The 69,602-nt window shown below is 41.8% G+C and overlaps 1 protein-coding gene across 2 annotated transcripts; it reads right to left on the reverse strand.

Moving 5' to 3' along the window:
* Positions 1-32,343: 32,343 nt before the first annotated feature.
* On the reverse strand, positions 32,344-60,057 carry IRF6 (interferon regulatory factor 6). Of its 2 annotated transcripts, none has more exons than XM_089668301.1 (8): positions 59,758-60,057; positions 45,491-45,667; positions 42,904-43,108; positions 42,144-42,260; positions 38,886-39,032; positions 36,963-37,355; positions 35,010-35,128; positions 32,344-33,883 (listed from the first exon to the last, which is right to left on the reverse strand). In XM_089668301.1, exons 2-8 carry the CDS (start codon positions 45,662-45,664, stop codon positions 33,623-33,625), a joined length of 1,416 nt encoding a protein of 471 aa, XP_089524427.1. In that variant the 5' UTR covers positions 45,665-45,667; positions 59,758-60,057; the 3' UTR covers positions 32,344-33,622. The 2 variants fall into 2 exon arrangements, with proteins under 2 accessions (XP_089524427.1, XP_089524429.1); XM_089668303.1 differs by having other exon boundaries at positions 42,150-42,260; positions 59,758-60,055.
* Between the last annotated feature and the right edge of the window lie 9,545 nt (positions 60,058-69,602).

The following is a 69,602-nucleotide window of genomic DNA, read 5'->3' on the forward strand; positions in this document are numbered from 1 at the left end:
GCTTCAGGAATGGTGTCAGGTATGGAGGAAGGGTGGAATCCATAATTGGCCCAAAATGGCATCTGGTTTGTAGCAGAATGGACTGAGATGTTGTAGGCAAATTCTGCCAATGGGAGTAGAGATGCTCAATCATCCTGAGAAAAGGCAGAGAAGCACCGTAAATATTGCTCCAAAGTCTGGTTCGTTCGCTCCGTTTGCCCATTACTCTGGGGATGGTAGGCAGACGATAAGCAGAGTTCCACCTTCAGGGCTTTGCAGAGGGCTCTCCAGAACCTGGACGTAAAATGCACCCCTCGGTCTGAGACGATATTACTGGGCAGACCATGTAACCTGACAATCTCTTTGATGAAGGTTAGTGCAGTCTCTGGTGCAGATGGAGTACCCACCATTGGTAAAAAATGGGCCATCTTGGAGAGCCGATCCACAACCACCAGAATGGTAGTAAACCCCTCCGAGGGCGGCAAGTCCACAATAAATCCATTACGACCATCTCCCAGGGACGATCAGGAATGGGAAGGGGCCTCAGCAACCCCCAGGCCTTGGCTTTGTCTCCCTTGTTCCAAAGACACACTGCACGACTTCACATAAGCTCTACAGTCATGATTCAAGTTGGGCCACCAGAAGGATCGCTGGATTAGTTCCATTGTCTTACAGGCTCCAAAGTGTCCGGCCGGTTGATGGTCATGGAAAGCCCTGAAAACTTGAGACCTCACTTCTTGGGCTACAAAGATTTTATCCTTGTGCCACAGAAGACTATCCTGCCTTCTAAGCGAATTTTGTTCAGGTTCAGGACATAGTGCAGAGGCTTGCTTGATCAAAGACTTTAGGCTGGGTTCTATCAGCAAAAAATTTTGGGCCGACAAACTGGTGTTGGGGGGAGAAGGCTCCTCTGGGTCTGGGAACATGCAGGAAAGGGCATCTGTCTTCCCGTTCTTGGATCCAGGGCGGTAGGTTATGTGGAAGTTAAACCTGGATAAATATAAAGTCCATCTAGCTTGTCGAGGTCTTAGGCACTTGGCGGACCTTAGATACTCCATATTTTTATGATCTGTGAAAATCATAATTGGGTGGCTGGCTCCTTCAAAGTGATATCTCCATTCTTCGAATGCTATCTTAATCACTGAAAGTTCCCTATCTCCCACATCGTAGTTCCTCTTGGCTTGTTTTCTAGAACAAAAGGCTACTGGGTGAAGCAGAGCCTTTGGGCCCTGGCGCTGGGAGAGTACGGCTCCTGTAGCAACTTCAGATGCGTCTACCTCCAGGATAAAGGGGAGTGTTGGCTCAGGATGCTGTAACACAGGAGCGGAGGTGAATTGATCTTTTAATTGCTCAAACGCTTTTTGAGCTTCCTGGTTCCAGCAAAATTGTGTATGCTGGGGGTGAGTTGAGTAATAGGGGCAATGATTGTGGAAAAGCCCTTAATAAATTTCCAATAAAGGTTGCCGAAACCCACAAATCTTTGGACCCTTTCCTGTCTCAAGGTGCAGGCCAATCCTGGATGGCAGATACTTTCTGAGGATCCATGGAGATCCCCTCAGTGGAAATTATGAGCCCCAGGAACTGGATGGACTGCATCTCAAACTCACACTTCTCCGCCTTGGCATACAAGCCATGCATTCTTAGAGTGTTTAGCACTTTCCTAACGTGATCACGATGGAGTTCCAGTGAGGGAAAGAAAATTAGGATATCGTCCAGGTTAGACGATCACAAAAAGGTCAAGCTATTCGCTAAAGATGTCATTCACAAAATGTTGAAACGTAGCAGGGGCATTATATGGCCCAAACGGCATCACTAAGTATTCAAAATGTCCGAAGCGTGTTCTGAAGGCAGTCTTCCACTCATTGCCCTCTCTTATATGGACTAAATTGTAGGCCCTCCGTAAGTCCAATTTAGTGAACACTCGGGCTGTTCGAAATCTCTGAAACAACTCGGGCACCAGAGGAAGAGGATACCAGTTTTTAATGGTAATTTTATTAAGTTCCCTGTAGTCAATGCAAGGTCTAAGAGACCAATCCTTTTTTCTACAAAGAAAATACCAGCCCCGGCAGGAGAGGGAGAGGGGAGGATGAATCTTTTAGCGAGATTCTCGTCTAGATAGTGCTGGAGGGCTTCCAGTTCGAGTTTGGATAATGGGAAAATTTGCCCGAATGGTATTTCTGCTCCTGGGAGTAACTCAATTGGGCAATCGTAAGACTGATGAGAAGGCAATGTGTTGGCCTTCTTTTTATCAAACACATCGAGGAAGTCATGGTAGGTAGAGGGAACTGATTGACTGGCCTCTGGTGAAGGTTGGACTGAGAGACATATGGAAGAATTGGTGGGTGTAGGGGCACCACAGTGTTGTAGACAATATTCTGAAGAAAAGATCATTTCCTTCTTGGGCCAATTGATCTGTGGTTTGTGGGCTTGCAACTAGGGTATTCCTAGGATGGCTGGAAACATGGGGGATCTGATCACGTCAAAACAAGCTCCTGATGGCCGGAGTTGGTGGTTGCAAGAATAGGAATGGTTTCCTGGGTAATAGGTCTGGAACTCGGAGTAGTGCCATCTGCAAGTAAGACGTCAAGTCTCTGTTTCTTAGGCAGAAGAGGGATGTGTAAGTCCTTGGCCAATTGGATGTCTAAAAAACCGCTACAAGCTCCTGAGTCAACAACTGCCCACAACTTGACATCTCTTCCAGCCACCTGCAATGACATTGGGAGAATGACAAGGATGGTTAAAGTTCCGGATAGCTGAAGGTACGAAGGATGGGGCTGGCTGGACTTACTTGGGCGTACTGGGCAGTTACATAGGAAGTGGCCTGCGGCCCCACAGTAAAGACAGAGGTTGCCTTGCTGTCTGCGTAGCCTTTCTTCCGGAGTTAGGGCAGGTCGGAGAAGGCCGATTTGCATAGGTTCTACCTCCGAATTGTTGACGGGTTGCGGAGCAAGGGCAGGAGCCGTTGGCCCTGGAACTTTTGGCAGAACCCAAGTGGGACGAAAGGTCTGAGTACCCTCAGCGCGTCTTTCCCGTAGATGCCGATCCAACCGAGTAGGAGCAGGATAAGGTTCTCCAAGAAGGAGGGAGCTTCCACTTTAGCTAACTCGTCCTTGAGGGACTCGGACAGGTCTAGGCAGAACTGGTACTTGAATGCTGCATTGTTCCAACCGGTGTCTGCAGACCATTTACAGAACTCCATTATGTAGTCCACCACAGGCCGCCGATCTTGTAGTAGAGCATGGAAGGTGGATTCAGCAGTGGAGGTCCTCTGGGGATCGTCATAGAGGGCAGCCATGGCTTCAAAGAATTCACTCACTGAATTGAGCGCTGGGCTCTTTTGTTCCAGATGACTATGTGCCCAAGACTGAGGTTCTTCAGACAAGAGGGAGATGATGAACCCGACCTTGACTGCTTCCAGAGAAAAGGTCCTGGGTTGCAGAGCAAAATATAATTCACAGGCATTCTTGAAAGCTCTGAACTTACGTCGATCCCCGAGAAAATGTTCCGGAGTAGGAACTCTGGGTTCCAGAGGTGGTAACACGATAGCAGGAGTGGTGGCAGGAGACTGACAGGCAGGTGCAGCTACTGGATTGGAACTGGCGGAGGGATCCTGGTCCGCGGAAGTAGAGAGGGAGTGAAGACACCCTTCTAGCTGGAAGTATCCTTGCTGTAGATCCTTCACAGCTTGGGTAAGTGCCGTCATCTGTTGGCACAGGGCCTCTAGTGCGGAAGTGCCTCTCTCGACTTTGGACATACTGGCTGGATGATACTATCACGTAACTGGTGATGGAGGCCAATGGAGAGTGGGCTTCCCTTGCGGCTAAGTTCCGGACTCCCCTGAGAGTGGGACAGCGGGAGTCAGGCCCAAAGTTGCACAGAATGAGGAAAGAACAGAAAATCAGGTGAACAGTGTAGGAATTACAACAGTTTGCATATGTGCCTCCCACTTGTTAAGGGACCAAAAGTAATGGGACAATTGGCTTCTCAGCTGTTCCATGGCCAGGTGTGTGTTATTCCCTCATTATCCCAATTACAATGAGCAGATAAAAGCTCCAGAGTTCATTTCAAGTGTACTATTTGCATTTGGAATCTGTTGCTGTTAACTCTCAAGATGAGATCCAAAGAGCTGTCACTATCAGTGAAGCAAGCCATCATTAGGCTGAAAAAAACAAACAAACCCATCAGAGAGATAGCAAAAACATTAGGCGTGGCCAAAACAACTGTTTGGAACATTCTTAAAAAGAAGGAATGCACCGGTGAGCTCAGCAACACCAAAAGACCCGGAAGACCACGGAAAACAACTGTCAGGGCTCCCGGGTATGACCAGAGGTGTGTGACTGACGCAGGGAAACGCAGACTTCAGATATATTATAAACAATGTAATTTATTAACACTAACAATACAAACATAAACGCAGTGCAATACTAAAACATAACACAGTGCAAACAAACCAACCAACCACCCACAGATAACAGTACATACAATGCAAGCGTCGTCAGGCAGGCCGGGTCAATATCATTTGGGCAGGTAGGTACAGGGGGAGCAAGCGGAGAAAGGTCGGGGTCACAGGCCAGGTTCAGCAGGTAGCGGGCAGCGTGGTACAGAGGGTCAGGCAGAGGAGAATGGTCAGACAAGCCAGGGATCAGGAGCAGGAGAATGGTCAGACAAGCCAGGGATCAGAGCAGGGTCAGCAGAGAATCAGACAGGAACAGGGAACAGGGAGCAGGAACAGGATACAGGGCCCAGGAGAAACACAACACCAAGGCAGAGTCTGCAGGTCTGAATGTCCCTTAAATACACCAGTATAATTAGTTCCAGGTGTTTGACTGGCTGCAAGGTTGAGTCTCTGATTGCTGGGAGCACCCGCTGGCCAGCCCTGGTACTGCAGCTCATAAGGCAGCTGAGTCCCACTATTGCTGGCCAGTCCATTCCTGACAACAACTGTGGTGGATGACCGAAGAATTCTTTCCCTGGTGAAGAAAACACCCTTCACAACAGTTGGCCAGATCAAGAACACTCTCCAGGAGGTAGGTGTATGTGTGTCAAAGTCAACAATCAAGAGAAGACTTCACCAGAGTGAATACAGAGGATTCACCACAAGATGTAAACCATTGGTGAGCCTCAAAAACAGGAAGGCCAGATTAGAGTTTGCCAAATGACATCTAAAAAAGCCTTCATAGTTCTGGAACAACATCCTAAGGACAGATGAGACCAAGATCAACTTGTACCAGAGTGATGGGAAGAGAAGAGTATGGAGAAGGAAAGGAATTGCTCATGATCCTAAGCATACCACCTCATCAGTGAAGCATGGGGAACATGCTGTATCCCTGTTCTAAGTGCGGGAAATGTTTTCTCAGACAAAACTAGACTTTACATATATCAGAGATCTAACACAGGTGAAAAGCCATATGTCTGTCCTGAGTGTGGGAAATACTTTTCAGTAAAGCTTAGTCTTCACACACATCAGAGATCTTACACGGGGGAGAAGTTGCATACCTGTCCGGAGTGCTGGAAATGTTTTTCATGTAAGTCCCACCCATTGACCCTCCCCATACATCAGGGTCCCCCAGAGACCCAGATCCCCCTCCTTAAATAAAGGTCCTCATAGGTCCCCTCTTCCATTACATCAGGGTCCCAAAAGTGCTCCCAATACATCAGGGTCTCCCTATACATCATGGTCTTCAGAGTCCCCCACCTTTCATCAGGGTTCCTAGAGCCCATTCTCTTTAATTTGGTCCCCAAAAATGGACCCTTACCTCATGGTCCATTCCAGTCATTCCTACAGGCAGCTACACGAGCTGGAAGAAGTCCTGTCCTTGCCGCCCTCCTCCTCCTCTGAATGTCATGGCCTGGGGGCGGTGCAAGCACCTGATTGGTTGCTAGGACTGCTGATGTCCTGGCAACCAATCACGTGCTTTCCCCACCCCCACTAGAGTTGACAGTGACAACACAGGGCAGTGGCATGGCAAGCCGCCCCACTGCCTGAACACAGCCGAACCATGCCCGATCCAGCACACATGAGAATACTGCCCCGTTCAAGCTCAAACAAGTCTGCCTCCTCCTTCTGAACACAGTTGTATTCGCCCAAGCACAGGCGACCCATCCCCCCCCCTGAGCACAGCCGAGCCGTCCACTGCCGAGCCGCCCGAGCAAACACAAGCCCGCCCCCCCTTCCCAAACACAGCCAAGCCCACATCCCCCTCCCGAACACAGCCAAGCCTGCACACCCTTCCGAAACACAGCCGAGCTCACCCCTCTGCCCGAGCACACACGAGCCCGCCCCCCTTCTTGACCAAAGCAGAGCCGTCCCCTTGCCCGATCATACATGAGATGGCACTGGTCCCTTCTGCCTGGGGGCGATGCCGCCCCCCTGAGAAATGCCACCCAAGGCAGCTGCCTTGTTTGCCTCGTGGCAGATATGCCCCTGTTCAGAGTGCGGGAAATGTTTTTCACAGAAGTCCTGCCTGCATATATATCAGAGACCTCACATGAGGAACATGCTATATCCCTGTTCTAAGTGGGGGAAATGTTTTCTCAGACAAAACTAGACTTTACATACTGTATATCAGAGATCTTACATGAGGGAGAAGTTGCATACCTGTCCGGAGTGCTGGAAATGTTTTTCATGTAAGTCCTATTTTTATATATACCATATAATAAGCTATATAATATTATCCCCCACAGCTCCATAAGTAAAGATGAAGTAGGAAAAAAAGAAAAAAGACAGACATACTTAAAATTAGGATTATTTAGGATTACTAAAATTAAATGAGGAGCAATTAAAATCCCTAGAATCCACAATAACACAGGAGGAAATACACTTAGCATTAAAGAGCACTATAGCTGGGAAAAGTCCAGGACCTGATGGATACACAGTGAGATATTATAAAAAATATAAAGAATTATTAGTTCCTAAACTGAGGATATATATGAATGCATTGGGAGGAGAGATGGAAATGAGGAGGGAATCCCTACAAGCCCATGTAGTTCTCATACATAGGGAAGGTAAAGATGATACTCACTGTTCAAGTTACAGACCGATTTTCTTATTAAACACAGATACCAAACTATTTGCAAACGTTATGGCAAACAGGTTGAAAGACCTAATGTCAGAATGGATACACATAGACCAAGTAGGCTTTGTCCCAGGGAGAGAGGGTAGAGATAACGAAGTGAGATCTTTATTTCTCATACAAAAAAGTAGGAAAGAGAAAATCCCTGTGGTGGTACTCTTTATCAATGCTGCAAAATGCATTTGATAGAGTAGATTGGGGATATATGTTGGATACATTGGGATGGGACCTAGAATGAGAGAGTGGATAAGGAAATGATATAGTCAACCCTCTGCAGCAATCATGGTTAATGGGGAATTGTCAGAGTATTTTAGGATGCAGAACGGAACTAGACAGGGATGCCCTTTGTCTCCATTGCTATATGTTTTATCATTGGAATCTCTTTTGGCTACAATAAGGAATAATATAGATATAAACGGAATTAGGATAGGAGATACGGAGCATAAGGTGGCAGCTTATGCAGATGACATACTGTTCTATGTGGGAAACCCAAGGATAACATTGCCAAATTTAATGAAATCACTGAAAGAATATGGGGAGATGTCAAATTTAAAAACCCAAATTTTAAACATAAATCTTCCAAATCGAGAGAAAAATAGGTTACAGGAGGAATTTCCCTTTGGAGAGAAAAGAAATTGAAATACCTAGGAATAAAATTAACTGAATCCTCCAAGAACTTGTATAAATTAAATTATATCCCATTGTTAAATGAGATCAGGGATCAACTAAGGAAATTAGGAGGGGGAACCCCGTCATGGATAGGTCGTAAAAATTTGATAAAAATGGTGATTGTTCCAAAAATATTATATAAATTTCAAATGATACCAATTAAACTATCAGACGTATACTTTAGATCAATTAAAAAAATGTTAACAAGATTTATTTGGAGAAATAAAAAACTGAGAATAAGCCAGGAAATTTTAGGTAGAAATAAAGAGAAAGGAGGATTGGGAGTCCCAGATTTAAAAAGATATTATAACTCAGGAATAATGGCTAGAATTTTTGACTGGACATATAATGCAGAGGTGAAAAGCTGGGTTAAAATAGAAAATATACTAAGTAATACTAAATTAAGTAGAATTATATGGTTACCTCCACAATACAGAGGATTAGCAGTCAGTACAAGTTTGTTCACATTTAATGTTTTAAGAGTTTGCGATGTTTTACACAAACAGATGGGATGGGAATTTAATTCATTGTTAATGCCCTTAAAGTCCACAGAGTTTCCCCCCCCGATAAAGAAGGTATCACAGGGAACTGGATTAAGAAGGAAGATGCACAATTAAGGGATATAATGGTGGGGGAGGAAATAGGATCACTTAAGGAATTGGAAAAAAAATGAAGTTTTTACGATAATGGATGCGTGGCGTTATTTTCAATTGAAACACTTTATAGGAAAGCTTCCAAAGCCTTTAAGAATAAGATAGAATTGAAATTCTTTTGAGCACTTATTAGGTACAGGGGGAGATGCGAAACACGGAACCTCTAAAATATATAAGATTCTCACTGAAATAAATGCAGATATAAGTCCTCCATATATAGAAAAATGGGAAAGATAAATAGGAGTAACAATAGGTGCGGAAATCAGAGGAAAATGTATAGAATAATCCACGGAAATATAAATATGCAGGAGGTAGAAATGAATTAAAAGTGTTTGGCAAGATGGTATATCACACCGAGTGTGGCATACAGATTGAGTGGAGATAATTCACCTTTATGTTGGCATGGATGTGGAGGTAGAGGCACAATGTATCACATATGGTGGGAGTGTTCTAAAATACAAGAGTATTGGGGGAAAATAGTAAGCTTGATTCCGAAAATTACAGAGGTTGATATTCTAGTAGACCCAGAGATTTGCCTTTTTCATAGTACTAAGCTTTCAGTTAAAAAATAAAAAGAATCTGGTTTATTGTACTATTTGAATGCAGCAAAGGGACTGATACCCAAGTATTGGAGGAAACAGGAGGTGCCGAAAATAAAAGACTGGGTGGATAGGGTGGATCAAATATGTAAATTGGAGGAACTTTATCATTTGAATGAAGATAAGATGGAGAGTCACCATACAAGATGGAACAAATGGGAGGAATTAAAAAAGTCAAGGCTAGCCTTAGAGGTTATGGGGGATTAACATAGAATAATATGGAAACATATTTTGTTCTTTTATAGGGATTACGATCTCCAAAAATGAACAGGAAAATGCAGAGCAGAAGGGGTTAGGGATTGGATGGGGTGGGGGGATGGGTGGTATATAGGTAGGGGGAGGAGAGGACGGGTGGAGAAAGGGATGAAACGATAAATGTTTTGATAATATGTTAAGGTTTTAATGAGTATGTTTGTATAACTTTTTTATCTGAAAAATTAATAAATATTTAAATAAAAAAAAAAAAAGAATCATCTGGTTACCTCCTCAATTTTGAGGATTAAAAGATAGCACAAGTTTGTTTACACTTAATGTTTTGAGAGTTTGGGATACTTTACACAAACAAAGGGGGTGGGAATTTAATTCATTGTTAATGCCCTTAGGATCCACAGAGTTTTTTCTTCCAGGTAAAGAGAGTATTACAGAGAAGTGGATAAAGAAGAAAGATGTTTAATTAAAAGATATAATGGCGGGAGAAGAAATATGTCCACTTAGCGAACTGGAAAGTAAGAGGGATATATTTACGAGAATGGATGAATGGCGTTATTGTCAACTAAAACATTTTGTACAGAGTCTCCCAATGCCATTAAGAAAAAAAGAAGATTGGAACCCCTTTGAGCACTTATTAGATACACGAGGAGATGGGAAGCACGAGACTACTAAAATATATAAAATTCTCACAGGATTAACCACGGCTATAAGGCCATTATTTATAGAGAAATGGGAAAGGGATTTAGAAGTAATAATTAATGAGAGAAAACAAAAGAAAATATTTAGTTTAATTCATAGGAATGTAAATATGAAGGAAGTGGAAATGAATCACAAGTGTTTAGTAAGAAGGTATATTACACCGAATGTAGCACACAGAATAAGTGGAATCAACTCACCTTTATGTTGGCGGGGATGTGGAAAGAGAGGTACAATGTTACACTTATGGTGGGAGTGTCACAAAATTCAAAAATACTGGGAGGTCATAGTGAGCACAATTCAGGAAATAACAGAGGTAAATATTCCTAAGGACCCCGAGACTTGCCTTCTTTTTGGTACTGAGTTCTCGGATAAAAAATATAAAAAAACTGGATTATTGTATTATCTGAATGCAGTGAAGGGACTGATACCCAAGTTTTGGAGGAAACAACAGGCACCAAAAATAAAGGATTGGGTAGAAAGAGTGGAAAAGATATATAGAATGGAGGAACTTTGCCATATGGAGGAAGATAAAATGGAGGTCTTCCGTACAAGATGGGAAAAGTGGGTAAAATTTAAAAAGTCAGATGTATACCTAGAATATGTGAAATAGGGAAAATAAGTGATAGGGGATAAATATAGTATAGTATAACATCAGTATTATTCAAGGAACAGGATATTTAGAACAAAGTTAAAGTGTATAATCAAAGGGTGGTGGGGGCGAAAATAGGAAAGGGGAAGGGTAAAAAATCACCAAGGTTAAGGTTATTTGTGGGGAATTGTCAGGACGCGGGTGTTCTGCGGCATCGCGTCGGGCAGCGCATGCGCAGAACACCAGCACTTACCACCAGGTGAGCGATATGACCTGGGCACGCACGGCGGCGGCGATGTTCGCGCATGCGCATTCGCGATCGCAGACACTCGAAGGGCACCAATGACAGCGCGAGGCGGACTATTTAAATGTGGAATCAGGTATGTCAGATTGCCGTTTGGTCTTATTACCTTGTTCCTGATCCTGTGTTCCTGTGTATCCGTTGCCGACCTCTGCTTGTTCCTGATCCTGCTATCCTCCTGATTAACCCCTGGCTTGCCTGACTACTCTTTTGCTTGACCCCTGGTACTGCGCTGCCCGCATCCTGTCGAACCTGGCTTGTGACCTGACCATCCTCTGCTCGCTCCTTCTGTACCTCGCTGCTCGCACGATACCGACCCGGCCTGTCTGACCATGCATACCTCACCTGACCATCCATCCCACTCGGATCATACCAGTAGGTCTGTCTGCCTCTTTCAATCAGATTCCATCCCTGCACTCCCCTGCCAGTACTCTCTACCACCGCCGGACGCACTCGGGGGTTGTGACCTGGTTTCAGTCTGCACCAAGTCCATCTCCACCATCAGGGGCCCTAGTGAACAGCAGGCTGGGACTTAGACCCCGCGCCCTGAGGAAATCCGTGCAGTGGGCTGCTAGAGACTCTGCCAGGCGGCACCTAACAGGAATGTTACAACAGATATGTGTAATGTATTCTGTCTGTTTTATTAGCTTTTGTATATTTAAAATGGTGATTTGAAAAACAATAATAAAATATTTAAATAATTAAAAAAGTGTAAGACTTTCCAATGAGCAACAGATTTAGGCTGTCACAGGTCTCCCTGGTCCCTAGCAGCTTCCATCTTCACCTGGTCTTCCTTCTGGGTTTCGTATTTTTGGCCGCTGGAATGACCGGGCCCAGGTGACATCACATCACTGCAGCATGTACAGCAGGCCATAACGTGGTCTGAGCTTCGGATTTAAACTGAGTTAAACTGAAATTTCAATCCATGTGTAGCTGTTACACAGTTGTTATATTGACTTCTAATTTTTTAGTCCGCAGAGGTGCAAAAAAATTAAAAACCTGTAAGTGAACAAAAAACATGCAAGTGCAAAACCCAAACACAAAAAAGTGCACTTAGGGGTGTGCTTTAGTCCAACCCCCGAAGGGGTAGGACCTCTACTCTGATCCCCTGGGGCGCTAGGCTCCTTACAGGGACTGAGGTTTCCACATGGTCCACCTGGCCAAAAGGCCTGGCGGACCCCTTTCCTTGTGTCTAGCCAAAGCCGACCACCAAGTACTAGGTCAGGGGCTCTCCTGAAGAGAGACTCCCCCAGGAACAGGGGAGTAAGGAACCAAAAGGCCACACATCCTACCCCTAGACTTCAGGGCAGGCCCGAGGACCCACACTAACATCCGTGAGAAAAAAAACATACATTATATTGTTATATGTTATATTGACTTCTGCCAAATGGAAATATTAGAAAACCTTTGTTGATCTGCAGTTGCAGCTGCTGATCACTGTATTATGATGGAAGAGTGTCTGGTCAACTAAAAGTGGAACTAAAGCCTTTGATTTAATTGCTTCTCAAAACTGTTACTTTGAAGGCATGCTGTAAACAAGTGTCACATTTGCTTGTACTTGCAACCAAAACTGTCTGGTGTCATAACTGAACACATGGGCAGCAACATGGCATCTGTAAATCAAATAGAGGCTAAAATAATAGCTTCCTTGGCTGTAAAGGATAGGAAGGTCTAGTTCAGCTTTAGACCTCATTCATACCATATGTGCAGAAAAACCGATGAAAACTGACGCGCAGATTGCAGAGACACCAGTTTTAATGCGCATCTTAATGAGTTTTATACAGGTTGCAGATTCCTAAGCAGAATAAAATCTGCATGTGATACCAGTTTTGTGGTGTGAACAGTTTACATAGAGAACAATTGATCTTGTTGTGCCTCCCTTGCAAAATGCATGCAGAAAAACTGATGTCTCTGCACCATGGTGTGCACAATCCCTAAATCCCCAATTATTTATTTATTTATTTATTTCAGGTACTTATATAGCGCTGTCAATTTACGCAGCGCTTTACATATATATATTATACATTCACATCAGTTCCTAACCCTCAAGGGGTGTACAATCTAAGGTCCCTAACTTACATTCATACATACACATACTAGTGCTAATTTAGACGGGATCCAATTAACCTACCAGCATGTCTTTGGAGTGTGGGAGGAAACCAGAGTACCCAGAGGAAACCCACGCAGGCACAGGGAGAACATGCAAACTCCAGGCAGGTGGTGCCATGGCTGGGAATCGAACCAATGACCCTAGTGCTGCCAGGCGGAAGTGCTATCCATTTAGCCCAATTCACCAAGCTTTTCAGAATAAGGATCTTTATTTTAGTCATGTGGCTGTTATTTTCATATCTTACTAGCAGAAAATAACTGCCATTTATGTTTTTAAATAAAAACTTTTTACCCCGGTGTTCTAGCTACTCTATGTGAATTGAGTCTATAGCAGTCAAAAACATTGGAAGTGTCACTGTGGAGAAATACTGTGCACTCAAATAGAATGCAGTCTCGGTTTCCAAAGGCAAGGATTATAGAGAGAGACTATATAAAACTATAACTATCTTGAATACTTTGCAATAAAAAACCCTGAAGCATTAAGTATACTATGATTGGATAATACATGTTGTAAAGAATATTGCAGGTAATTATATCAAAAATTATGAAGTAGGAAGAAAAGTCTCCTACTAGCAACATCTAAGGAAAAGAAAGTTCACAGAATTAGTTAGAAAAGTTCCCAGTTATATCAATCCAGCCGACAGCAAGGTCCACTCACATAAGCATAATAGCACAATTTATCTTGATATACCTGTTGTATCAAGGCTGTTTGATGCCTCAGGGTTCCATTCATATAGGTAAGGGTTTCACAGCCATGCAAAATTGTAATCACTTAAAGATATTAAATGCAAAATAGGAGGTTGGGTGCTAGGACTTCAGTGCTGTGTCTTTTGGCATAAGAAAAGTTGACCTTCATTTTAATGGACCCCAGTACAGAAGAGGCGAAAGATTGCTCAAAACGAAGTAAGAAAGATTGCTCAAATTAGGAATTATTTGCTTAAAATAGAATTTGTGTTGGGGTTACAGGGTAGATTAGTATGAGGATTAACGTTAGGATTACAGGAAGTGTTGGTGTGAGGTAAGGAAACTTTCAATCAAAGTTTTCCCCCAGAAAACATAGCCCATTCTTGTGCAACATGCTTACTGAGATTCTGCCACCACAGCCCCTGGTAGTGTTTACATCCTTTTTGCCATCTTCCTCATACTGATGTTCATGCATTTATAGTGTTGTCACAGAGAATTCTATGGAGTCAGGAGACAGGGATGAAGGGCTAGTTCTGCTCATTGGGGTGGGGGCACAAGAGTAAGGAAACTTTGAAAGTTTCCTTTAATTATATACATGGCACTTAATTAGACATAACATTATGACCATGTAGTAAGGTTAAGCCTTTGAGCTCTCCCCATGTTCCCCTCCTCGTTGGGCGCCAAGCGTGGATCACATAGGAGGCCTACCTCAGAGTGGGTTCTTCAGGGCTACGCTAGGCACCTCAAACAGGGTCACTCACTTTACACATGGGATAACTTTACTTGCGCTGTGCACCATGTACGCTTGATCAATAAACTGTCTTCCAGTTAACTGTCTCAAACCCCATGTCAATGTACACCGTACTGTCTCTGTTGCATTTAGGAGGGACATGTTGAGCCTACATCCTCTACACCTGTCCAGTGCATCTCCACTACCTCACTCCCAGTAACGGAATGGGGTCCTGCAGTGCATCTAGTGTGGACTCCATGCGTGCACTCATTTAACTCCTCTGCTTCCATGCCTATGCACAGGCTGAGGACCTCTGTGGTGCTGATCTTTTCTCGTTGCTATGGGAGATGGACCGCTCATGGAGAGAGTGCTGACAACATCTCCCTCGGTGCAAGAGGTTGTCCCGCCTATCACACGGTTAACGATAGGCTGCTTAGCTGACTGTTTGCTTTTGTCACCCCCATGCTAATGTACCTACTGACCCACAGCTGTAGACTATGTGCGCCAGTTACTTGCATTACGCTCCTTTAGTAACTTCAGGCACAGGACAAAGTTTCATAAAGCTTTACTGAAAATCTCGAACATCAAAGTCCAAGGTGCAACACAGTTCTTCCCGAACATTCCTAGTCCCTATCTCAGGCGTGTGAGCTGCCCCGGTATACCTGCACAGGTAGAGTCCATATATCAGGGGTGTGGAAATTTAAAAAAAAAAAAACTTGTCCAAGGGACCAAATCGGGGTCCCAATTTAATGAAAACCATATTTAAATAATGTATTTATTGATAGCAAGAAGGGTTGATGTTTTTTATTAGGCAGAGGTGCTTTTAGAAATGTCTCGTGATTTTAAAAATGAAAGCTTTTTGGTGACTTTTCACGTTTTAAAAATTGCGCTGTTTACCTTCTCCTTACTAGCAGGGAGAGGAGAGACCTTGCAGTGTGACGAGCACCGATTGAGTGCTCTTCAGGAAATGAGAGTGGCAGACTCTCTTTACACTCAGCAGAAGTGTGTCTGCTGAGGGAGTAAATGAGGTGCCGGCCCCAATGAGAAATTAAAAAAAAAACAAAAAGAAAAAACTTTCAGGTTGTCCTCACACACGGAAGTACTTGGGTGCTCAGTACAAGCGAATGCGGAGCAGCCAAATCAAGCTCCGGAGTCCACTCCTTTAACCACCATAGTTTTTATGTCTCACGGTAATGGCCTTTTTACAGGTTACCAGTTTAGAGTTACACAGGAGGTCTTGCACTAGAATTATTGTTTTTTTTCTCTGACGTTTGCGACAATACCTCACAAGTATGGTGTGATCACTGTTTACATTTGTGTGTGGGAATTACATATGCGCAAGTGTACAATCCAAACGCCCATGTTCCTGCGTTAAAAATGGCTGTGTGTATAAGTGGGTGCTGCAGTGACCATCAGCTGGAACCGAACAGAATCCGCGAAGGAAAATTTCACCAGCACACCGAGGATCACCAATATGGGTCCAAAAGTTTTAATGAACAATCACATAGTTACAGCAAGGCAACATTTTGGAGTCTCGCAGGATCCCTTCAACAGGCATCTGACAAATTGTGACAGAAACTGGAGAAGTATTTAAGAAAACCATCCACCAATCACAGTGAAGTGAAATGAGCTTGGCCCCGCCCCATGATGTCATGTTTCCTCCAAAAATGCATTCAAATCAATGTAAACAGAAACATTACAAACTGAGAAAATAAATAAAACAATAATCAGATGTGCATAAACTGCATTCTCGGGGATATAAACATTGTGGTCACATGTGTATCATGGTACTCCCCGGATTGTAATAAAGTGTCAGCTGAAAGCAGCGCTGGATTCTGGAAACAACGACCAGCAGCATATATGTCCCTGACACAAGATAAAGACTGTTGCCTAGAGATGTGGAAGGGGGGGGGTGTCTCCAATTGCCAAGTGAGCTGCAATGGGGACACACCTACAGTGGTCCTATTAGTGCAGCGGCCGACAGTTTCATGGCGACGCTTGTCACCTGCATGCACCATGAGAGTTTACTACTCACGCATGCGCGCAAAGACATTCCTGCACCGGCCGCCATTATCATGGAAACCCATGAGGTTGGCGCCGGGAAGGACAAGGCGGAGGCAGGTCGCCGGTATCATAGAAACACATGCCGCCGATGCCACACAAGCCAATAGGCGGGCGGGGTTGCAGAGATGAGCTGTGAAGAAAAAAGAACAGAAAGTAAGCATATTGAGGGCCAGTTCACACCACATGCGTTTCAGTTACTCCAAAGATAAAGTAGTATACATGGTTGTCAATGTCATAGGTCACATCAGTGCTCGTAGTTCCAGTGCGTTCCAGCTGCAGATAAAAAGCAGAACACGCCACATCTCCTCCGTACAGAACTGCACTGGAATGCGGCAAAATGCATCAAAATGCACCAGAGCGCACCAAAAATGCACCGTAACATACATGTCCCCATTTAAATTGAAAAAAGAGAGGGAAAAAACGGATTAGAATGCATAAAAAACTCTTTGGAATGCATAAAAAATGCATCAAAAACGCACCAGATGTGTCAAAAACCATGCCAAAATGCACAGGCAAAAATGCATCCAGAACGCATCTCGACTACATCTCCATAGTGCAAACCGGCCCTGAGAATGATGATAATCAGTCCATGAATGGAGCTGGGGAGAAGTGGAAGAAAATGGAGTGATAAAAACGGAAAAGAAGCTTGAAACGGGGAAAAAAAAAGGAATGTGTAGGGGTGGCACAGCTCACCTGCTTGCAGAGAGAAAGAGAGAGACCAATGTGAATAGTGCAAATGTGAAAAATCGAAACCAAAAGTTATCTACAAAACTATATACACTTCAATCATGAGGAATCATCCTAACCAAAGTTCATCTGCGATCCAAAAAGCACAAATATGATGTGTTAATATTAAGTCCCCTCGGTTGTGTTGTGTCGAGGTTATGGATCCAATAAGCTTGACGACGGAGGAGGAAGTTGTCACGATCTCCTCCTTTCACCAATTGACTGACGTGTTCGATGGTTATGCCCCTCAATTCATGTACCTGGTGTCGTGCCGAAATAAAATGGAGTGCTACGGGTTTGCTCAAATCAATGGGTTCACCTTTGATACTCCTGACTAGAGCTATCCTAATGTCACTCCTGTGTTTCTGAAATCTCTGGTTAAAGGGACCTTTTGTTTTGCCCAAATAAACTAGTGAGTATGGGCATTTCAGAATATAAACGCAGTAATCAGTGTTACAGTTCAGGTAACCCTGTATCTGGTAACGTTTCCCACTGTTGGGATGTGTGAAATGTTCCCCACAGATCAATGAGTTGCATACATTACAATTGTAACACTTGTAGCAACCCTGTCTTTCTGAGAACTTGAATACTGCCTTACCGTATTTGCTCCTAGGGTCCGCTTGAACTAATAAGTCACGTAGGGATCTACCTCGCTTATGTGCCATTAATGATGGATTCTTTAAGTCAGGTGATAGAGTGTCATCAGTTCTAAGGATGTTCATGTTACGCATGACCACTTGTTTAATATGTTCAGATGCCTGATTGAAGCTGTGTATAAAGAGCGGCCTGTTGGCCGCCTTCAAAATCTGCCGTAGCTCTGACTAATGCCTGGTCAAGGACTCAAGTAGGATAACCTCTTTCCACAAATTTTCTATACATGGCCTCAAGTTGTTCTATCCTGTCACTCATACAGTAACAAATGCGTAACACCCTCTTTAACTGTGAAATAGGCAGGCTATCACGGAGATGCTTGGGATGCGCGCTTTGGTAATGTAGTAGGGTGTTCCTGTCTGTTGGTTTTGAGAACACAGATGTCTGGAGTATACCCTGGTTGTTAGTGATCCTCACATCAAGATATATATTGCTGTTGGGGGATATCTCGGGTTTCAAAATGACACCAGGAAAGATGCCGTTAAGCTGATCAACAAACTCCCCTTTCCCCTTTCCAAATAAGGAAGATATCATCAATATATCTTAGCCAGCATTTGACATGATCAATGAACAAAGGTATGAGATCAATGTTGTGCACCTTCATATACCCAACAAACAAATTTGCAAAGGAAGGGGCAGCAGAACTGCCCATGCCATATGCGTTTGCATTTGTGCGTAAGCATGGGGGAATAGGGGTGCTCTAATTTAATTTTTTAATTTTAATTAATTTACTTAAAACTTTTTTTTTTTTACACTGTCTCTTTATTTCTTTTTTTGTATCAAGCTATACCATGGGCCATGACAGGTCCTCTTTATTGAGAGATGAGGGGTCTATTAGACCCCAGATCTCTCCTCAGTTTCAATGCAGCTGATCAGACACAGATTGAAGATTGATCTGATTGGCTGCTAACAGTCATGTAAACAAATAACCTTCTGGTTTCCAGGGTAACATGGAGGAACAACATTGGTTCCTCTGTCTTTGTGTAGTGCTGCCGTTGTCACCAATTGCAGCACTCTTGGGCTCCGCAATTGGATAGGAGAGCCTAGGAAAGGCACAGGGGGGATGGGGGTGCCTTCCACCACTGGAATCACTCAAATCACTTCTGCTTAGAAGGAAATAACTGTTGCAAAAAAAAAAAAAAAGAAGTAACGGCTATATGTAAAAAAATCATAGGTTTCAGGTAGTTGTCATCGTCCTCTGCAGCATAACAGGGTGGTGAGAGTCCCCCTTTATAGGTTTTTGAGGGTCAGTGATCATTGTCCCTAGTAGATGTAATATTAGGGGTCACTACGGGGGGGGGTCTCTGGTGCTAGATAGGGGTCACTAACCACTGACGGATGTGAGGGCCGGTCCAGGAGTCGGTCTAGTAGGTGGACGTGTGTCAGGCGAACGGCGCTATCTCTCCCCTCCTCATGCTGGCTCTCTTCCTCTGTCTCTACTTTAGTAGGCAGACATGGACCCGGAGCCAGCCTGCGGCTCTGATCTCCTCCATCCAGCCTGCACTATGGAACTCTCCCTGAGCGGCTCAGCGTGGACATCATACAAGGACCCGCAATAGGACTTTGGGGGGAGGTTCTTTCTGCCGCTTGCAGAAGTGACTCAATTACTTTTGCTTAAAATGGGAATCGCCTGGGCAAAAAAAAAAGTAAACCCTGCTGCTTACCCGCAGGGCTAACAGTAAAAGAAAACCATCTGCACGGCACGGCATGTCCCGGCATTGGGCGATATAATTTGCACATCCCAGATACATGGTAAAGTCCATGGTTGGCAGAATCCAGCAGCTGGTATCTTCCAGCAGACCCTCAGTGACCTTTGTACCAGGTGGACTTCATTTTTGGCCATTAGGCCACTTGCACCTTAATATGTTAGTTTTCTTCTTGTCATTACTTTGCACCTAATAAAACAGTGTTGCACTAAGATACCCTTTGTGCTTGGGCTCATTTCCTTTGAGCCTGTCCTTTCTAAGGGAACCGTCGGACGCATTTCAAGGCGCAGTCTCCCTCTGGTGGTTTTTTGAGCCTACTACACGTTTTTGGATACCTTGTTTAAGAAGGTTTGATGACATCCTGGTTGCTGGCTCCCTCTGGTGGTCTTTGATCAGAATTCGGTCATTCAGAAGCCTGGCTGACATGCTGTGATTCCTGTCGCTGCTCGTCAGAAAACCTGGGTCCAGATGTCCATATCCAGATGATTTCACCACTCATATGCGCTTAATATAGCGCTATCTGGTTAGCACAACCCACTCTCACACTTACCACCAGTGTCACAACTACTGTCTTTCGTCAGATATAGACTGTCACCCTTTATCACCAACTCATCTATGAAGCATTGAATTAATGAACTATTCTAATTCATAGTGATCATATATATTTTGTATTGCATTTTCTCATTTATTTATGTTTAACAGATGAGGTTCGGGTTGGGTGAACCTTGCTGATTTAAAAATCAAACTATTCATTTACACCAGGGGTGGGCAACTGTGGCCCTCCAGCTGTTGGTGAACTACAAGTCCCATCATGCCTCTGCCTTTGGGAGTCATGCTTGTAACTGTCAACTTTGTAATGCCTCATTGGACTTGTAGTTCTACAACACCTGGAGGGCCACAGTTGCCCAGCCCTGATTTACACCATTTAGAGCTACTGTATAAGGAATCCCTCAAACTGCAGAAAACCTAAAATTTTCCCTTACAGTGAGGCTGCACCTGCACTGCATGTGTTGCTTATCATTTAGGTCTATGAGGCATGGAAAAATAGGTCGACTGACTTACTGGATCCTCCACTCCTCTGCATTGTGAGAGCAGTCCCCGTAGTATCTTTTCCTCAATGCTGCAAGTCTCAACCCTGCATTGGACATGAAGACACCAAGGGACGTCCACCTGCAGAGTGTAGGAGAGTGACATCCTCCAAGAGAATGGAGGATTGTGTCAGTAAAATGGCCTTTACTCTTCCATAGACATAAATGAGCAGTTAAACTTTGCAGTGCAGGCACAGCCCCACTGCAAGGGAGAATTTTCAGATTTCCTGGAGTTGGGCTTTAAAGAATTTTTGTGTGCTCAACATTTCACCCAAAGCTGCATGAAAAGACCTTTTCTTTGCTGCACTGTATTTTTTTTAATTTATATTGGTGCATGTGTACCATCACAGTGCCAGGCTTTCCAGTCCTGTTTTTATGGTAGTTTGTCTATCTGTGCTAAAATGGCCAGAATTTAACTACAAGATTTGCCTGCCATAGATTAGAATTTTGAGCAACATTCACTGATTCACCCATATATACCATTAAATCCCAACCAAGCATAACCATAGGTACCATCTAGAGATGACTGAGCGTCTGCAAGGCTAAATCATTTGTGGATTGAATGAACATTTTTTTTAAAAATGTGCGATTCCCTTAAATTCGTAATTTCCAAACCAGAAGTTTCATTTAACTCGGGGCATCCAAACAAGGATAAAAAAAGTGTGTAATACAGAGCAGCAAATTTTGCAAAATTGAGCAGAAGGGTTTTAGAAGGTCCTACCAGCCCTGCCCGACAAGATGGGACCAGCAAATGGCCTGCACCTCTTCCTTCAAAAATTCTGCCAGAGATAATAAGATAGAAGGGTGGGACCTAGTGGCACAGGCAACCAAGCCAAGGGTGCCTAGGCAACAATGAAAAGTCAGACATGGCCTTTGGAACATCCTTTTAAACTCTTTCTTCCATAAGTCTTTTGTGAATCTGAATGCCTAAAAATAACACTGAAATTAAGCTTGGGACATCCAAATTCATGAAATTTGGTCCAAATACCATTTGAATTTTAGGATCGACTGAATGTGTTTGAATCTATATGAATGAACACAGAGCAGCAGCTCGAGAGCAAGCCTGCTTGGGGTACCCCATAGCAATCTGCTTGCGCACTTGGCAGGAGGGAGGAACCAGGCACGCTGGTGGGGGACCTGAGAAGCGGAAGATCAGGGCTGCTCTGTGCAAAACCATTGCACGGAGCAGGTATGACGTTTGGGATGTTAAAAATATGCCTTTATTCTACTTGTCATGTCCTATGTACACTATATTGCCAAAAGCATTGAGACGCCTGCCTTTACACGCACATGAACTTTAATGGCATACTAGTCTTAGTCCGTAGGGTTCAATATTGAGTTGGCCCACCCTTTTCAGCTATAACAGCTTCAACTCATCTGGGAAGGCTGTCCACAAGGTTTCGGAGTGCGTCTCCGGGAATGTTTGACCATTCTTCCTGCAGCACATTTGTGAGGTCAGACACTGATGACGGATGGGAAATCCTGGCTCGCAGTTTCCGCTCTAATTCATCCCAAAGGAGTTCTATGGGGTTGAGGTCAGGACTGTGCAAGCCAGTCAAGTTCCCCCACCCAGAACTCGCTCATTCATGTCTTTAGGGTCCTTGCTTTGTGCAATGGTGAGCACAGGATGTTGGAACAGGAAAGGGCCATCCCCAAACTATTCCCACAATGTAGCGAGCATGAAATTGTCCAAAATGTCTTGGTATGCTGACACCTTAAGAGTTCCCTTCACTGGAACGAAGGGGCTAAACCCAATCCCTGAAAAACAACCCACCATAATCCCTCCTCCACCAAACTTTACACAATGCAGTAAGGCAAGTACCATTCTCCTGGCAACCACCAAAAACAGACACATCCATCGGATTGCCAGACGAAGCATGATTCGTCACATATCTCCACTGCTCTAGAGTCCAGTGGCTGCATGCTTTACACCACTGCATCCAACGCTTTGCATTGTACTTGGTGATGTAAGGCTTGGATGCAGCGGCTTGGCCATGGAAACCCATTCCATGCAGCTCTCTATGTACTGTTGGTGTGCTAATCTGAAGGCCACACAAAGTTTGAAGGTCTTTAGCTATGGACTCTGCAGACAGTTGGTGACGTCTGTGCTCTGTCATTTTATGTGGCCTACCACTTCATGGCTGAGTTGTTGTTCCCAGTTGCTGCCACTTTGTTATAATACCACTAACAGTTGAGCGTGAAATATTTAGTAGCAAGGAAATTTCATGGATGGACTTATTGCACAGGTGACAACCTATCACAGAACTACAGTTGAATTCACTGAGCTCCTGCGAGTGACCCATTCTTTCACAAATGTTTGTAGAAGTAGTCTGCATGCCTAGGTGCTGGATTTTTTTTACACCTGTGGCCATGGAGGTGATTGGAACACCTGAATCCAATGATTTGGAGGGGTGTCCCAATACTTTTGGTAATTTAGTGTATTTGTATGTATCATAAAGGTATTTTTAAATAAAATTACTGAATGATAAAAAAAAAAGTAGTACATGCATCACTTTTTCTGCGTTTCACTACGATTGAACTATATGAATCGGCCCTTATTTATTCACACTAGTCTCAGAAGAGTGAGACACATTTGGATCGCTCTTCAGGCTGGGCTCACATATACTTGTTGGGAATTGTTTAGCAGACACACAGGGTTTTTATTTCCTAATGGCATCATCAAGCTTTAGCAAAACGCCTGTGTGAAATTGCATGGTGCTGCAGAACCATGCAGTTGTGTGCACTTTTTTTTCCCAAAAAAAAAAGGGTTAGAGACCTCTTTCACTATATTTCTTGTAGTTATGGAAGCCCATTCAAGTGCATATACTGCTGTACCCGCGACATGCACAAAAACATGCATGTACAAGTGTGCACCTAGACTCAGAGAACTAGACTCATTTGACAGATTGTGAGGAAGCGTAGCATCCAGCACCCTACACTAGTGACCCATATACTGTATGTATGGGCGGGGTACAGTACCACTTTTCTTGTTTTGTATGGGGTAGAGATGTCAGGATCTGTTCTTATTCCATATGTATGGACGGTGTACTGTACCACTTCTCTTGTTCTGGATTGGGTAGACATGGCAGAATCCGTTCTTGTTCTGTATGTATGGATGGTGCACTGTACCACTTCTCTTGTTCTGGATTGGGTAGACATGGCAGAATCCATTCTTGTTCCGTATGTATGGACGGTGCACTGTAACACTTCTCTTGTTCTGGATTGGGTAGACATGTCAGGATCCGTTCTTGTTCCGTATGTATGGACAGTGCACTATACCTCTTCTCTTGTTCTGGATTGGGTAAACATCTCAGGATTTGTTCCTGTTCCGTATTTATGGACGGCGCACAGTACAACTTCTCTTGTTCTGGATTGGGTAGATATGTCAGGATCCGTTCTTGTTCTGTATGTATAAAATGGTACACAGTACCACTTCTCTTTTTCTGGATTGGGTAGAGATCTCAGGATCTGTTTTTGTTCCGTATGAATGGATGGTTCACTGTACCAATTCTCTTGTTCTGTATTGGGTAGACATCGCACGGTACATTCCTATTCCATATGTATGGACGGTGCACAGTACCACTGCTCTAGCTCTGGATTAGGTAGACATCTCAGGATCCGTTCTTATTCCACATGTATGGACGGTGCACAGTACCATTGCTCCTGTTCTGTATGCTGGGAGTTATTCTCAGTATCTGTTTCTTTTCTGTATGTACAAGCACAACATATTAGCATTTTTCATGTGAATGCTTCATGAAATTCCCATTATCTGCTCTTACTCTATGACATGGCATTGTACAATTGCTTTTGCATGCCAGAAGTGAAGTTATGACATTTGTTTTCATTAACTGCACACTTTTTTTTTTTTTACTGTATGCATTTGTAAGTTACCTTTTAGGGCTCATTTGCACCTCTCTGAAAAGTGATTCATAGTGGTTCACTTTTCAGGGGATTGTTGAAAAGTAACCAGGAGGCAATGTGTTGCATGGAAAGCTAACACCACCATGCTGTAACTGCATGGATTATATGAAAATGCGTCATGGCCCAATTTACCTGAATGGGTCATGGTCAGAGGCAGTAGTGCCCTTCGAACAGGATATGGGAAGTCATTTTTGCTGAGGACATGGAGTAAAGCATTGTGAGGCAGTTGAGGAATGGTAAAACTGATTGTCAACCTTCTAATTTTACTGCCCATGATTGTGTGAACTAGCCCTAAAAATAGACCTTCACCGTGAAAGACAATACAGGTGTACCTGGGAACAGCCCTTTTGTTCTACTACACTTGGATACTTTTAAAGTGCTCTCTGTTTTGGTGCTGCAGGGCAGCAGTTCCTCCTGTGTCATCTAGGCAAGAATGAAGTTGCATAGGTGTGTGTAGATGTGCTGAAGGTCTGGGCTGTAAGAGCCAGCAGAGACCTTTGACACAGCTATGCACATCCATGTTGTCATGCACATGTGTATTTCTGGGCTCTGCCAATATTGAAAATGGCAGTGATGAGGGAGGAGACCGAGCCAAAGGGAAACTGAAAGTCCAGCAAAATTTTTATATAAAATTTTGTAATAAAATGTTATATAATTATATTAGAAACATTTGTCTGACCTGTTCTGAAGGAAGGTACCAACGCCATTAAAATCACAATTCTTAAGTTCACCTTACTGAACATGTCACACCTGTATTTAGGGTGTAACCTGTTCAGTAACCCCCCCCCCCCCTCGTGACAGTGGTCAAGGAGCTTCTCCCCCTCACCCAGCTGTCACAATTTGAACAGTGCTGCTGTTCCACCCATACAGCTATTTCATTCAATCACAGAGTTCTGTGAATGAATAAATCACGTCCGTGCTGCCACCATAACAGGCAGCTTGTAGTTCTCCACAAATTAGGAGTGGGCAGATGAGCACTCTCATAGTTCATTGATTCTTTCTGCTCTCCAGTATCTGTCTGCCTGTATAGGAGGTACAGGCAGACAGCTACGCTGAGTCTCTGCAGAAGCCTGGCATTGCACTCCTGATCTGCTGAACAGTGCCATGCTCTGTGGGCTAAGAAAAAAAAAAAATAAATGCACATTTTATCTGCAAAACAAATGTGCTTTTACTTAACTTTTTTCAATGAACTTAAGAGGCAGTTAGGAAGTTAATGTTTACCGTGATTAAAACTGTACTGTGCCAGCAAAGCTCATTATCAGTTGTAAACTAGATTTGAACACGGTTTGTACTAGAAGAGGGTTACAAATTTTGACACTGCGTTCTCCATTATATGTTAAAGCGGAGTTCCACTCAAAAGCGAAAGCTCCCCCCCACTGCCACATTTGGCACCTTTTGGGAGGAGGGGGGAGTGGGTACCTGGTTTTGACAAGTACCCACTCCCAATTCTGGCTCGGTTCGCTGCAGCAAAGTAACCTGGAAGTTCGTCCCCCTCCTTGCTCACGCAGGCTCCTGTAAACTTTCACAGGCCCCAGGAGACTGCAGGACCAATCAGGAGGCGCGGCGCGACTCGTGCATGCGTAGTGGGTACCAGGCTGTGAAGCTGCAAGAGATTCCGGTGCCATGGAGGACTGAAGGAGAGAAGGGACTGCACGGGCGAGTACAGCGCTGGACCCTGGGACAGCTGTGTGTTTATTAAAAGGCAGCAGCTACAGTTTTTGTAGATGCCGACATTTAAAAAAAAAAACCACAAAACCGGCTCCACTTTAAGAAGGGAAAGTGAAGCATGTCCCTGTTTGGCAGTGCGGACAGAATTACTGTGGCATAGTTCAGAAATGCTTGCAGTCTGCCCAGAGGCCTATTTCAAACAAACATCCCAAAAAATTAAGAAACTTTTTTTGTGATGTCTAAATGGGTACAATAACAAACAGTGAGGGTTTCACACATTTGACTTTAAAAATTAAAATAAGCCATGCATTTAAAAATGTACTTATTCTTTTGGTCCTTTAAGCTGGCCCAACAGATTCCCCTCATCCTCCAGGATTGCATACTTACCTCGATCCAATGGTTGCAGCCCACTCCATCTCCTGTGCAGCAGAGCCCCATAGAAGTTTATAGAACTCATCTAACTCAGTTTCCAGCCATGAGGTACAGTAAGACAAGCTAAATAAAAGGTATACAGAGCTCTACTGTGTAGGTGTAGCCAGGAGACAGTACTTGTGGTCCAGGATGTAAAACAATCCTCAGAGGCAGTGGCTGCTGGATCCTGAAGACAGGGAGTGGGACATGCCAGGTCAGTTTAAATGGGCAAATAGGATACATGCACAGTCTCTGAATTATTGCTCTCATTTTGAAGTGGAACTCCAGAAAAAAAGTTTATAAAAAAAAAAAAGGAAGAAGTGCTACCTTGTAGTGTTGAGAGAGAGATATATATATACATATCTCCATCCATATATCCAATGACAGGAAAAGTAGTTTTACTAACCCAAACCTTTGCACTGCAAAGCTGGCCCCTGCAGCCTTTGCTCCAGCAGTTGCATGTCCTCTGAAGTCATGAAAACTGATGCTGGGTGCATAGACATGAAAACACAGAGGACAGAGGAAAAGTCCACCAATGGGAAAGTAGAGGGTTAGGTAAGTAAAACTGTTGTATCCAGCCCTAAGACATGAATGAGCATTTAACCCTTAGAGGAATGGAGCATCCCCACTGCAAGGAAGCATTTTAATTTTTCCCCACAGTTGGGCTTTAATAATGCTTATACATACATATACAGTCAGGTCCATAAATATTGGGACATCGACACAATTCTAACATTTATGGCTCTATACACCACCACAATGGATTTTAAATGAAATAAACAAGATGTGCTTTAACTGCAAACTGTCAGCTTTAATTTGATGGAATTTACATCCAAATCAGGTGAACGGTGTAGGAATTACAACAGTTTGCATATGTGCCTCCCACTTGTTAAGGGACCAAAAGTAATGGGACAATTGGCTTCTCAGCTGTTCCATGGCTAGGTGTGTGTTATTCCCTCATTATCCCAATTACAATGAGCAGATAAAAGGTCCAGAGTTAATTTCAAGTGTGCTATTTGCATTTGGAATCTGTTGCGGTCAGCTCTCAAGATGAGATCCAAAGAGCTGTCACTATTAGTGAAGCAAGCCATCATTAGGCTGAAAAAACAAAACAAACCCATCAGAGAGATAGCAAAAACATTAGGCGTGACCAAAACAACTGTTTGGAACATTCTTAAAAAAGAAGGAACGCACCGGTGAGCTCAGCAACACCAAAAGACCCGGAAGACCACGGAAAACAACTGTGGTGGATGACCGAAGAATTCTCTCTCTGGTGAAGAAAAACACCCTTCACAATAGTTGGCCAGATCAAGAACACTCTCCAGGAGGTAGGTGTATGTGTGTCAAAGTCAACAATCAAGAGAAGACTTCACCACAGTGAATACAGAGGGTTAACCACAAGATGTAAACCATTGGTGAGACTCAAAAACAGGAAGGGCAGATTAGAGTTTGCCAAACAACATCTAAAAAAGCCTTCACAGTTCTGGAACAACATCCTATTAACAGATGAGACCAAGATCAACTTGTACCAGAGTGATGGGAAGAGAAGAGTATGGAGAAGGAAAGGAACTGCTCATGATCCTAAGCATACCACCTCATCAGTGAAGCATGGTGGTGGTAGTGTCATGGCGTGGGCATGTATGGCTGCCAATGGAACTGGTTCTCTTTTATTTATTGATGATGTGACTGCTGCCAAAAGCAGCAGGATGAATTGTGAAGTGTTTCGGGCAATATTATCTGCTCATATTCAGCCAAATGCTTCAGAACTCATTGGACGCCGCTTCACAGTGCAGATGGACAATGACCCAAAGCATACTGCAAAAGCAACCAAAGAGTTTAAGGGAAAGTGGAATGTTATGCAATGGCCAAGTCAATCACCTGACCTGAATCCGATTGAGCATGCATTTCACTTGCTGAAGACAAAACTGAAGGGAAAATGCCCCAAGAACAAGCAGGAACTGAAGACAGTTGCAGTAGAGGCCTGGCAGAGCATCACCAGGGATGAAACCCAGCGTCTGGTGATGTCTATGCGTTCCAGACTTCAGGCTGTAATTGACTGCAAAGGATTTGCAACCAAGTATTAAAAAGTAAAAGTTTGATTTGTGATTATTATTCTGTTCCATTACTTTTGGTCCCTTAACAAGTGGGAGGCACATATGCAAAATGTTGTAATTCCTACACTGTTCACCTGATTTGGATGTAAATATCCTCAAATTAAAGCTGACAGTCTGCAGTTAAAGCACATCTTGTTCATTTCATATCTATTGTGGTGGTGTATAGAGCCAAAAATGTTAGAATTGTGTCGATGTCCCAATATTTATGGACCTGACTGTACATAGTCCTTTTGGAGAAGACTTCCAGTGTTCTATTATTTTTCACATACACGTGCCCTGTTCCAGACACATGGGAAAATCTACTAAAGTAATGCCCCTCGTGAATCTGTAAGAAGCAGCCATGGTCCATGCCAGTGATCCAGTCTGATAATTGCTAATGGTGGAATTTACAAAGATTAGTAAACCTATTTAGCGCACAGTGCAGAAGTCAAGCCGATTGTTAAGATGCCTAAGCTGCACGTAGGTCAGAGAGAAACTGGCTTTGCATGTTCTGAACATTAACACAAAACGAATTAGATGCAAATTGTTTGATGCATCTATTTTCATACTGCTGCTCTCACAAAATATTCTAAAACAATGTAGTACAATGTACTACAGGACAGTACCATGCAATCCAGTTAGAGTTTTTAAAAGCAGTGAATACACTGTGTTTGGTGTGATGCAGTGCAATTTCAGACCATTCAAATTAATGGGTTGAAAATAAATAAATCGTATAACACATTTTGATTTCCTGAGTGATTTCTGGTGTGAACCAGCCCTCTGTTCTGGTGTGCTGCGCAGAAAGAGACAATTCACTTCCATTTATTAGAATGCCACTAAATCAAATCTATGCAGCTAAAGTTGCATCAAGTGAAAAAAAAAAAAAAAGTTCCTGCACTATTTTGATTCTCCTTTTTTGCAACTTGAATGCCACAGAGAGTAAAGTCACATGAAAGTCGCACGACTTAGGCTTGGTTCACACTAGTGCAACTCCAAACTGTCAAAGCCAGATCCGTTAATAATAAGGAATACTTAACCGCTTCATGCCTAAGGGTAAAACAAATCTTAATGCCTAAGCACAATTTTGCAACGTTGACATGCATTAGTAAAACCATGCATATCATCACAATTACTTAGTAGATCCAGGTGAATTATACCTGGTTTTTTTTCAGGACAAGTTGGGCTTTCATTTGGTGGTAAATGGTAATGGATATCTTCGGATTTTTTTTTTTTTTTTTTTTTTTTTTAAAATCAAAGGAAAGCTAGCCCAAAATAGTAAAAAAAAAAAAAATATTTTTTTAAATTTAGCTGTGTTTCTTGTTACTACTATAACCTACCACCAAAGAACAACCCAAAATAAATGTTCTAGCTCTTGACTATCGCAGCGATACCATATATGTGTATGTTATTTGTACCCGTAGTACAGCCCAGAAACAGTAGTGCACATTTTGGTTTTTGTTTCTTTTACCTAAAAAACACAGATACCAAATTTTAAAAAATCCTGACCTTTTGTCCTTGATCCAAACACTTACCCTGTCACTGAACTAGATCAAACCTGGATCTAGGTATTTAATATTTATTTCTTTTTTTTTTTTTTTTTTTTAGAAACTTTTTTTTCCCTTCTATGCCAGGAGTTGGAGAGATACAATGTCTCTCTCCTCCATTCATAGAGAGAAAAAAACCCAAGGGAGCCGGGCTGTACAGCGACGAGCCTCCCTGATGGCCGGGCTGTACAGCGACGAGCCTCCCTGATGGCCGGGCTGTACAGCGACGAGCCACCCTGATGGCCGGGCTGTACAGCGACGAGCCTCCCTGATGGCCGGGCTGTACAGCGACGAGCCTCCCTGATGGCCGGGCTGTACAGCGACGAGCCTCCCTGATGGCCGGGCTGTACAGCGACGAGCCTCCCTGATGGCCAGCCAATCAGAGAGCCTCCCTGATGGCCAGCCAATCAGAGAGCCTCCCTGATGGCCAGCCAATCAGAGAGCCTCCCTGATGGCCAGCCAATCAGAGAGCCTCCCTGATGGCCAGCCAATCAGAGAGCCTCCCTGATGGCCAGCCAATCAGAGAGCCTCCCTGATGGCCAGCCAATCAGAGAGCCTCTCTATCACAGCGATCACGTGACCCAGAATTGGGAGTCTCAGAACCCGATCGTTAGAACAGGACCCGGGGCTCTCAGTAACACCCCAGTCACTGTGCAGAAAGACAAGTACGCAAATAAGCAGCCCCATGGAAAAAAGCCCAGTTCTGTGAGGCCGCATATTTGTGTTATGTCAGCATCAAGGGGTTAAAGGAATTATCACAGCACTGCATTGGTTACTCGTTAGAAGGTTTCTGCCCAGCAGAATTGGGCAGGGTTTATGACAGGCCTAAGGTTTGGTTGTAAAGCATCAAAAGTGATTATAAGGGCTTGTTCACACATGCATCCAGGGGCAATAATAATAATTAGTTGATCTGTAGATTTACTACCACCCACATTAGACACAGTGGCCATAGGGGGTTGTACACATGCCACAACAATGACACAGCCCTCTGTCATTCACACTCTGAAAAGTGATCCACCGTTACCCATCTCTTTAAAAAGTGAGCAAGTGCTGCCCTCAGTGAAAAAAACAAAAAACTCACAGGATGTTTGAGGAACATCTCTTGCTGTGACCTGAACCCCTGTGCAATGTGTTTTAAATAAGTATTAATGCTAAGAACTCCACCTTTTGCACCATGTTATACCTGTATTTAGTGTGTAACAGTTGCAAATGGGACCTCTTTACCCCAGACAGTTGGTTTTCCTTTCCACAGCTGCTATCACTTTTGAAATTTTTGGTACAGAGAGCTAGGAAGGAGTCTGCAGAAGCCTAGCATTTCAACTGCTATCCAATGATTCTGGTTGAAATGCTTTGCAGGGTAAAAAAATAAAATAAAAATAATCAATGCACATTTGTATACTGTATATGTGCAAGTTCAACTGAGAGATTGCTCTGTTGTAGATACTGCTTACCAGCTAGGGCCCTGTAAAACACCCAATACATCCTGGCATGGGGCAGCATTTGACCCTCTCCCAATAATCGAATCATTAGTACACAGCTTTGAACGTCTGATTATGACAGTTCAGATGAAAGTTTCTTAAAGAGCACGAGTGAAAATATTTGTTTGGTAACAACTAACGATTTTCCTGCGATTAGTATAGTATTTGTACAAAAATAGTCAAGGGATGAAGAGCAACTATGATTGGAAATGAAATAATAAACATGCAATACAAAAAATGTTTTGTAATACGAAAAATCAGTTTGCATTTCTAATATTGAAACCCCTTTGTAACCATGTGGACAGCTCTGTTGACTAATTTTCTTATATCTGTCATGTCCAAAAAATGTAATTGTAAATACATTTGAAAAGCAATCAGAAGATCAACCACACTCTAGGCGTGGATAGAAGAGGGGTCACAGGTAGATTACATCACTTCTGATTACACGCTAGAATGTACGTAGGGAAGTTGTATTAGTGCGAGAATTTTCGTAGCTTTAGTAACCTATTCATTTTCAAAAAAGGATGAACTTGCCTCTGATTTTCTCATTATGTGTACTAGGCATAAGTCTTGTAATTATTTTGGTAATAGCTCCTAAACAGACCAACAACGAGCTCTCTTGCTGGTGCCAATAGCAAGTTTAAGAAAAAAAAAAAAAAAAAATACAGTCCGTATGAAAGCAACTGAAACATTTACACTTTACAAAAAAAAGTAGAACAACTGTATTGGAAGGAGAACGGTTGTGCTGTACAAAAGCTTACTTTGTTAGGTTGACTGCAGTATATGCAGAAGAATGCAAAGACAAACCTGGAGATAATGGTTCCTAACACAGTAAAAGAAATAAATATATTGACTTAAGACCACAATAAAATCTGCAGAAAAATTATGCCATAGAAAATCCAGCTTTCTTGAGGCACTTGCTGGTTATAGATTTCTGAAAATAAGGAAGCCTTTCACTTACAACTACATTGAATTTTAGATGAAAAGCATAGCGGCCCAGGTATGTATAAAAAAAAAAAAAAAAATTATGCTCACATTTACATCCTTCCTGATTAGATCCACCGATAAAGTTCCTTTCAATGATCTCTTTTTTTGCACTACTCCAGTTGGAGTAAGCTTCATGCACATTGGGCTTTTGTAATCGCTTTTCTACTAGCAAGAGAAAAGCGGTTTTTAAAGCGTGTCTAAGCCACATTTTTGAAAAAGCACTTAGGTGTGTCAAGTGCTTGGGCTTCTTTTTCCCCCATCTTCTGGCCTTTGAAATGAAGAAAAAAAAAAAATTCTTCAGTGTTAAATGCACCAAGTGCTTAGGTACATTTAGATGCACCAGGCATTTTTCTGCCCAAAAGCTCCTTTCCTAAACACGATTTTTGAGCCCTTAAACACTCCTGCCTCTAAAAGCCTATATGTGCATGGACAGACTTTTTTTCTGCCCCTAACCACCCCTTTATGTTGGCATAATGCCTGTTTTACAGCTGTAGTGTGCATAAGGTCTTAATGCACTACTGACTTTACTGGAGAACTGATGAGCAGGAAACAAGGAAGCAAATAAGGGCTCTATCATTCAAGGAACTTCATTGTGTGGATCTAAATAGAAAAGCCTGTAAAAAATTTAAATATGTTGATACCTATAACCCTTAATGCTCAAAATTATAATAGGCTTGGGGTGACATTTTTAAGTAAATGTATAATGTTAGATATTTTATATTTAAAAGCCCTCTGCAAAATATCTCAGTGAATGCTACTATAAACATTAGGTAAGAACTGCAATCGACTCATACATGTACAAAACAGCCGAGTGCAGCTGACTGCATTCACGTGCAGGAGATCTGCTTTTCAGGATTAAAACAGAATGAAAGTCATCCTTAAAACAAGAAAAAGTCAAAGCAATGTATGCCTTAACAGTCCCAATTATGCTGAGGAAGGAGAGTTTCCAGAGGATAATATACAAAGTTCCCAAAGTTATGATCCATGGCATCACTGAGCTTGCAGTGCCTGAGCGATATGTAGGTTTGGTGGCTGCAGATTTGCAGGGTGCAGATTCTGATGTGCTATCATTGGCCAGGGTTCTGGACCCTGATGATTCTGTAGGAGGCGGTAAAGCTGTTTGAGGTGGGCAACAATGTTATCCTTAATATCAGGAATAGAAATTTGTAAGCGAACACTTCCACTTTCAAAGGATCGAGTGACATCTCCAGAGAACATCTCAAGAATCATTCGAGCAACCACAGGAATGATCTATGAATAAAATAAAGGTTAATGGTGGTATATATCTTTCACATGGATATTATAAGTAAATATGGCTGAATAAAACAAACTGCCATTTCAGACTGCAAAGCAACAAAATGGATTTTCAAAAGGGGGTGATACTTTTCTATATCCACTGTATAAAACACTATATAGTAGAATAGAGAATCAACATTATGTCTAACATGGGGATAACACTGCCTGGATTATGGTACATTTGTCTGAATTTTAAGATGCGACTTGGCATTTAGTGGTTCTATTAAATTCTTGAAAAAAATAAAAAAAAATAAAAACACACCCCCACACATCTAGAATATAGGGGATAGCTTTAGGCACATCAGTGTAAGACTGTGCTTCAGCACACTTGCATACTAGGAAGTGCATCACTTTTTTCATGGCAAAAAGGAAAATGTTGCAGGCTACAGCTTATTCACATTTCCATCTGATCCCTATATAACAACAATTTTTCACTTTGAAATCATATCCAATTTAAAGCTCAAAATTCAGATTTTTTTTTTTCGTTTTGAAAAAAAAAAAAAATAATAATATGGATAAAAAGGACAAGTTCTGTTTGGTTCTTTGATATCTGTATCCCCAACAGGGATATGTTTCTCCATTTCCTGTGTATTCACCAGGCCAAAAACTAAGGGTAAAATCTATAAACAGGCAAATAAAATCCATTTTTTTATGTGACAGTACCTCCACTCAATGTCAGTGTGCTTGGTAACAGTCACATTTTTTATGCTTAGCCTGATAAGCCTTGCCATGGAAGCAAAGAAGACTTGTGTAAGGGTTGGCATTATATTGAAAACAGAGGAGGGACAGAGGTAATGGTGGGAATAAGGTCATCAGATATGGGACCAGAAATGTTGTCAGCCAGGTTTATGAACCAAGGATAATCTGGTCAAACACTTATACAATTCGTTTACAGTAACATTTTTGCAAGCAGCAAAGCTTGTTGTCTTTGTTGTTCTACCTGCAAATAGTTTCAGGGTGATGCAGGCCGCGGGGAAATCTTCCAATGGGAACACTAGTTATGGTGACGACCTGGGGGGTCCCTAAGGAATGACCTTTTCGCTTCACATTTTCTTGCAAGATGTACAGAAGTTATATTCACCTGCACAATAATCAGCTTCCTCTCCTTTGGTTTACCATCAGGCCACTCTTCTCCAAAACACAGGTAGATTTCATATGGAGGCTGCTTAGCTCCACTTCCTTTTTGATGAGAAATTAGTTCTAAGAGCAAGGAAAAAAAAAAACTCAGATCATTAAAACACAATCATACTTCTTTCTATAAAATCATTTTCATGTTAAAGTAGTTCTAAAGCCAAAAATGTTTTACTTTAATGCGTTTAAATTTTTTCTAGTGGTAGTATTGCCCCCTCACTACTTAAACTTACCTGACCTCTATCTCGATCCAGTGCTGTGCCTATATGCAGTGGCTCACTCCACTCTCTCTGCTCACAGGAGGTTCAACGTTCAATTAAATCCTGTGAGGATGGAGCAGGGATGCGCCCTGCAGTTTGTGTCTATAGATGCACACAGTCTGGCTCTGGAGTGAGTTGCAGGTGTGCCACCATAGGTAGCGGTTTACTATGGTGGCATACAGAGAAGAGACTAGATCACTGACAGGATACCACAGAGTAGATCGGGGCTGCTCTGTGCAATGCCATTGCAGAACAGGTAAGCATAACATGCTTGTTAAATAAAAGTGAATGTATCCTGCGCCTCTATTAATAAGATCAATGCATATAAATTAATTCAATGCAATACGTGTACTAATATTATAAAGGAACAATAAAAGTGTATGTGCTTAGTGGCTGCTAGCAATGAAATTGTGTCCCTATAACCAATAAAAAAAAAAAAAAATATGTGAAAAGGTATATTGCTGCTAACTGGACATGAAGGGGAAAGGTGCTTAGGACCTGAAACACTACAGGTCCAATCTTGGAGGTGAGTGCAGTGGTGAATGGTGGTGGGTATCACCACGTATGTTTTAGTGGAGGATCACAAGAGGTGGAATGCAGTGATATAATGTATGACAATTGTAGAAGAAATACACATCATATGCATGGACACTTTACACTTATTGTTATTAATGTTTATTCACCATTAGTGACATATGGACTTTCAGATTTTTATTTTTTGTGGTTTATTATTCATAGAAATATGTTTATTGGTTTGAATTAATTGATTTGGAGGTGCAGCAAAATACCTTTTTCACATAACATGCTTGTTATTTGTAAAGTTAATATCAGACTATATCATTTTCTAATCACTTTACCTGTGCCCAGATATACGTAGTTAAGGGGTATAACTGAAAATCAGAGCCCAAAAGGCAAAATGTTAATGACACAACCCCCTCTCTCATTAATAAATAAAAAAAAAGGATAATATTACAAACACTGGAGGTTACCATACAGTTAGAGATATTTACACACACACACACACACACACACACACCTTACTAAAAGGCACTTTTTAATATTAAAATAATAAACATATGCTTATCTGCTCTGTGCATTGGTATTGCACAGAGCGGTCCCAAATTGCCTCTTCTGGGGTCCCCTGCTAGTGATCTTGGCTCCTCCTCTTCTCCGTGTGCCCCCTAGCAAGCCACTTGCATCCTCGCTCCCGAGCTGTGTGTCAATGGAGCCATGCTCCATAGACACACAGAGCATGACTTGGCCATGCCCCCCACTTCCTCCCAACAGAACTTGATTGACAGTAGCATGGGCCAATGACTCCTGCTGCTGTCTAAGTCTCTATGTGAAGAGGAAGGGAGGAGAGAAGAGATCCAACCATGTACAGCACTAGATCTATTGAGGACTCAAGTGAAGTATTTAGGGAGGTGTAAACCGTGTTTTTACCTTAATGCAAAAAACATTTTGGCTTTAGAACCACTTTAACAAATGTCATGTAATCTACTGAAATTAGATACAATAGGTCTATATAAATTTGCATTAACGTTACAGTATGAAATAACTGTGGTAGACACAGGTATATTAAAAAAAGGGAAGTAAAAAAAAAACAAAAACAAAAAAAACAAAAAAACAAAAAAAAAACTCACCACTTAAGAAGCTCTCCAAACAGAAAAGTTTAACTTTCTTCTGGCGCTCAATCAGATTCGGAATATTTGGTGAAGGGGAACACGGTCCTGTCCAGTAAACCTTGCACTGGCAAAGTCGAACAGCATAGATGGCATGCCCACTTACTTCCAAGATAAGTCCTCTGTCCATAACATCTAGCAGGCGGCTAGTGTACAACTTCTGCCTCTCATTTACAATCTGATCTGGACCTGGAAATCTCACTTGCTCCAGACTTATAGGACCAAAAAGTTCTTCTTGGTTGGGCATTGGACCTAGGTCACCATAGAAAAGCCGGCAGCCTTGAGGGTTACTGACATTCATTGTCTGTCCCATTTCTTTGCCTCTGTAGAGGAACTGGATCTCAAGATCTGTCACTGCAAAAAAAAAAAAAAAAAAAAAAAATCATATAAAATTTATATTATTGATATATAGCAACAAAGCAAATAAAAAAAAAACACATGCAAAATAAATGCATGACTAAAGTCCTGACATGCAAATATATACAACACAGTCGCTGACAAAATCCTACCTAAAATAATTATGTTCATTCTTTGCACTTTTGGAGCAACTGCACAACATGGGTATGGCCCATAGCAACCAATCAAATACCAATTTTTTTGGTGGAAGGTATATCACTTGGTACTGATTGCAGTGGACTAGTTTATAGCAGAACTATGACCTAAAATTGCTGCAACAATTAACTAAGTGCATCTGCTTTTTTTTCTCTTAGCCTCTTGCAAAGTCCTACAAACACTAGCGCTGTGTGCAAATGGCAGAGAGGCGTTTGGGAAGCATTTTTACCGCTTCCCAAACGCCTCTGCCAATTCTGCACATTGCAGCACATTGCAGCACATGGTGCTGTTCTAACGGGAGCGTTTGCGTCGCAAAACGGACGCCTCTGGACGAGTCAGGAGGCGTTGAAGCCTCCTATTCTCGTCTATGGTGCCGCTCCGCAAACGCCCGGCCGGCATTTGCGGTGCGGTTGCGATGCGGTTGCAGGGTGTTTGCGGAGCGGTAACACCACTCAAACTGCATTATAGGCATTTGTGGAGCGTTATTAACGTTCGGCAAACGCCTAGCAACCGCCGCTAAACCGCACATGCGGCGTTTGCGGAGCGTTTGCCGAGCGTTAAAAAACGCTCCGCAAACGCCGGACCAACGCTTGCCAAACGCTATAGGGGCGTTTGGCAAGCGTTGGCAAAACAGCCAAGTGTGAACGAGCCCTTAAGCCTGCCAGAGAGATCCACCTAAAGCAGCTTCTTGTAATGGCATGGCACCACCACATGATCACTGCTGATTCACAAGCCTGTAGCTTGCCAATCAGCACCTGGCCACACCTGGTCCAGCTCACTGCTTTCTGGATTGACAGCACTGCTTCTATTGCTGAAACCCTGCCACCATGACCTGCAGTGTTTAGGAGACAAATGGAGGATTTGGCTCAGCCAGTAAAGGTAACAGAGGTGTGTCTACTCCAGAGGCTTGTGCACCATATATAGTAACTGAATTTGGTACACATTTGAAAAAAACATAAAAAAAGAAGACGATTTTACTTCTACTTTAGGCCCCTCCTCTGGAACTTAAAAATGGTTTAAATTGCTTCAGTGAATCAGATTTTCTGATATAGCAGCAATCAGAATGCCATGGTACCTAAATACATGTTCCGCAAATACTGCTTCCACCCACAGCAAAGTACTTCAGGAAAAAAAAATATTGCATCTTTGTGTCACTAAGAAAAAAGGACACCCCTCAAAATGGCTAGAAAGCCTTTAGCAGTCAAGCATTTGTATTATAAAGAGTGGCTTACAGAATAGTAAAACAAAAATATTCAAGTTTGTAACTCTAGAAAATGTTGGCATGAATACATTTCAATTATTTGTTTCAGCTCCTGTACCATAGTTACTTACTAGGTAGGGAGCTAATCCACAATTCAGGAGAGCCGAAAAGGTCCACCCCTGATGGGGTCTGGGGAACCTCCATGTCTTGCGGTTCTGACTTTGGCCAGTCTGGTTCAGGAGTACAGCTACCTAGGCTTGCTGGGGCCATGGGAGAATCTGAGAAGATACACAAAAAAAAACAAAAAAACAAAAAAAAAAAAACATGTTTAAATTCGCACAATGCCGCTGAATTACAGCTGCACTACATTTGTGAAGAATGCACAAGATAATCTTTGGACTACTGTTTTTTTTTTTTTTCTTTTAACACATGGACATTCAGGTGAGATCTTGCCACTTCAAAGTTTGTTTGTTTTTTGTAGATTCACTTGTGTATTTCAATGGAAAAGAAAATAACCATGCCTGTGACAAATTTTTTTAAAGCAACAGTATCTCCAATACAGTATATACAGCTATTTTTCTATAGATGTTCTCCAGTTTCAGCAGCACATTAGTACAGTGAATATGCAAGGCAAATACAGGTCACATATTTGTGTTGTGAGCTTCATCATTCCCAAATCTTGACAGACAGGCTGGGCAACATTACTAACCCTTTAAGGAACTGCCCTGTAATAGTATACTGGTGTCTCACAAAGCCTTCAATTTATTTAGCTGCAAACCTGTAAGTTATCATTATGTGTGAAAAAACCCTGCAATAAGATTTTTTGTGCATATGGAATAGTTTTGTATTTTTATTCTAGACCAATAGTTTCAATATGTGATGAAATTTGTGGAAGTAGTAATAACCACTATCCAAGAAAGATGAGAACAGTGGTTATATTTCATTTTACCTGCATAGCGACTACTAAAGTATATGTGTTGCTAGAGGCATAATATACCCAAGGTTGAAAAGAAAAAAAAAAAAAAACAAAAAAAAAAGTGTTGTACAAAGCTGCTTTAGATTTCATGCGCACAAGGCTTGTACACGCAAATAATTGGCTAGTACAATCTCTGATTGTTTTCCTGCTCCCGAGGAGTCACATGTGCCACATACAGCCTGTATGCATGTCCAACATGATTTTCCAAAAGCAAACATTCTGTGTTGAAAGAATACATCAGACAAAAAGCATTGGGATTTACAAGCGCATGGCTGTGTAAAGCCAGTCACTTGTATGGCAGGCTGTGCGTGGCACGTGCAGATCCTTGGACACAGGAAAGGGCTGGTAAAATACACTTGCCATACTATATACCTGAAAAAGGCCCAGTGTGCATGATCCTTAATGCATCATTTTATTACCCGAACACTTCCTTGTATGACACTTCGTAATATTAAATATCTAAAAAAAATTTGAAAGTTACTGAAAACCATAGCAACTACATCCTATTTTCTGATTAAAGAGAAATTAAAAAAAAAAAAAAAAAAAAATAGGATACATAAAACATTTAGGCTTCATGCACACTAGCGGTTTTCCTTAAGCTCCTGGAAGCCGTTATCAAGCTCCATACACACTAACAAATAATGCTGGATAAAAAAAAAACAAAAAAAACCCACTGGCAATAGTGGTGTTTAGGAGAGTTAGCACTTTTACAGTACATGTGGGGGGGGGGAGTTAGAAAAAAGAAAAGCTGTTAGGGGCCTTTTATTAGTGTTTAGAAGCATTTAGCGTTTTTTTCTGCTGGAAAAAACGCTCCCAAAAACATATTTTTTTGCTGCTCCTAAACCCTGAAGCTTGAAAAATGCTTACATTTTAGCTTTGCTGTTCCTATTACCAATATTTTCTTTTCACACCAACAGTGCATGTTTTCCCAGGTAATATGCTTCAGCTACAGGAGCTAGTTAATTAAGTTTAGTTTTAGTTAAGTTTAGATTTAGCTAGTCTAGGTAGATATTTGTAGACATCCAAACAGTTGGTGGAGCAGAATAACTAAAATCTTTGGATCAACCTGGTAACTAGTAATTTCACAAAGGATATTAAATAACAGCCTCTTTATTTCTAGCAGTACAGGGTTACATTAAAGTACTTCGATCTGCCATAGAAATCTTGATATTTCACTGAGAATAAAGATAGAGACAACTGGCTTCAGAACACCCCTGGTGCTTCTCTCCCAATTTAACCAACATATGATTTGGCAAGTGTAAGAAAAGCTTACAGGTGGTTATAAACCTCAGACATGAAATATGAACAAAGCATATCCCTCTACAGTGTGTCAACTAAACACACTAAGTGTCATTCCTCTCTGCTGCTTCATTCTGATATTTCACTAAACGCACTAAGTGTCATTCCTCTCTGCTGCTTCATTCTGATATTTCACTGAGAATAAAGATAGAGACAACTGGCTTCAGAACACCCCTGGTGCTTCTCTCCCAATTTAACCAACATATGATTTGGCAAGTGTAAGAAAAGCTTACAGGTGGTTATAAACCTCAGACATGAAATATGAACAAAGCATATCCCTCTACAGTGTGTCAACTAAACACACTAAGTGTCATTCCTCTCTGCTGCTTCATTCTGATATTTCACTAAACGCACTAAGTGTCATTCCTCTCTGCTGCTTCATTCTGATATTTCACTGAGAATAAAGATAGAGACAACTGGCTTCAGAACACCCCTGGTGCTTCTCTCCCAATTTAACCAACATATGATTTGGCAAGTGTAAGAAAAGCTTACAGGTGGTTATAAACCTCAGACATGAAATTGAGGGTGGGGGGGAGGGGTTTGTGGAGGAGGGTAGGCCCTCCACCCAATTAACAGTCTTCGCTCTGCTCCCATGAACTGTGTGAAGGGGTGTGTGTCCCTTCTCTCAATTCATCTCTCAGAGTTCACCTAACTGGGCTATGCAGTGTGTAATTTCAGCGTTCAGCCCCGTTTTCTGAACTCTCAGACAAGCTTTATAAATTCAACACTTTGGATGAATGTAGTGAAGAGAAGACTGCACATAGACTGGTACAACTTATGTAGGAGGATTTGTGTCATCTCTGTGCATCCCCTGAGGCCAGTCACTTCAATATGTATATAAAAGTGTTTACAACCACTTTATTTCCTCACTTCTCCATAAGCTAAACATGTGGCTATTGGTTTCCCTGCCTTGACGTCTGCTGCAGCTGCAAGATCCCCTCTAAAACATATGAATACCATTTGTAACACAATTAGAGGACAACATTAAAAATGTATTTAAGGTCGAGGAGGCCTACTAAAGTGATCTTTGCAAAAATGTCTAGTATTATAGCTATTAACTTCAAGTTTCAAAAAGTACCCTTTTAATTAAATCTTATAGTAAAAATATACTGACACAAACCATTGATTGTTAGGCCATTAAAGGGCTCCTGGATTGGGACATGAATCTGTGACTGACTTATATCATCCTCTTCATACTCATCATCATCCCATCGTGAAGAACCAGTAGAACCTGTTGCAGTGAAAATAACTGATCAGAAACTTGGATATAAAAAGATTAAAATCAATCATGCAAACCAAGTTTGGGGTTCTACAATAAAACACTGCAAAAAAACAAGTAAAGTGCTGTAACCTCAAATAATTAAATCCAAATGAGATTAGTAATAAAATAATCAATTCTGATTGGTTGGTATGTAGGACTTCTCATTTACTACTTTTGACCAGACTGTCCTTTGTCTTGCTGAATTTGTATAAATGTGTAGTATTTTACAGCTTTGTGTGCAAGCAATAAAGTCATGCCCGATGTACCTGCAAATTTACAGTGTGTAAATACAGTCAAAGCAGTCTGCCTAGTCTTAAGGGGATGTCTTCCTATTGTCAGGCACACAACATTTGAACCAGCTTCTCTTGAACATAGAATGCAGAAAGACTTGATACCCTCAACATTTTTTTAGTTTGTTTTTTTTTTTAAACTAAAGTTCTAAAAGATAAATAGTTATAAAATAGGAAATATTTTGCAATGATCATGTGTACACTTCAATTTCTAATCCTAATTATTCTAAACATGAAGTCAAACTTCAACCACAATACAGAAAATATAACTGAGCCACTGTCTGCACTTTGAATGCTAATGCACATTCTGGTTTCAATCTTACCTGGGTTTATGATGGGGCCTTGGGATTGAGGAATGTCACAGACCTCATAGATTTTAATAGGGTTCATTGGAACTTCTTTGGTTCCATCATACATCAGTTTAAATTCTCGACTTTTGTTAAGTGCACAGCGCAGCTGGGCCTTCCACTTTGCTGGATCAGGATCATCAGCTCCTTCTTGATATTTACCAGTCTCTACAGCCCATGCCTAGTAACAAAAACAAAACACTTTACCAGATTTAACAGGATAGGTTTTCAACACTTTCACAGGAGAACAAATAAAATACACAGACATATCTTTTATTATATATCTATTTTGGAGCTCAGTGCATTATTTGCAGTAATCATTACTGAGAGTAGCATTTAACTGTCCCGTTTGGAAGGACCTCTACTTTGTAACCAAATACCTTAGTCCATTTTCTTTTCAAACACACCTCTTTTAGCACAGGTGTAGACACCTGTACCATTTAACAGCCAAAGTTATATTACACTAAACGATTAATCCATCCTTTAAAAAATTAGGTTTGATATTTTTAAATGCAAATCTACAAAAATGGTGGCTAAAAAAACAAAACCCAGTGGGTTTAAGAGATCATTCAGCTGAATTCATCATTCATGTAGCACAAGAGTATGGCAGCGGTCTGTTCATTGCTTTTATATTCTGTTCTAAAATGTGTGCATATTAACATTCAAGTGAATAGTAAGCCTAGGTGAAGAAAAAAAAAAAAAGCAAAAAAACAAACAAAAAAAAAACCCCCACTAACATTTCTCTTTAAAACTGGCAGCCATGCACATGCTTGTTTGAGAAATTTGATTCACTAGGTAGCAAAGCTTGAATCAGAATGACAACCTCAAAGCTTGCATCTTCAAAAATGTCACTATTGGCACTATGTTTCCATCATGTCAATAAAAGTCAAATTAGACTTGTGTATGTTTAAAGACAAATTTGTTAGAAAAGGGTGTTGTTACCAAAACTATGCCTTAAAGCAGGGGTGTCAAACTGGCAGCCCTCCAGCTGTTGCAAAACTCTCTTTTCTAATAAGTCCCATCATGCCTCTGCCTTTGGGAGTCATGCTTGTAACTGTCAATCTTGCAGTGCCTAATGGGACAGTTTGACACCAGTGCCTTAAAAGTATAAACAGGAAGGAAGTTAAAGTTGTTTTTGGGTAAACATTTTTTTACGTTTTCAGTATGCCTTCACTAATCAAAAAGGAAAACATACTGTAAAGCTGGCAAGAGACAATACGCCCGTGTGCATGGGCTCATTTGCCTGTATTTATGTTCAAAGTGCATGAACCGTAAAGGGTGGTTAGATATGCAGACATGATCTGACCACCCTCAGACTTCATTGTAGGCCAGCACATCCCTAACCTTGAACTGTTCATGTTTATCTGGAAAGCTAGAGGTTGGCGTCACTACTTCATTCCTATCATAGAGGATGCAATAGCACTCAAACAGGCTTTTCTAACCTGTCCATTTTCTCCTCTCCCAGATGAGCCTTGACTGATGGTCTTTGCAGGTAGCTGAAGAAGGCAATTAACCAACTACAAGCACAACCCCACTCAGACTGCAGGCTGGATTTCTCCTCCAGCAGGTGCCTGCAGGGATCATCTAAAGTTACATTGTGTCTAAGCAGAGGGTGGGGCCTGCTGAACAATCCGGTTAAAATATGCTGCCCTTGAGGATCATTCAAGTGCCTTGTATACACACTGCAAGTTTTTCCAATCCCAGTGGTGGTAGTTTGCCAATTCTATGAAAATGTTGCATTGTGAATGGCAGTCCCCAGCACTCCTTAACTTGTGAGGCCATAAAAAAAAAAAAAAAAATCTTGTTTGAACAAATGGTTCTTATACTACTCTAGTAGCAAAGGTTGAGGGGGGCATGCATTTTTGACCTACATGGGTGAACCTTGGCAGACATTACTCTGCATTTGAGGGGTAGAAGGAAGCATAAGGAAAGGCAGTGCCAGTTTCGGTCGCCATTGCTACAGAACCCAATGGCCGCACCATCTAAGTCCAACTTGAACAAATTTATTTAACTTAGCAACTAAATTTAATGCTTAATCACTATTTAACTCTGCCTTCCTGACCTATTTTGAACAAACAATCTGTGCGTCTGCTATAACTAAAGGGGAAAGACACACACTTCATTTGATTTCCTGTAATTCTCTTTCACGCTAGACATTTTTACAGCTGCTGTTTTTGGCTTTTGACATTTTTTGGCAGGGATGTTTTTTTGTCTGGAAACCCCCCCCCCCCCCAAAACTAGTGAGTTTCTAGAGTAGTTTTTTAGCTGTAAAAAATATAACGCTGAAAAAGGCAGTAAATCGTGGCAAACCAGCATTTTTAGACTTTTTTTAACCAAAAAAAAAAGGGTTTTTTTGGTAAAAAAAAAATGAAAGCAAAAACGCGGAAAAGCGCTAATACAAAAACCACTGAAAAACTCATGTTTTTAGCGGGACTTTAAACAACTAACGTCACCAGGGTTATTAAAACGCCCAGTGTGCATGGAGACTAACTATAGAATGAAAGTCATTACTCTTATACAATGTTTAATAGTATGTATCTTAATGGAGGTATGAAGTGCTCACCTTGAAAATGGTGTTCTCCTCTTCATGCTGAGGGCTATGACGTGTTGCATGTTTCCATGGTATTTGAAATCTCTTTGCCTCCCTGTCCAGCCATACCAGACCTGGATACCTTCCGCTATCCACCTGAGCCACCAACCATGGCTTTAGCCGAACTCGACGTGGGTGCAGAGCCATTATCTGAAAGACAAGGAAATCCTGCATAAAATTATACAATTAAATATGATGTGATAGATTTAAAGATGCACTTCAAAATGGTATCTTAAAAATGGAACTAACTAGCCATTTCTTCTGTCTTGTCAGTATTAATATATAAAAGACAAACATGAAGAATCCACTAGCACTATAATGTAAATAAATAAAAAAACCTTGTTTTGGCATCATGCACACAGACAGTCGGATGCTCAAAATAGGCTGGGATTTTATGCTAAAGCTTGTCCGAGAAGTTGCAGATGGCATTTACAATCGGTCACAGAAATGAATGGCTTTAAGTTGGTGCATGACAGCCACATGCAAATATTAAAAATTCCTTAATGGCGCAAATTCAGATTTCAGGAAATATGCCATATGCACAAGTACATGTTTATGCTGATGAAAAGCATCAGCGTTTGCTTGAGTACAGTATTCACTTCTATAGCAGGAGCTTTAATGTGCCATCTGTAGTTTACGGGGTGGGAAATCCCACCAGGATTTTATGCCAAAGTAGAATACCAGCCTAGCATATATCTATTTTATGTTGCTTCATAAACATTATAGCTAACCAATGCAACAGTAGACATTGTGAATCAGGAAAAGGCCTCATGCTCAAGAATAGTTTGATACTTTAAAGTGAAATTCCAGCCTTCATAGTGTCTACTGTTGCACTGAAATGCTGTAGCGATTATGAAGCAACATAAAATAGATACACAATGGCATTGGTAGTACAAAATTCTTTCAGTGGAATGCCCTAGTGTTATTAAGGTCAACTAAAAGAGGTCATTACAAAGATATCTTGTTTACCTCATTATGCGATGATAAAAACTCTATAATTTGCTCCTGCCTTTCATCTTCATCACTGAACAAACAATTAGCAGGAATTCCAGAACGTGAAAATATCCTCTTACTACCAAGATAAAGATATTATGTATAAAGTGCAGCACAGTGGCTAAATGGTTAGCAGTAGCGGCAGTACAAGGGTCATTGGTTTGAATCCCAGCCAGAGCACCACCTGCCTGGAGTTTGCATGTTCTCCCAATGCCTGCGTGGGCTTCCTCTGGTTTTCTCCCAATGCCTGCGTGGGCTTCCTCTGGTTTCCTCCCAATGCCTGCGTGGGCTTCCTCTGGTTTCCTCCCACACTCCAAAGACATGCTGGTAGGTTAATTGGCTTCTGTCTAAATTGGCCCTAGTACGTGTATATATGAATGTAAGTTAGGGACCTTAGATTGTATGCCCCTTGAGGGTTAGGGATTGATGTGAATGTACAATATATGTGTAAAGCACTGCATAAATTGGACGGCGCTATATAAAGTACCTGAAATAACAATAAATAAGTATAAATAAATAGGATGACTGTACACTGGCAGAAATATAGTATTACTTTACTTATTCATAAAATTTTATGTGCATGGTACCTACCAGCAAAGGGACAAGGTGGGGGGTGAGCACGTCAGAATCAGAATGATATGCACACCTCTCATCTGCTGCTAATGGCTTTGTAGATTCACCCATTCTATTTGTCCTGGGGTCCATCAACACAGAGACAAAAGGGGTTGATTTACTAATGGGAGACTGCAAAATCTGGTGCACCTGTACATGGTAGCCAATCAGCATCTAACGTCAGCTTGTTCAATTAAACTTTATTGAAAAAAAAACGGAACGCTAATTGGTTTCTATGCAAAGCTGCACCAGAACTTGCACTCTCCAGTATTAGTAAATCAATCCCAAAGTGGTGTTAAAATACAAAATATCAGGGTTGTCACCCACAGGAACTCCTGTTCCAGTGACAACTGTCGTAGGGAATTTCTCTTTGCTTCCTCTTGCTTCTCTGGGACACAGAGAAAGTAAAAAGCACATACAGTACACTGGAAATGAAAAACAATATGACTTGGGTTTATACTTTGCGATCTAAAACAAAGAAAAAAAAAAAAAAAAATGGTTTTGGCTATACATACACTTTAATGGCTATCACTTACCCATTACCAAATAGAGGCCCAACTAAATTTACATAAAAGGACACGAAGAGGTTTTAAAGAAAAACAATTATTTATATAGTAAACAAATATTTATAATATGTCCAAGATGTTGATCTGTTATGCACTGCCATGTTTTCTGACTAAGACAAGAGTCTTGGCTTGCTTTCTTCACCTAAGTATTTCTACCCCATGCCAACATCAGGCATGCATACTTCATTGCCTCTCAGTTTCTAAGCAACATAGCATGATTTCTAGTAAAGGAGGCCTATCCATCTAATACACCAGGAACATTACATCTTTTGAACACCTAACATCAGCAGGGAGAAGTGCAAGTGAAGGAAGCAGAGATTTAAAGTGGAACTACACTGCATCTGAGCACCACAAAAACCAAACACACCTAATTCATTTTTAATATTCAAAAGCAAAACTAACCCACCCACCTATGACTCCGTGCCTTATTTTGCTGAGAAATCACTTTGAAAAACACCCCCTAGCATTTCTGGTTGCAGCCATCTTGGAAAAGGGCAGTAGCATTTACTTCCTGGAATCGATCTTCCCTTAGCTTAGGCATGTAAGCAGGAAGGTGTACTAAGAAAACCACTCCTCCACTCCTGAAGTCTCCTTGAATGTATGGCATCATTTGCCTAGGCCTGGAAACCAGGAAGTAACTGAAGAAATGTAGTAAAAAAAAAAAAAAAAAAAGTTTAACACTATACTTTCCCATTTACTAGCAATATAGGGATTAGAAAAATTCAATGTTGGGAGAGCGAAGTTCCGCTTTAACTCAATTAAGAGTCATGTACCATGATGGCACACAGCAAAGCAATGCATCAGCATAAAGACAGAGTTAGAGCCCCTCTCTGATTTTTTTGTCCCTATATGAGGGGGGAAAAAAAAGGGAGGGGCATATAAAACATTTGCAGTACAGTGAGGAAGGATTAAAAATTTTGGCAATGTTTTTGTCGTCATTTTTCTAGTAAAAATTATACCTTCCATTTCTTGTATGGGCATCACTGGGACAGGAAGTGTAGGAAAATTGCTCCAGTGTGGTCAGACAGAAAAACCCCGATAGAAATTCAATTAGTTTGGAAACATTTCTAAAAACCACACAAACTCTTCATCTTCATGAGTAGACCTAAAATTCAATGTCTACCTCTACTTCCACCTTCAGTTCAGTGTATATGCCTAACAATGTCTATAGTAGTTTTATTTTCTATTTATTTTCCCTAATTTATTTGGCTTTCAATGAGATATGCTTACGAATGATTTGTAAAAATAACTCTAAAAGGATAACAGTGGGTTTTCTGCACGGAGCCTACTGCCATACAGAAACAAAGTGCCCTACAGTAGAAGAAAAGTGGGGAATTGTGTCTTAAATGTCCTTTGAAGATTTAATTGGTAGAAGGACTGAAGGCAAAAGACAATTAACTGTATATAAACCACTGCAATAACCTTCAGATGCTATACAGGCTTTTCTGTTACGACAGAAATATGAAGGTTGCTATTGCTGAGTCCTACTGAAAAGACAAGTTCTCTAGTTGTTATGGCCATGCTTTTGCTGCTTCATTTTTTTTTTTTTTTTTTTAATCACAGACTCGGAGTGCTTTTCCAAAGTATGGAGGGCTTTTGCATCCCCTATAGGTCTATAGGAAAGAAACCCACTTGAAGCAGGTCAAAAGGAGGTCAGCTGCAGGTCATCAGTCCGAAAATTCTGAACTCAAAAGCAACTCAAACTAATGAAAAATAGATGCCATCAATAAACACCCAAAGTTGGTTGACAAAGGCTTTAAAGATAGGAAGAAATCACAATTGCGAGACAATGGTTTTAATTAGAGATGAGCGAATCGAACCAGGCGAAGTGGAATTCGTTTCGAATTTCAGGAAAAATTAGATTCGCGGCGAATCCGAATATTAGCATACTTCGGGTGCGCGAATCGGATTTTTCCCGATCAGCCGGCAAAAGTGTCCCTGCAGAGAGCTCCGCTATTTCTGACAGTTCTCTGACAGTTCCTTCACATGTACAGCGGTTGAAACATTGTATCTATTTGTTTCCATTTAGGATACAGATGTTTTTATTCGGAAACAGATACAATGTTTCAACCGCTGTAAATGTGAAGGAACTGTCAGAGAACTGTCAGAAATAGCGGAGCTCTCTGCAGATACACTTTTTGCTGTACTGGAATACTTCTTCTTTTAATTCTTCTTTTCATTCTTCTTTTCATGAAGGAGAATGAGGAGGAAGGAGAATGAGGAGGAAGGAGAATGAGGAGGAAGGAGAATGAGGAGGAAGAAGGAAGAATGAAGAGGAAGAAGGAAGAATGAAGAGGAAGAAGGAAGAATGAAGAGGAAGAAGGAAGAATGAAGAGGAAGAAGGAAGAATGAAGAGGAAGAAGGAAGAATGAAGAGGAAGAAGGAAGAATGAAGAGGAAGAAGGAAGAATGAAGAGGAAGAAGGAAGAATGAAGAGGAAGAAGGAAGAATGAAGAGGAAGAAGGAAGAATGAAGAGGAAGAAGGAAGAATGAAGAGGAAGAAGGAAGAATGAAGAGGAAGAAGGAAGAATGAAGAGGAAGAAGGAAGAATGAAGAGGAAGAAGGAAGAATGAAGAGGAAGAAGGAAGAATGAAGAGGAAGAAGGAAGAATGAAGAGGAAGAAGGAAGAATGAAGAGGAAGAAGGAAGAATGAAGAGGAAGGAGGAAGAATGAAGAGGAAGAATGAAGAGGAAGAAGGAAGAATGAAGAGGAAGAATGAAGAGGAAGGAGGAAGAATGAAGAGGAAGAAGGAAGAATGAAGAGGAAGAAGGAAGAATGAAGAGGAAGAAGGAAGAATGAAGAGGAAGAAGGAAGAATGAAGAGGAAGAAGGAAGAATGAAGAGGAAGAAGGAAGAATGAAGAGGAAGAAGGAAGAATGAAGAGGAAGAAGGAAGAATGAAGAGGAAGAAGGAAGAATGAAGAGGAAGAAGGAAGAATGAAGAGGAAGAAGGAAGAGGAAGAAGAGGAAGAAGGAGAAGAAGGAGAAGAAGGAGAAGAAGGAGAAGAAGAAGGAGAAGAAGAAGGAGAAGAAGAAGGAGAAGAAGAAGGAGAAGGAGGAGAAGGAGGAGAAGGAGGAGAAGAAGAAGAAGGAGGAGAAGAAGAAGAAGGAGGAGAAGAAGAAGAAGGAGGAGAAGAAGAAGAAGAAGGAGGAGAAGAAGAAGAAGGAGGAGAAGAAGAAGAAGGAAAAGAAGAAGAATGAAAAGAAGAAGAAGAAGAAGAATGAAAAGAAGAAGAAGAAGAAGAATGAAAAGAAGAAGAAGAATGAAAAGAAGAAGAAGAAGAAGAAGAATGAAAAGAAGAAGAAGAAGAAGAAGAATGAAAAGAAGAAGAAGAAGAAGAAGAATGAAAAGAAGAAGAAGAAGAAGAAGAAGAATGAAAAGAAGAAGAAGAAGAAGAATGAAAAGAAGAAGAATCTTTTCATTCTTCTTCTGAGGATGAAGAAGAAGAAGAAGAAGAAGAAGAAGAAGAAGTAGGATGAAAATAAGAAGAATTCCAAGCCGGGAAAAAGTGTATCTGTCAGAAATAGAGGAGCTCTGCAGATACACTTTTTGCCGGCTTGGAATTCTTCTTATTTTCATCCTACTTCTTCTTCATCCTCATCCTCAGAAGAAGAGGATGAGGATGAAGAAGTAGGATGAAAATAAGAAGAATTCCAAGCCGGCAAAAAGTGTATCTGCAGAGCTCCGCTAAGTGTATCTGCAGAGCTCCGCTAAGTGTATCTGCAGAGCTCCGCTAAGAAATAGCGGAGCTCTGCAGATACACTTTTTGCCGGCTTGGAATTCTCCTTCTCCTTATCCTCATCCTCCCCCTCATCCTTCCCCTCATCCTTCCCCTCATCCTTCCCCTCATCCTTCCCCTCATCCTTCCCCTCATCCTTCCCCTTCTTCTCATCCTTCCCCTTCTTCTCATCCTTCCCCTTCTTCTCATCCTTCCCCTTCTTCTCATCCTTCCCCTTCTTCTCATCCTTCCCCTTCTTCTCATCCTTCCCCTTCTTCTCATCCTTCCCCTTCTTCTCATCCTTCCCCTTCTTCTCATCCTTCCCCTTCTTCTCATCCTTCCCCTTCTTCTCATCCTTCCCCTTCTTCTCATCCTTCCCCTTCTTCTCATCCTTCCCCTTCTTCTCATCCTTCCCCTTCTTCTCATCCTTCCCCTTCTTCTCATCCTTCCCCTTCTTCTCATCCTTCCCCTTCTTCTCATCCTTCCCCTTCTTCTCATCCTTCCCCTTCTTCTCATCCTTCCCCTTCTTCTCATCCTTCCCCTTCTTCTCATCCTTCCCCTTCTCATCATCCTTCCCCTTCTCATCTTTCTCCTTCTCCTTCCTCATCTCCAAGGGCATTTAAATTAAAGGTACAGTGTTTTGCACTAATATAAAGGCTCTCTGAAGCCTAGAAACCCTTTTTATAAGTTAAATTCGCAGCGAATAAATTCGCATCGAATCAAATTTCTTCCTCAAATTCGGCGAATCAGCCGAATCGAATTTTTGAATAATTCGCTCATCTCTAGTTTTAATGCCAAAATTAGTTCCTCTCACAGCTAAAAGCCCCTTGGGGGGGGGGGGGGGGGGAAGGGGTTGGAAAACCTTATCTGATCACTCTTCTCCCTCATGAACCAATCGTATTGGTGTTTAAATACACCTCCCCCTTTAGGTTTCTCAGTGGGTATCAGAGGTGACCACAGATAAAATGCCCAAGGGTAGGAACAAGCTTGATGTCAAACTGGGCCAGTGCAAGGCATAGCATTGATAAGCTGGCCCTGGCACCTTCTGGTTCATGCAAAAATAACTGGGGTGGGACATTGCAGCAGGGAAAGTGGATGTGACTTATCTGAATATGGAGCAATTAACTCAACAGTCTGAATTCATCAGTCATATGAGCATGGTAAAACTGAGACTGAGGTTCATAAATACTACAATAACCAACACTTCCTCATTTTTTTCTTGGAACCAACACAGTTTACCATCCTGCAGTCCTCTCTTGCAAAAGCAATATTTTTTTCTGTGATGCTATAACATGAATGATAGATAGCGGGGAAAAAGGTGAAATTACAGTATAAAGTTTGAAGGGCGGTACTGCTGCCAAATGCAACCCATTCAAGTTAATTGAGCTGCTTCATAAACGTTTGCAAATAATCAATACCCACGCTTAACTAAAGGTTCAGCTTCTAGTGGGTGAGGACTGGTGCTCACGCACTCAAACGATCAGATCCATGGTAACATCAAGCCGGAAAATCGGTGTAGTCCATAAAATCCAAATCTTTATCAGCTACACATTAAAACACACTGGTAACAAACTACCGCATTTCAGCTCCGTGCTATGAGGAAGGCTGTCACAGCTAAAACGTGTTAGCTTGTTACCAGTGTGTTTTAGTACGTAGCCAGAAAAGATTTGGATTTTATGGACTACACTGGAGTTGCCACCTTGATGTTACTATGGATGCCTCACAAATGTTTGGCTTGTGGCCCAGTATTTACAAAAAACAGCTTTCAGAAGGTGCCAGCATTGCCTTCTAAAAGCCTAGCAACCACAGCTCTGCCACCCACTGAAAAGCAATCCACCATGAAATTTTTTTATGAGGGGCAGTAAAGGGGTTGTCACCAGAAAAGAAAGCAGAAAAATCCTTCAATGGAGGATTTGCCTCACTTTGGAGAGGTTCTCTCTCACTCCCCCTAACCAGCCCTCACTTTATCTAAAATGAAAATGTCTTGGCCTTAAATATACATTAGGCAGTATTGAAAATGTAACATATTTTAGATAGTACATACCACAAGAGAATATAAATCATATGGTAACTATTGGATTGAGGAAACACAAGGCAGGGTAGTATATATAACCTGGAATAATATCGACTCCAGTTCAGTCAGACTTAAGGCAGCATATAACTGTGCAGTGAACACAGGGTGTGGTATAGGATCATCTTTACAAGGCGACAACAGGAATCTCTCTCTTTATAGAACTTTGGTAAGAATAAACTACAGCTTTCTTTGTCCCTATGCACTACATTGAGCACTGGATTCATTGTATCTTGGGTTCCACACTATTTTCAATTGATGGGGGTTCAGCCAGTATAAAGGCTACAGTCACCTTAATTTACACTGGCCTATGCAGCAGACAAGGGGGCCCCAGTAGTTTAGAATACACTGTGCCAATTGTAAGAAAATTGTTGTAAATGCCATACTGTAGGCCTTTTCTGTCACCAATGAAGCCTGGCCTGAAATACTCCCAAAGTTTATTCCTGCATCCTGACTTATTTCCAGGACACATAAGCCAAAGGCCATGCACTCTACGCCTCATTGATATAACATTATGACAGGTTAAGGGAATAATGATTATCTTGTTACATTGGCATCTGAAAGTCAGTAGGATATGTTGGGCTGCAAGTAAATTTGCTGTCACTGAAGCCGTTGAAAGCAGAAACAAAATGCGCAAGCATAAGAATTTGGGCGACTGACAAGTATCAAATTGTAACAGCTTGATGCCTAGGTCAGAGCATCTCCAAAACTACAGCTCTTATGGGATGTTCTCAATCTGAACTGGTCAGGACCTACCACAAGCTGCCTAAAAGAAGGAAAACTGGTGCTCAAGGTTTACCGATGCATATATCGGGAGCCAGGGGCGGACTGACAACTCATGGGGTCCCCGGGCAATAGGGGATCATGGGGCCCCTATGTCCTTGCCCAAACTCAAAAAAAGCCTATGGAAAAGGTACCAGGGGCATCTCATGGGGCCCCTTACTGACCCCGGGCCCTCAGGCAGTGCCCGAGTTTCCAAATGGTCAGTTCGTCCCTGTCGGGAGCAAAGGCTGGCCAGTGTAATCCAATGCTACTGTAGCTCAAACTGCTGAAAACGATAATGGTGGTTCCAATAGAAAGGTGTCCGCACACAATGCATTACAGTTTCTTTTGGGCTGCATAGCTACAGACCATTCAGGGTGCTCATATTGACCCCATGTCCACAGCCAAAAGCACCTCCAATGGACACACAGGCATTGGTACTGGACCACAGAGCAATGAAAGAAGGTGGCCTTGTATGATGAATCCAAGAATGGTTGAGGAACACAACGAGTTCCAGGTGTTGACTTAGTTTCCAATTTCTCCAAATCTGTGGGCATGTGCTGGAAAGGCCCCACCTCACAACCTATAGAACTTAAAGCTACTGACGGCTTGGTTCCAGATACCACAGCATACCTTCAGAGGCCTAGTGGAGTCTATGCCTCGATGGGTTATGGCGAGTGGTCATAAAGTTAATCAGTATATATGCCAGCTGTCTCTTCCTGGTTCTTGCAACAAAATCAAAAACATGGCTGATCATGCCAAAAAACTTTTTATAGTGATCATATGAAGCCATTATTACATGTTTGGCTCCTTTGTAAATCAAAAACAACAGAAATCACCCAAATGGCCCTGATTAAACGTGTCCATACTCCAGAATGTTTGACCTTGGTACAGACACACAAGGTGATACATACACGTTAAAACAGCAATTAAAGCTTTATTTCCCACATCTGTGGCTTTTTAAATTGCAATTCGTGTCTGTAGAAATAATCAATGAGTTTGTTAGCGCTCACATGGATCCACCGAGATGCATACTGAGCCATGGGGAGCAGAAAAGAAGTGTCAATAGACTTGTATGACTAGGTAAATATCAAGATGGAAAAAGGATATAAAAAGATATCCAAAGCCTTGAACATGCCATTCAGTACTGTTCAATCACCTATTAAGAGTGGAAAATTCCCACAGAAATAATAGAGGCTGCTCTGGAAAAGGATGATGTGGTGGTTTAGAAGAAGCACAATAAGACGATACTTGAACAAAACAAAAATGAGCTGCATGGCCAAGTTACCAGAAAGAACCCTTTACTATGTCAAAGCCACAAAAAAGCCTGGTTACAATATGCCTGACAACACCTTGACGCACCTCACAGCTTCTGCACACATAATCCAGAGTGACAGGACCAAAATAAAGCTTTATGTTCACAACCAAAAGTGCTATGTTTAGAGAAGGGTCAACAAGGTCTATAGTGACAAGATACATTCATCGGCCACTTTATTAGGTATGCCTTGCTAGTGCCAAGAAAATACCCCCCACACCATTCAGCACCAGCCTGAACAGTTGAAAGCATGGATGCATCCTGCCTTGTATCAAGTTGTTTACGCCAAATTCTGTATCAACCATCGGAATGTCGCAGCAACCAGTCTGCCCATTCTCTGACATCAACAAGGCATTTTTGTCCACATAACTGCTGCTCACTGGATATTTTTTCCTTTTTCAGCCCATTTTCTATAAACCCTAGAGATGGCCATGTGTGAAAATCCCAGTAGATCAGCGGTTTTTAAAATACAGCCCATCGGGTACCAATAGCCATGCCACATTCATTCTGATGCTCGTTTGAACTTCAGCAAAACGTCTTCATTTAGGCTACGTTCACACTAGCCTTGTGTGCAGGCGGCAGAGAGGCGTTTGGTAAGCGTTTTTACAGCTTCCCAAACGCCTCTGCCAATTCTGCACATTACAGCACATGGTGCTGTTCTAACGGGAGCGTTTGCGTCGCATCGCGGCAAAACGGACGCCTCTGGACGAGTCAGGAGGCTTTGAAGCCTCCTATTCTTGTCTATGGTGCCGCTCCGCAAACGCCCGGCCGGCGTTTGCGGTGCGGTTGCGGGGCGTTTGCGGAGCGGTAACACCACTCAAACTGCATTATAGGCGTTTGTGGGGCGTTATTAATGCTCGGCAAACGCCTAGCAACCGCCGCTAAACCGCGCATGCGGCGTTTGCGGAGCGTTTGCCGAGCGTTAATAACGCTCTGCAAACGCCAGACCAACGCTTGCCAAACGCTATAGGGGCGTTTGGCAAGCGTTGGCAAAACAGCCTAGTGTGAACGAGCCCCAAGTCTACCTGCCTTAATGCATTGAGTTGCTGCCATGTGATTGGCTAATTAGAAATTTGTGTTACCAAGCAATTGAACAGGTGTACCTAATAAAGAGGCCAGTGAGTGTAAATACAGCACGTTATCAGAAAATACTGGCAATTGGAATTTTGCTGAATGTAAGCTGTGTATGGGAAACACTTGAATTTTCCAGCAGGACAATAACTGTAAGCACAAGACCAAGCTGACCATCCATTGGCTACAGCATAAAAAGGTGTAGGTCCTAGAGTGGCCATCACAGTCTCTTGACCTTAATATCATCAAGCTACTCTGGGGAGATCTCAAGCATGTGGTTCATGCAAGATAACCAAAGACTTTGCATGACCTGGAGGCATTTTGCAAAGATGAATGAGTAGCTTTACCATCTGCAAGAATTCGGGGCCTCAGTCAACTATTACAAAAATACTCCATTCTGTCATTGATGCTAAAGGGGGCAATCACAGTATTAGAAACTAAGGGTATGCAGACTTTTGAATAGGGGTCATTTCATTTGTTTACTTGTTGCCATGTCTTGTTTTATGATTGTGCCATTCTGTTATGACCTACAGTTGACTATGAATCCCATAAGAACAAGAGATATGCGTTTTGGCAGCTGGCTCGTGTTTTCTGTAACCACTTCCCGTCCGGCTGGTGTATATAAACGGCCGGACGCTGGCAGTGCAGGGTTGGGTGGTCTTTTATAAATGGCCTCCTCGCCCCCTGCTTGTGCACACTCCCTGGGAGCGCGCAGCATCCCAATCCAGTGCCCGCTGTGTCCTCCGGACACAGTGGAACACCGAATGTCGTACGGGACCTCTGTGCGAGGTCCCGATCATGTGATCACTGATTGGCCAATCAGTGCTCACATGCAGAGTAGTAAGCAAGATGTCACTTCTGACATCATTGCTTACTACGTGTGTTATCTGTGAATGATCACAGAGGTCACATGGTACAAGGCTATTCACAACAGCCTTGTACCATGTGACAAGCTGTGGCCAATCACAGCTCACACAGTAGTTCTCAATGGCTGCAAGAATAAAGCCAGAGAGAAGGATAAATTATTGTTTTTACAGCCTTTATGGGTGTAAAAGCAATCAGTGTAAAAAAAAAAATCTTTATCACCCCCCACATGTAGTACAGTGTCACCATGGTGACACTGTACTGCTAGGGTGACAGTATGTAAAAAAATAAATAAAAAAAACATTAATATAAAAAAAATGTAAAAAAAAAGTTTAAAAATTATAATTTTTGGTTATACACCAATTTGGGTTATTTTTTGTTTTTTTAATATAAAGATAACTGAATACATTTTGGCCAAGATGTATGATGAAATATAAAATTTTGAAAATAGTAAGAAAAACACTTTTTTTCAAAATTTGTGGACATTTTCATTTACATAGCAAAAAAAATAAAAATCCCACTGAATAAATACCACCAAAATAAAGCGTTATCTGTCTCAATAAAGTGCTAAAAAATTCATATGGGTACAGTGTTCCATGACCGCACAATTGTCATTCAAAGTGTGATAGCACTGACAGCTGAAAATTGGCCTGGACAGGAAGGGGGTAAAAGTATCCGGACAGGAAGTGGTTAAAAATGGTAGATACTGTATTACCTATTCTTCAAGGGTATGGAAACGTTTGAGAGAGTGTGTGTGTGTGTGTGTGTGTATATATAAATACTGCTATCAGGAGGCCAGCTGAAAGTATGAGGAAGAGACAGCCAGAAGACGTAAGAGTGGAAGATAGTGGTGTGGGACCAGGTTTGCAGCAGTGTGCGAGTAGAGTTAAACAATATGTAAATCCAACACATTTTCTATTCCTGATATGTGCCTGCTGTACTATGTACTTTGCATTACTTCCTTTGTGTGAAACTCATGGTGTTCCTGTCAGTCCCTCGGTTTGCCTATTAAAAACTGACCACACTAAGCAGGAGCGCACAGCGTGGTCAATTCTCTCACTATACTGGGAATTCAGTGTGCTCTCTTCCAATGATCAGACTTGTCCTGACATGCCTCCATCAACCATTAACTGGGAAGATTAGTGTGCTTCTGTTTCTCCTACCCAGCTCTTGTAAAAACAAGGAAAAAAAAAAGTCTATATACATTTTTATATCAACAAATGCTTTGCCTTTTACTTCCATTTTAAACTGAAAGCTTTGTTTTACATGGTGAAAAAGCGGACATTTACTTTAAAATACTACTACTAACAATATAAAACAAAAACTATTATTTATTTATTTCAGGTACTTATATAGTGCCGCCAATTTACGCAGCACTTTACATATATATTGTACATTCACATCAGTCCCTAACCCTCAAGGGGTGTACAATCTAAGGTCCCTAACTTATATTCATACATACACATACTAGGGACAATTTAGACAGGATCCAATTAGCCTACCAGCATGGCTTTGGAATGTGGGAGGAAACCGGAGTACCTGGAGGAAACCCACACAGGCACAGGAGAACATGCAAACTCCAGGCTGGTGGTGCCGTGGTTGGGATTTGAACCAATGACCCTAGTACTGCCAGGCGGAAGTGCTAACCATTTAGCCACTGTGCTGCCCAGATTAGTTTTTTTTTAACTAAAAGTGATGTTCTACCGGAATGAAGGATCTCATGTCCATTGCCCACACTGAAGAATTTGGAAGGCTGGGTTTGAATTGAATTTCCTGCACATTGCCCATACAACATGGAAACAACCCTTCCAGTACTTCCAAGTCTTCTATGATCATTAGAATATCCTACAAACAACATGTGTAAACAGCATTTCCATGGGCCCCTTCCTTGGACTGTGGGGCCCCACACATCTCCCCTCACCTACATGGCTCATCTATATCCAATAAATGTCCTTACACTAGAACTTCATGAAATGGATACAAAGACAACTCCTTGTACTGTAACAATGTCTATGTAATCAAAACAAACAGAGTCACCTGAACAAACAACCCCGGCCAGCTCCACCATTCACAGATCACTATGATCGGGAGACTGGAATACAGAAGAATATAAATACCCAGTAATAGTCCAATGAGAGTGGCAGGTCGCTGGTTACACAGGCGATCCCAACTTACACCGAAACTACAATATGGCAGCAGGAAACCCAGGAGCTCGGAGTGAACATTGGAGAGCAGGAAATGAGGGACTGCCCGTACACATGTACACTTACCTCCACCGGAGCTCAGCTCCCTCTCAGCCTATTACCACACTCCGGGCAGACACAGTCACTGCTAGGAAGGCTCGCTGCGCTCTCTTCCTCTTCCTCCCCTGAGCCCCTCTCTGTTCTGATTCCTCCGCAGACTCCCTGGCTCTCTCCTCTTTCCTGTCTGCCTGGCTCAGGTATTCGTGACGTCACGTGGCTCAAGGCAACAGGACACACCTTAGTCAGGGACTGCTCTGCCAGCTGCTGTGTGCTCACGTGACCCTGTTCCTCACAGCCTGAGTCAGGGCAGAACTGAGCTGTGTGGGAAAGGCTGCCTGCCTATGGAAATGTCTGTACTGTATATCTGGACGACGCTTTCCTGAATTCTGGTTAGAGACCTAGGAGGGGGAACACGATGTCATTGCCCTGAGGTGCTGGCTTGTAAACATGTAAAAGTGACACAGTGTAAACTCCAACGTTTTTTATTTTGGTCTGAAATATTAAAACCCTTTTAGATTTTTTTGCGGTGTCCTCTTAAGATGATTTTCTTTCACTTCTGGCTACAGAAACAGGAAGTGAGAAGAATTGGATCTATAGTGAGGGGAAATCTAATTTTAGTTGTCACATAAACTTATTTGTTCCATCTTGACAACTGGACAGTTTTGGATTTCTCAACACTTTCTGTCTCATTCAGGGGTTTAGATATTGTTTTCCTTGAGGGGGGTCTATTCTCACATAGTCTAAGAAGACTGAAGTTACTAGAAATATGAAAAATGTATGGCACCCAAGGGAGAAGAATTAGGTGTGATACACCCCCATCAAAAACTCACCTCTGTACCCCCAGCCAAAACGTACCTCTGTACCCCCAACCAAAACTCACCTCTGTACCCCCAACCAAATCTCACCTCTGTACCACCATCCAAAACTCACCTCTGTACCCCCAACCAAATCTCACCTCTGTACCCCCACCCAAAACTCACCTCTGTACCCCCAACCAAATCTCACCTCTGTACCCCCACCCAAAACTCACCTCTGTACCCCCAACCAAAACTCACCTCTGTACCTCCAACCAAATCTCACCTCTGTACCCCCACCCAAAACTCACCTCTTTACCCTCAACCAAAACTCACCTCTATACCCCCAACCAAAACTCACCTCTGTATCCAAACCAAATCTCACCTCTGTACCCCAACCAAAACTCACCTCTGCACCCTTCATCCAAACTTCACTTCTGCACCCCCATGCAAAACTCACGGCAGCATCCCCCATCCAAAACTCACCTCTTTACCCTCAGCCAAAACACACCTCTGTACCCCCAACCAAAACTCACCTCTGTACCCCCACCCAAAACTCACCTCTGTACCGCCAACCAAAACTCACCTCTGTACCCCCAACCAAAACTCACCTCTGTACCCCCACCCAAAACTCACCTCTGTACCCCCAACCAAAACTCACCTCTGTACCCCAACCAAAACTCACCTCTTTACCCTCAACCAAAACTCACCACTGTACCCCCAACCAAAACTCACCTCTGTACCCCCAACCAAAACTCACCTCTGTAACCCAACCAAAACTCACCTCTTTACCCTCAACCAAAACTCACCACTGTACCCCCAAACAAAACTCACCACTGTACCCCCAACCAAAACTCACCTCTGCACCCTTCATCCAAACATCACTTCTACACCCCTTATGCAAAACTCACCGCAGCATCCCCCATCCAAAACTCACCTCTTTACACTCAACCAAAACTCACCTCTGCAGCCCCATCTAAAACTCACCTCTGCACCCTTCATCCAAACTTCACTTCTGCACCCCCCACGCAAAACTCACCTCTGCACCCCCATCCAAAACTCACCTCTGTACCCCCAACCAAAACTGAACTCTGCACCCCCATCCAAAACTCACCTCTGTACTCCCAACCACAACTCACCTCAGCATCCCTATCCAAAACTCACTCCTGCAACCACCCTATCAAAAACTCACCTCTATACCCCTAACCATAACTCACCTCTGCACCCATCATCCAAAATTCACCTTTGCACCATTCATCCAAACCTCACTTCTGCACCCCCCATGCAATACTCACTACAGCATCCCCCATCCAAAACTCACCTTTTTACCCTCAACCAAATCTCACCTCTGTGCCCTCAACCAAAACTCACCTCTGCACCCCCATCCAAAACTCACCTCTGCATCCCCATTCAAAACTCACCTTTGCACTGCCATCCAAAACTCACCTCTGCACCCTGATCCAAAATTCATCTCTGTACCCCCAACCAAAACTCACCTTAGCATCCCCATCCAGAACTCATCCCTGCACCCCCCATCCAAAAGCTCATGGGGCCCCCGGGCAATAGGGGATCATGGGGCCCCTGTGTCCTTGTCCAAACTCAAAAAAGCATATGAAAAAGGTACCAGGGGCATCTCATGGGGCCCCCTACTGACCCTGGGCCCTCGTTTCCAAGTTGCCCAAGTTTCCAAATGGTCAGTCCGCCCCTGCCATAAACCTTTCAAAAGACATATAAGATTAAATAGGTGCAGCACTTAAAATGTAGTCCTGATGAATGTATAACAAATAGCTCATGCACAGGATGACAGTCCACAATAAATAAAAGAGCTCAGAGGTGACTACAATATTCCCAAAGTCCTCACTTTCTTAGAATTGGTGAGAGGCAGGATATATATATAAAATGGGCACTCACCGGACGCGCAAAGATAACCTGCATTATCTTTGCGCGTCCGGTGAGTGCGCATTTTATACATATCCTGCCTCTCACTGATTCTAAGAAAGTGAGGATTTTGGGAATATTGAAGTCACCTCTGAGCTCTTTTATTTATTGTGGACTGTTATCCTATGCATAAGCTATTTGTTATACTGACACCTAGAGTAACGTTAGCCCCCCCCCAGCAGTAATAACATAATATTAAAATGTGAGCTGCTATTTCATGAATTTGCTGCAATTCCACTGAAGCTATTTCTCATGAAGCCCTATTCCTGTCCCACGTGTAAAAAGCTAGGCCACTACCCCACACCTCTAGAGATGCCAATGCTAAACCTGCTCCCAGGAGGGAGGAACTAGGGTTCATACATAAACCAGATTAGATGTATTTTCATTAGTTTATCTCTCTCTGTTTCAGTTCTAATTTACAATTACCAGATGAAATGGGTTTCAAAAGCTCCTGTATTCAACTGTTTAGCAAGATTATATATGTGAACACCTAATCTGCTTTGTAAACACAAAGGACCTGATTGACTAAGGTGTGAAGTGAAACTGGGCCTGGTGTACTGAAGTGTGAAATAGTGTAAAATTAACTTGTGTTCATTTCAAACATCCAATCATATGCAAGGAAATTTAAAAAAAAAATGAGATCTTTGTCAAATTATTGGATGTATGGATTAAGTACATCACTACACTTCTTGTCCACACTTCCCACTAACAACAATTTAGGCCCAGTAAGTTTTTTTTTAGTTCTAAATAATGCACAGAATGATGTTTCTTTTGGGCAGTAGCCATTGATATTAGTGGAATTTAATGCCCCATCGCTGGTGTCAGTGGAGGGAATAGTACTTACTATTATTGTCAATGAAAGGAACAGTGCCCCATCATTTGTGTCAGTGGAAGAAATAGTGCCCCATTGTTGGTGTCAGTGGAAAGAATAGTGCCCCATCATTGGTATCAGTAAGAGAAATAGTGCCCCATCATTGGTGTCAGTGGGAGGAATAGTATCCCATCATTGGTGTTAGTGGAGGGAATAGTGCTCCATCATTGGCATCAATGGGAGGAAAAGTGCCCCATTGCTGGTGTTGGTGGAAGTAATAGTGTCCCATCATTGGTGTCACTGAAGGGAATAGTGTCCCATCACTGGTGTCAGTGGGATGAATAGTGCCCTATCGCTGATGTCAGTGGAGAAAATGGTGTTCCACCATTGGTGTCAGTGGGAGGAATAGTGCCCCATTGTTGGTGTTAGTCAGGGGGAATAGTGCCCCATCATTGGTGTCAGTGGAGAAAATAGTACCCACTATTATTGTCAAAGGAAGGAACAGTGCCCCATTATTTGTGTCAGTGGAAGAAATAGCGCCCCATCATTGGTATCAGTGGGATAAATAGTGCCCCATTGTTGGTGTTAGTCAGAGGAATCGCGCCCCATTGTTGGTGTCAGTTGGGGGGGATAGTGTTGCATCACTGATGTCAGTGGGAGGAATAGTGCCCCATCATTGGTGTCAGTGGGAGGAATAGTGCCCCATCATTGGTATCAGTGGTAGGAATAGTGCCCCATCATTGGTGTCAGTGAGAGGAATAGTGCCCTGTTATCTGTGTCAGTGGGAGGAATCCTCATCATTGGTGTCAGTGGGGAGAATAGTGACTTATTGCTGATGTTGGTGGAGGGAATAGTGTCCCATCATTGGTGTCAGTGGGAGGAATAGTGCCCTATTACTGATGTCAATGGAGGAAATAGTGTTTCATCATTGGTGTCAGTGGAGGGAATAGTGCCCCATCTATTTTGTCATTGGGAGGAATAGTACTCCATTGTTGGTGTTAGTCAGAGGAATTGTGCCCCATTGTTGATGTCAGTGAGGGGATAGTGTTACATCATTGGTGTCAGTGGGAGAAACAGTGCCCCATCATTGGTGTCAGTGGGAGGAATAGTACCGTTATCTGTGTCAGTGGGAAGAATCGTCATCATTGGTGTCAATGGGGGGAATGGTGACCCATTGCTGATGTTGGTGGAGGAAATAGTGTCCCATTATTGATGTCAGTGTGAGGAATAGTGCCCTATTGCTGATGTCAATGGAGGAAATAGTGTTTCATCATTGGTGTCACTGGAGGGAATAGTGCCCCATCATTTTTGTCATTGGGAGGAATAATACTCCAATGTCGGTGTTAGTCCGAGGAATCATGCCCCATTAATAGTGTCAGTGTGGGGGGGGGGGGGGGGTAGTGTTACATCATTGGTGTCAGTGGGGGGAATAGTGCTCCATCATTGGTGTCAGTGGGAGGAATAGTGTCCCATCATTGGTATCAGTGAGAGGAATAGTGCCCCATCATTGGTGTCAGTGGGAGGAATAGTGCCATCATTGGTGTCAGTGAGAAGAATAGTGTCCCTTCGTTTGTGTCAGTGCCTTATTGGAATACTGCCTTATTGGAATAATTCCTAGACAGGAATAGTGCCTTATTGTTGATGGTAGTGGGATGAATCCTGCCCCATTGTTGGTGTCAGTGGGGGGAATAGTGTTCCATCATTGGTGTCAGTGGGAGGAATAGTGCCTCGTTGTTGTTGTTAGTGGAGGAATTATGCCCCACTGTTGATGGTGCCTCATCATTATTGTTAGTAAGAGGAATAGTGAATCCATCCTGTGGGCCACATTTTGGAAACCACTGGTATTATGAGATGATTGTACAAAATGTACTCTGGATACAAATTGTTGGGGGGATTAGGCCTCATAAAAAGATTGTGTGTATATATGGGCATAAAATTTCTTTTAGCTTCCAGAATGGCAAATGTTTTGATTTACGCATGTAAGCACACAAAGCATACCAGGAACACAGATATTTTTTACTGATCGAAGTGTGTGGACAGACTCAGTGAAAGCAATGGGCTCTATTCAGGTGAATTAAAAAAAAACCTGAACACATAAAGATGTGGCATTTTTAGCACCCGTGTGCAAGAGCCCCAGTAATGCTGTAAATGGAATGTCAAACTGTTTTAAGGCTCTGGAAACACATCTGTCCTATTGTTATTTTTGTTTCTTGAACTTCAGCAGCAGACAACTGGACACACTTTTCTATATCTGTCTTTTGTCACTTACTGCTATTTTAAATTGTAACCAAATGTAGAGGACAACTTTCACTATTGTCCAGAAGGAATGCATGTTCATGTTCTGAATGTCTGACAATGTTTACAAAACAATGTTATCACAGTCAGGTGTAATAGAGTCAAGTCATACTATGGGGTGTAGCATGCTTTATCCACTTTGAGTAGACAACATGAAATGTATGTAAACAAATAAACCTACATTGTATTTAAATGAAGGCTTAGTTCTATATTAACTCCATCAACTTGCATATTGTTTAGTTTATTATTATTATCCAAATAAGGAGAATAGTGAAAAGTTTGGTTAGCTATAAATTAGTAAAAAGCAAAGCCAAAAAAAAAATCAAGTGCAAAACACTGTATAAATCTATGCAAGCTAAAATTTACACCAGACAATTGATAATGTAAAAAGTTATCAGCTGTGACAATATAAAAATTTGCCAGAAGAAAGGTCACACAAAATAAAATAAAAAGACTCAAAGGCCCGTTCATCTATTCCTGTGTTGACATGTGTGTGGGAAGGTGCCATAATACATGGGCCATCAAATTTCAATGTTATAGATAGAGCCTCTTTATATCTGTGCACTGTGCTGCAGCTGTTTTTGAAAAATAGCTCAGACCCCTTTTTTGCCTGCTTTCATGCTTTTCGAGGTCCATAGAAGACAATGATAATGACTGTAAATAAGAAAAAAAAGCTTTTGCAATTCCAGATTGTATTTAATATAAATAGAATGTTTGATTTGTAATACTTGGCACCTCTTGCAAAATCAATCAATCAATCAATCAATCAATCAATCAATAAATACAGCACATATGTAAATTTTTAATAAACCTAAACAGTAGCCTTAAGACCCAGAGACCTTCTTTTACCTTGTTTTACAGACCACATTTTATCCTTGGCATTTATAACTTGTGGTTCTCTGTAGTAAAACAACAAATTCCAGCATGCCTTGACAAGAAAATATTTTAGGTTTGAAAGGACTAGCATACTTGGAGTAATTGTTTTACTGCAGCTGATAAGCAACTCAGGTATGTACCTAAGCAATTTAAGCAACACATTCAAGTACATGCTTATAGAGTTCAAAAGATGTATTTTCCTCATTTGTATATACAGTATTTTTTTTTAATGAAAGGAGTGACACATTACAATCAATACATACCTAATACACACATGTTACATACAAAGTATGTACTGTATAATATTACATATATAATAATACCTACATAATAACATACCTAATAATACATACATAATAATATATATACACATTAAAATCAATACATACATAATAATACATTATTATTATTACTACAGTATTATTATTATCATTATTATTATTCAGGATTTATATAGCACCAACAGCACTTTACAATCTAAAGGAGGACAGTACAGTTACAATACAATCAAATACAAGTGGGTTAGGAGAGCCCTGCTCATAAGGGTTTACAATCTAATAGGGTGGGGAAAGTGGTACAAAAGGTTATAACTGTGGGGGATGAGCTGATGGAAGAGATAAAAGTTCCGTTAGTTGGAGGCATGAGAGGCTCCCCTGAAGAGATGAGTTTTCAGGGATCACCTAAAGGCAGTACAAAAAAGAAAAATTCCCAGCTCTAACTTGCCAGCCAGCCTGCAAACAACCTGAATTAACCTGTCTACCAGTATGCATTAAAAACAGGGGTTTAATTAGCACACATTTGCAAATACATGCATAAGCTACAGAGCCTTATCATGGCACGGAGGTGAGGGGGTGCACTGGACACCTTAGCTGCCATTGTGCTACATGCTGGGTGTCCAGTGCGCTCCTGTACCTTTAAGGAGAGGTGGGCTCCCTCAGGTCCATCTGCCCCTTTAATGGTCTATCCATTAAATACATGTGCCACTACTATGGGGGCTCTTAAAATTGGAGAGTTAGGAAATACAGAATACTGGAGAGCCGTGATGAGGCTCTGTAGCTTACGCATTTATTTGCAAATGTGTGCTAACTAAACCCCTGTTTTTAATGCATACGATTAGACAGGTTAATTCAGTTTGTTTGCAGGCTGGCTGGCAAGTTAGAGCTGGGAATTTTTCTTTTTTGTTGTTTGATCACCTAAAGACATCCAAAGTAGGAGATAGGTGGAGAGATGAGGTAGAGAGTTCCAAAGGATAGGAGAGGCTCTGGAAAAGTCCAGAAATGATCATGCAAGAGAGCTAGAGAGCAGGAGGTATTGGGAGGAGTGGAGAGGATGAATTGGGTGATATTTGGAGACAAGATTGGTGATGTCTCTCAAGGTTGTGGATGGCTTTGTATGTTGTTGATAGTATTTTGAATTGCGTTTGCTGGGCAATCAAAAGCCAGTGGAAAGCTTGGCAGAGAGTGGTGGCAGACAGGAGCGGTTGGGTATAATATACATATTACAGTCAATACATACAATGGCTTTACATGGTGACAGCATGAACAATAGAATTCCCCTCTGGGAATCATCAATTTCTTTGCAGGTATCTCAAATATACATAGAAAAGTAAAAGCAACTTTTTTACAGTGATCACCCTCCTAGTCACATTGCAATTGCTATTTATTACAATTTTAATTTACAAAATTAGAGACCTTCTACAAGGCCTCTGCTTGATCTGGCTGTGTAGTACCTTGAAGAAGGCCTCTAATTTTTTTAATTAAAAATTTGATAAATAACAATTGTAATGTGACTAGGAGGGTGATCGCTGATGTAAAAAAGTTGCTTTTTAAAATGGGAGCCCATAAATGTTCCAATATAGAACAAAAACAATAAATTAGTGGTTGTGTAGCAAAGGATGAGACCAGTGAGAGACAAAGAACATCAAAGAGAGGTTTGAAAGGTGAGATATGGAAATATATCAGGAAAGGACCGAGAGTACAGAAAAAACGGGCGATACGAAGGGGGAGAAGGTATTAGAGGGGTGTAGAGTATGAGGCTTGGAGGAGACAATACCAATAGGCATTAGGGGAAGGCAATGGGGTTAATTTATTAAAGGTAAACAGACTGTTCACTTTACAAGCAAAATTGCACTTTGCAAAGGAATTATCCTCATAGCTTAGTAAATGAGGTGAAGTTATTCTGACTTTCATAAATCAAGCATGTGCAAGCAAAAAATGTTTTTTAAATTTGCACATTATTTTTTGCAAATGAAATTGTTCCACATCCACTCTGGGGAAAATTCCCTTGCACAGTGCAAATTCTCTTGCAAAGTGAACAACCTAGTTGCCTTTAGTAAATCAAACCCAATCTGCAGTAAGTAATCTGGGTTTACATCTAGATGGGTAATAAGGACATATCCATGTCTTTTGCTAAATAATTATCCAGGGAGATTTATATTTTGGTAAACTTTGGAATAATAAATAATTAGTGTTACAGGTTAGTGTTGCTGGGTATTATCTGTTTTGCAGCATTGAAGAGATATAGGGGGAGATTTACTAAAACTGGAGCACACAAAATCTGGTGCCGATGTGCACAGTAATCAGTCACCTTCTAACTTCAGCTTGTTCAATTAAGCTTTGACAATAAAACCTACAAGCTGATTAGTTACTATTCACAGCTGCACCAGATTCTGTGTGCACCAGTTTTAGTAAATCTCCCCATACTATATTTATACATGTATATATTAATAGTTATATATAGCTATAGGGGAAAAGATAAATATATATACTGGAATTTGGGTGGAGTGGAGTAAAATGTATTACAGCCAATACAGTGAGTAAAGCAGGCCGAACACTAGAAACATTTTTTTAGAAATGTTTTGTTTCAAGACCATTTGTTTGATTTTCGAATCTATAGTGGGGTTAAATCAGCGTTCCTTGTCAACTGCAGTGATGAGAATATTCCAAGAAGTAGGATGGAAAATTTTTCTCAAACAAATGTTTGACAGTAATTATGGTTTTATTGGAGAAACTGCATTCATTTAAAAAATGAATGATAAAAGCACATTACATTTTTAACTACTTTTGAATTGCATTTGTCAGGTCATCTAGCGTACTGTGATAATTTTTGTCCAAACGTTCATACTAGTGTATGGCCAGCCCAATGGTTGAAGTGGAGCC

Source organism: Staurois parvus, unplaced genomic scaffold (assembly GCF_062004578.1).
Source record: "Staurois parvus isolate SC_StPar_1 unplaced genomic scaffold, SC_StPar_1.0 ptg000056l, whole genome shotgun sequence".
Lineage (NCBI taxonomy): Eukaryota > Metazoa > Chordata > Amphibia > Anura > Ranidae > Staurois > Staurois parvus.

Coding starts and splice junctions, on each gene's coding strand:
- IRF6 (XM_089668301.1), bottom strand. CDS start 45,664: ATGGCTCTGCACCCACGTCGAGTTCGGCTAAAGCCATGGTTGGTGGCT. Junction 43,109..45,490: donor AGGAGAACACCATTTTCAAG/GTGAGCACTTCA, acceptor TTTTGTTACTAG/GCATGGGCTGTAGAGACTGG. Junction 42,261..42,903: donor AGGCCCCATCATAAACCCAG/GTAAGATTGAAA, acceptor TCACTGCAACAG/GTTCTACTGGTTCTTCACGA.